Genomic DNA, 52,518 nt, shown 5'->3' with positions numbered 1-52,518 from the left:
AGCAGCCGAATTAGGATGAATCAGATGGGAGAGGGTTCTTGAGGCAGAGAGCATGATTAGAAGGCTGTTGATGGTGAGGGCCTGAATTAGGGTGGTGACTGTGGGAGACAAGAGAAAGAATCTAAAGTGAGAGATGTGAAGGTAGAAATGACAACACTGATGACCAGACATGTAGGATGAGGAAAACCAAGGAGTTGGAGAGTGCACTGAAGTTGTAAACCTCAGAGATTGTAGAGAACCTCTGCAGAAAGAGACAAAAAAAAAAAAAAGACTTTAAAGATTAATTTATTCAGATTAGCAATTTACATTAATTAAGTCAACTAGGCAATTATTGACTATACAATAAGCCATGCACTGACAAGGTGGGTTTAGGGAAACAGCAATGAGATTCTGATTTGAACCTATTGTTTTCAGCCCAGCTTCTTAAACTGTGGATGATGACCCTATATGGAATCTCCTAAGTGAATGTGGGAATAGTGAATTTTTGACTTATTATCAGTAAATGTTTGGTTTGTATACCTATTTTATATACCTATATACCCAGGGTCACAAATGGTTTCTTGGGTAAAAAGGGGTCATGAGAAGAAAAAATTTAAGAAGCCCTGGTCTATGGTACAAACAATTTAAAAAACTCAATAAGTAACTTTTGCTGCAGGATTAGAAAGAATACTTGATACTGAGTATATATGTAACAAGAAAAAACTTTCTCTTGGGCCTATAGGGACTGGAGAATACTTCCTATAGTGTAGGACTTTGACTGGAAACCCAAAATATTGAAATCTCTTGACCTCTTTCTCTATTATAAAGATCAAATGAGTTAATATAAGTAAAGCACTTTACAAACCTCAAACCAGCATTTACAACCCTTAAGCATTTATTTCTAGCTATTATTATTTTCCCTTAAGGACAAGTATTATTTGTTGTATGTTTGCCTATGCCATTCCTGCTCAAAAACTTTCAGTAGCTCCCTTTTGTCTCTAGGATCAAGGGCCAACCCCTTTAAGACTTTTTACAATCTAGCTTCTCTTTACCTTATATTTCCATTCTTATCTGACTCTATTCTTCTTTCTACTCACTATGCTAAAGAGAAATGAGATATTAGCTATTCCTTCAATTTAAGATAGGTGGAAAAGTAGATTGATTCCTGGGCCTGAAGTTAAGAAGAGGTAGGTTGGGGGCTCCTAGGTGGCGCAGTGGATAGAGCACCAGCCCTGAATTCAGGAGGACCTGAGTTCAAATCTAGTCTCAGACACTTAACACTTCCTAGCTGTGTGACCCTGCCCAAGTCACTTAACCCCAGCATGGGGGGGGGGGGGGGGAAGAGGTAAGTTGAAATCCAGTCTCAGACACTTAGTAGCTGTGTCACTCGGAGCAAGTCACTTGACTCTGTTTGCCTCCGTTTCCTCATCTGCAAAATGAAGGAAGTGACAAACCACTTTGCCAAGAAAAACACATGTGAGATCATGAAGAGTCAGATATAACTCAACAACAATAGACATTCTCCATAGCTATAAAGAATACTGCTTCTTCATTAAAATTTCATAATCCTCTTCCTTTTAAGCTTAGTTCATGGTACTACTTCCACAGTGACGTCTCCTCTGATATCTCCAAGTAAAAGAGGGGGAATAAGTATTTGTAAGTTGTTTATATACCTCCTACTATGTTCCAGGCATTGTGTTAAATGCTTTTTACAAATATAATTTCACTTGATTCTCACTACAACCGTCCCAGATCGGTCTCATTATGCCCATTTAAGGAACCTGTGGTAGAGGTCACAAAGTAAGTGGATCATTCCCTTCAACAATTCTTCTAGAACATTTGGCTTAGATTTCTCCTCTGTCTCTATCACACTGTATCTGACTTTATACTTAACTATGTTTATAAGGAATCCTCTCTATTAGAATATAAGCTCCTGAAGGGCAGAGATTCTGCCAGATATTGATAGAACTGTATCTCTAGGACCTATCATTATGCCCAATATATTATAGGTACTTATTACATGTGTGTTGAATTCAATATAATTATTATTTTGTTGTTGTCTAAAAGATGATCCACAATACTAAAATTCTATACAGAGCAGTCTATCTTTTTCAGCTGATTCATAATCTCATCAAAAATAGTTAACACCATCAGTTTCATTCCTCTTACTCTAAACCAGAATTGGCTGGTTATTAACCAAGCAATAAAAATATAATGACTTTTTGTATTGTTTGAGCATTCCTTAATGTCATTTTATACTTTGTAGTCTTCAAATAGTTCCACTATGACCACTCTTTTATGGTTTTAATTAGTTGAGCTTAAAATTTCTGGGCACTTCAACAGGAAAGTACCTTGGACCTGGTTATTATCTATGTGTTTTCCATTTGTGAAGAAGATATTTTATCTTTTCAGGCTTCATAAGGATTTTCTCTAAAAGGAATAGGGTCTGCCTACAATTTTCTATTAGCCATTCCTTGATAATGACAAATGTGATAGAATAAAACTTAAAAATCATTTAAAATTTTGGAGCCATAATTTCAAAAATTTCTAATTTTCTTACGAAAAAAAAATTGACCTGGTATCTTTATTCAGTGTGAGACAACAATCTCTATTAACTTCCTGAATTACATGATGTTGCTGTTTCTCTGTTCTCTAAGAGGACCAATAATATCAGGAAAATATCATGATTTGCAAATGATCTGGTTGTGAGGCAGAGTTGACGAGGGAAACTGAGGCTGGAGACCCTAAAGAATCACTTTCTCAGTTATCGTGACCTAGAAGTCAGCCCAACCCCACTTCTGTTAAGTACCACTAATTTACCTTTCTATAGAGTTTAGCTGATATTACCCAATTTCTATAGAGCTGAACTAAAGCTAAGTACCTCTACTTAACTTTCAATAGACTGAATTCACATTAAGTACCTCCACTTAAGCTCTATATAATTTGAACTATCACTAATCAAACTTTCTATAGCCTTACAGAAGCCTATTCAAACCCAAAAGCTCTGTATTGTCTCAAATCATATATAAGATGGTGGGAAGAATGGGCAGGTGGGCAGAACGGACAGAACTCTAATTCCATCCAAGAGTTCTGGTCCACTGAGATCTCTCCATGATTTATAATAAACTTTTACTTCTACTTTTACATAATTTAGTAAATTCTTTTACTTCAGCCGCGCCTTGTCTCATCAAAAGCCTGCACATCCCCAAAAGAGTCACCAAACTAATTTTCTTCTTCAGAGCCATCTGTGTCCAGTGGCAAGATCTAAATCAAGAAGACTGAAGATGGCCCTGGATAAAATGGGAAATCTTGGCCATTTTAAGCTAAATACTTTTTCAGGTCTCAGTTTCTCTGAAGCAATTACCATTCAGTGATTAAGGCTAGGTAAGAAGAAATGGGGCAAAAAATAACCTCTTTTACCTAGTCAGAAAAAAATCAATCTGAGAGAGTAATGAGTTTCTGATCAAAACAGAAAAAAATGTTATTTACATTTGCTCTGAGCCATCAGAACATAAAATAAATGTCCAAATGAGGTTTGGACTGGGACCTATTTTGGCCAATTGATGAGAGCTAGAATAATGTTGGTTTAAGGAATGGCCCTTAAAACAATTCTAGCCCATAAACTCCAAGATAGGTTTCAGTGATCAAAATTGTTGGGCAGAGCACTCACATGTAAGAGTATGCTTCCTATATAAACAAAGGGTTGAAAGGGAAAGGAGAAGGAAGGGAAGGAGGGAAAGAGGGAAGGAGAGAAAGAAGGAAGCTTTATATGTTATCGATAAACTTGGTAGTTTGTTATATAGAGTTTGCAATCAAGTTTCGGTTCCTTAAAATCTAGTACCGGGAGGTAAATGTCATCTAGCACATCAGATGGTAGAGAAAAGATTTTGAAGAAGTGATAGTTGTGAACTAAAGGGGAAATCTTGCAGATGACACAAGGTTCCAAATTACCTCCTAGAATATAAGAAAGCATCAGAATGTTTTCCTGGTGCTGGTAAACCAGTGAATTAATTGGAATACAACTTCAGGCTGTTTATTTGTTGAAAATATAGTATTAAGTATATAAAGAACATTGTTCAGACAGTCTTAGTGGTAGGAAAGTGGTAGGTAATTGCCTAAAAACTAAGGGAACACATCTCACTACGGATGGAGGGAGTGTGTGCAGGATTTGTGGGCTCAGAAACAGATTTCTGGGTAATTTCAGGTTGTATCTTTGGTATGACTCTCCAGAGATTTCGTGGTACACATTAATAAAAACTTCCACTTAGGGAATTGGGAACAACTGAGAATTAAAGCAATAGCAATTATGAATTCCACAAAGCCTGACTAGATTTTAAATGGAGCTAACAGTCGTTTTTATAAAGTCAATAGGTTCATATGTAAATATCTATGAAAAGCTCTTTAAAAAATAAACTATATTTAATTATTGCATTCTTTTTTTATTTTGCACATTTAGAAACATTATTTTTGAGAAAGGGTTCATAAACTTTACCAAACTACTAGGTTACAGGTTCCTTGTCACAAAAAAGGTTCAAAACCTTTAAACCACCTGAAAAAAAGAACAAAGAAAAAAGAAAAAAAAAAAAAAAACAAAAAAACAAAAAACAGCTTTCTTCTCCAGAAAACAATAATCTTTAGGAGAACTTCAAGAATGATGTATTTTGGAAAATATGTAACCTTTTCATAATTAAAAAAATAAGAAACATACAGAAAGAAGTGAGCACCCTAATATGTGTCCAGCTAGCAATATTGAGACACTTTAGGTCCCTGCTGATTTCACACACACACACACTATTTGGTGAAACTAGGATTTTTGAGTGCTAGAACATGTTGTGACATCTTTTTGGCATAGTTATGATCTTTCATTTGTTTCCCAATCTGCCTCTATATTGGAGAGGGCACAAAGATACTTGGAGCTTGCAAAGTAATGGAGGTCATCATGTATATTGAGCTGAGAGAATGTAAAAAAATTCCCTTCTGAATCAGGAAGGTGCAGGAACAATACTGAGTCTATTTGCCATTGATGATAATAGATCATTTTGAAATGCTTGTAAATCTGGTGCATTTGTTTTGTGGTTCCAGTTTTGTTTCTAAATATTCATGCTAAGCTTTTTTTGTTTTTTTGTAGTTTTTTGTGGTTGTTTGTTGTTGTTGTTGTTGTTGTTGTTGTTGAGGTAATTGGGGTTAAGTAACTTGCCCCGGGATCACATAGCTAGGAAGTGTTAAGTATTTAAGGTTAAATTTGAACTTAGGTCCTCCTGACTTCAGGGCTGGTGTTCTATCAACTGTGCCACCTAGCTGCCTCCTCATGCTTGGCTCTTTAAAGACTGATTTTCTCTTTCATTTTTTCCTACTTTGTGAGATGACACTTTGTTTTCTACAATTTTCCTTTCTAATGTCTTATTAATGAGTTTATGTTCTAATCCAGTGATGCATATCTTAGTGGTCATAACTCTCTATATTAGTAATACCAAATGCAAAAATAAACTATGGACACTAACCCATATAGAAGTGTTCAAGTAGATACAGAGTGATTTAGAAAACTATATATCAATGTTATCTATGTCTTAACGTATTTTTATTTATTTTGTTAGTGTTGCTGCTGCAATCTAAAGCACATCTCTCTTGGCTAAGGTGGTCTCTGGGATCTCTTGGCCTTCTTGTTGAGACATGAGCAATTTCTATCCTATCTTTTCAGGGAGTGAAGATAACTGACTTCCTGATGCATGAGCTCTTATTTGACAAATTTATTGATAATGCAGAGAGAATTCTATTTAATTAGATGAATAGCTCTCTGGCTGACTTCTCCCACCAGAATTGTGCCATTGTGATTCTCTGTGAGAATGCCAGAAATTTGCCAGTATCTCCAGAAATCCTAATGAAAAGCCTACAGCTCAGGGAGCTGGTCACCAGAACTACCAACCAGAGGTAGAGAATCAGAGCCTTTGGAGTGTGATTTAAGATTTTCTACTTATTATCTTCAAATGGAAAACACAACTATGGTACAGAAGAAATGCTCTTTTTCTCACTGCTCTCTGGCTCCTCAATTCCATCATGTCTCCCCTATGTAAAAGTGGAACTGCCTGCTTCATTACCTGCTGTGAAGATGGTGACACCATAAGATGATGATTATATTGACCTTTTCAAATTATGATAATATGCCTAGAATAGATGACTTTTCCTTCAGCATAAAGAGTTGATCTCTAATTTACATTTAGTAGATCATTCTCATTAGGGGTTTCCAGGAACATGACCTAGATTGGTTGAGAAAAACCCTGGTTGTTCTGTTCCAGTTTCTCCTTTGCTGTGAATGCTTATTCTGAGTCAGACCAGGCCAGAAACATTCTGGTTCAATTTTCACAGTCTATTTTCATGTAACAATGACAAAAAAATAATTAGTTCTTATAGCCTTAAGGTAGGCCCAGTTCTAAATTCTACATGATTTTCATTTGAGTAGTTTTATTACTTATTGGGAACCCAAATATACTATATTAAGGAAAATAGAATAACTGGTCAACTAGTATAACAAAGAGAAGGTAAACAGGTATTGTTATACCTGACATAAAATTATATAATAATAGCATATGTGGGTATGTTATTAAATTGGATTCTAGAGGCTTTAAATTAAGAATTTTAAATTAGGCTGATTATCTTTCCTATAGACATCATTATGTACTAGAGTACATATAGGGAGCCTTAGATAGTATCTCTATGTGGAGGAAATTAGGAAGATGTCATCTCCCCATTTGGAGGATGCTGTTTCCTACCTATCAGTGAGCCTTCATTATTAACCAAGATTTAAAAAGAAAAGGTAAATAGTTCAACAGAATTATTTGTCACTTTGACCCTGTTTGATAGTACATTTTCCCATCTTTGCAAGGAAAGAAAGGAGGTTCTTTGCTTAAATCTTGACAAACATCATCAAAATAGGTATGTCCCAAGAACAGGTTGCTCTTGAGAACAAACAAGGAGGCTTCAATAGTGTGTGAAGCATCAATTAGTTCTTGACCAGGGGTTTTCTAAGAGAAGAGAGGAGTCTCAGATCTAAAGGCTTTATGATCAAAGTAAAAGACAAAGATTTTGAAGAAAAGTAAATTCAAAGTAGGATGAGAAAAGTGAGGTGTTGAGATGTAGGCAGAGGAGAGGGGCAAAAGCTGAAGACAGGAGATGGGACAGTTATAGTCCTTGAGAGAAGACTTTGAGTCCCCTAACATAATTTGTTGTTTGCATCCCGAACTAGACTCCCTGTATGTCTTTGAGAGACAAGAAGGGTGCCAGCTAGTCTGTACCAGGCTGGGAAACTGCTTGTACAGCTGAAGTCCTTGGTAGATAATATACCCTTCTTATTCATAGTCTAGGGTTCTCAAGGGAAGAGAATTTAGCTTTTGCCATTGATTTGTTCCTCCTTTTTTTTTTTTTTTTTTCCAGAGGATTACTGAATACTTTTATTCTGCACAGAGAAGCCACTAAGGATCTGCCTGTGGGCTAGTTGGGGCTGCATCACAAACATATGGCTCCACATACCAACATGGGGAGGGGTGAGAACAGGTCACTTTAGCCCAGTCACAAGACAATAAGGACTTCTGACAGAGCATCAGGTGCAGATGATCGGGGCAGTCTCTGATAAGACAGTTCTAAGGAAGTGGTGAGAACATCACAGAGAGGTGGAAAGGAGAGGGAAGTTACACAGCAGAGGCCCCTGCCCCTAGAACAAAACTGGTCTAGTACTTGGCGCTGCCCACGCACAGGACAGGAGCAGACTTCTACAAAGGTGATTGGAGCCTGCTAGCTTTTAGCTTGGAGGCTTCCCTGCCAAGCAGTTTAGTTGGCCTGAGGATTTCTGAAGTTCCTTCCAGCAAATCTAGCCTTGCTGCCCAGCTCTTCCTCGATTCCAAGAATCTGGTTATACTTGGCTAGACGCTCAGATCGGCAAGGGGCACCAGTCTTGATCTGTCCAGTGCAGAGACCCACCACCAGGTCTGCAATGAAGGTGTCTTTAGTTTCTCCAGAACGATGGGAAACCATTACTCCCCACCCATTAGACTGAGCCAGCTTGCACGCCTGGAGAGACTCAGTCACAGAGCCAATCTGGTTGACTTTGAGGAGGAGGCAGTTGCAAGCTTTCTCATTCACAGCCTTTTCAATGCGCTTGGGATTGGTCACTGTGAGATCATCCCCTACCACCTGGATGCCTGCAGTGGCAGTGAAATCCTTCCAAGCTTCCCAATCATCCTGGTCAAAGGGATCTTCAATGGACACCACTGGATAGTCCTTGATGAAGGTCTTGTAGAGGTCCCCAAGCTCAGAAGGAGAGATGTATCGGTTGGGATCATCAGGAGACTTGAAGTCCAAGTCATATTTCCCAGAGCGGAAGAATTTGGAGGCAGCCACATCCATGCCAATCACAACCTTATCAGTATAACCGGCTTTACCAATGGCTTCTTTCAACAGCTCCAGAGCTTCTTTATTCTCTAGGATGTTAGGAGCAAAGCCACCCTCATCCCCTACGTTAGTGGCATCCTGTCCATATTTCTGCTTAATCACGTTCTTCAGGTTATGGTAGACCTCAGCCCCAATGCGCATGGCCTCCTTGAAGGTTGTTGCTCCAACAGGGAGGATCATGAACTCCTGCATGGCCAGCCATGTTACCAGCATGGGAGCCACCATTGATCACATTGAAAGCTGGAACTGGAAGGATGACTTCACTATTGCCTGCAAGGTCAGCAATATGGCGGTACAGGGAGACACCTTTTTCAGCGGCTCCAGCCTTATAAACAGCCAGAGACACTCCCAATATGGCATTTGCACCAAACTTAGATTTATTCTCGGTGCCGATCATCTCTATCATCAACTTATCAATTTTCTCCTGTTCCACAACATTCAGTTTCTTGCTAACCAGGCTCGGGGCAATAGTTTTATTGATGTGCTCAACCGCTTTTGAGACACCTTTCCCCATGTAGCGGGTCTTATCATTGTCCTGGAGCTCCAGGGCTTCATGGACACCGGTAGAAGCACCACTGGGCACAGCAGCTCAGAAGAGACCTTTTCCAGTGAAGAGATCAACTTCAACAGTGGGGTTTCCACGAGAGCCGAAGATCTCTCTGGCACAGATCTTGAGGATAGACATGTTGAATTTCTGGACAGGGTTTCCTCCGGCGGGTTCAGAGAACAGAGACCGAGGGACCGTTCCTCCCCTTTTTTGAGAGATTTTGTCCTCCCCCCCCCCCAATCTTTACTGTACTTCTTCCTTTCATGCCAAGCCTTTTCCTGTTTTATCCTTCTTCTTTTGTAATACTGTCACAAATATGCAAACTTCTGTAAGAACTATGAACTGTTTGGGTCCCATATGCATGTTCATTTCTTTTGTTAAGAAATCTAATTTTTACATAAGTCTCATAATGTTGTGATTATCTATTAACAAGAGCCACATTTTTAATGCCATTCTATTTTACTGACATTTTCTCCAATAGTTGTCTATGCAGCAAACAAAAACAATCAAACAAGCCCTGATTTGTATCTCTGCTAATATCTGAATTACAAATGCTCCCTGAAAATCTAATAATTGACTCTCCAGAACATGGTTAAGGTAGCTTGTGTCCCATACCTTTGAATAGATCATCTTCTCATGCCTGAAATGCTTTTCTTCCTCACATCTACTTCATGGAATCCCTTTCTTTCAAGGTTCTTTCAAGATTCAATACTGGTTGCCATCTCCTACAGTAAGCCTATCCTAATTCCTTCTGAAATTATTTTGTGTTTAAATTGTTTGTATAAATAAAATGTAAGTTCCTTGAAAACAGGAGTTGTTTTGTACAGTACCTTCTACATGCTGTTGTGCTGTGATTCTGTGGATTATACATGCCAGATCTTTCTATCCATCTCTATCCATCTATCCATCTCTTGAATCTGTCCAAGATCTGGCACATAGTTGGAATTTAATAAATGCTGTTGAATGAATGAGAGAAAATTCATTTAGAAAATGATGTCATTGACTTCTAAGATTTCTTTTAGCTCTTGAGATCTATGGTTAATAAATATTTACTAAATGTTTTAAGGAACTGACAATTTATTTGGGGAAATAGAGACTGACAAAGATGAGAAGTTAAGTAAATCAATCAAATGCTATGTCTAGGTGTCTTAACCGGGAGGAATAACATTTCAACTCAATGAAAGCAATCAAATTATTGCTTTCAATCAAAAAATAAGCATTTATTGAATACCTAATATGTGTCAGATACAATGTTACCTGGCACAAAGTCTATGTAGAGGATACAAAAACAATATTGATGAGTAGTAAATGATGAGTAGTAAATTGTGGTCTAAACAAAGATGGATCAGTTCCTTTTCTCTCTCTCCTTCCTTCCCCAAAGTAACCAATGGCGGGTTCGGCAGCAAAGGAATTCGCTACTTAATGCTGTATGGAAACATAGTCTTTATTGATTAGAATGGAAACACAGGAGAGCCGGTGGGCAAAATGGCTGCATGGTACAAGGCCATTTGCAAAGAGAAGATTCCCGTTCTCTCTTTTATGCAGTGATGTAAGGAGGTTCCTGAGAGTGATGTAATAAGATAAGGATTCTCTTGTAATCTTCTGAGTAGAGACAGAAGTCTCTTCCCAAAAAGGAATTTCCTGATGCCATTTGGTCTATCTGAGCAGATTAGAATGGGAGCTGTAAAACCCTGGCCACCTCAGATAGCCCAAACTAGTTTGACCACATCAAAGTCCAAGTCCCAAAAGAAGTTGGAGATCAAACAAGGAATACCAAGGGGCTACCGCCCTCAACAATATCACTTTAGTTAATAGCCCCTTTAATCTGTGTGACTAAATGATATTCATTGACAATCATGGAGGAAAGCACTAATGAGAGCTCATGAGATATAGAATTAGAAAAGACAACCCCCTGCTAGAATCAGGAGAGACCCCAAGTTTTGAGGAATTCCAGAGCCATTCCTAGAGAGTCAAATATTAAATTTTTAACGTTTACATTTACACCTTAGAAATCCAAATGCCATAAATGCTCCATTGTTTTGTTGATTATCTAGACTTGAGAAAGTAGTAAAGTAATAATGATGCATATTAAAGTTAAAAGTCTGTTCAAATCTTTTCTCTGACATTCTATTATTAAACAGTTTACCTTTGCATAGAAGCAATGCCCTGAGCACATAACTGTGTCAGTCTTATTCACCTCAGTGCAAATGCTACACTAAGGCTCTTAGTGTCCATAGAGAACAATTAGTGCTAAACCTAAAGTAAGATGGAAACAATAAGAGGTGGAGCAGTATTAGAAGGTTTCCTTGTCTCTACCTAGCACAGGGTTGAGCTCTGTCAGACAGAAAAGAAAACATAATTTTCTCTGATTTAATCCTCAAAGAATTTATAATCTAATTAGTGAAACCAGATGAATAGGAAACAAAATTTAGGGTATAACAATAACTGAAGACTTTAGTTAGTCTAACCTCTCTTTTTTTAAGAAGAGGATATTAAGTTCAGAAGAAATAAAGTGACTTCATAAGATTTGCTTAGCTAATTAATAACAAAGCTAGAACTACCCTTCAGTTCTCCTGATATTCAGTGCCAAGGTACTTTCATAACACTGAAAATAATAACAAAACAAACAATTAGAGAATGATGGTAGCTAGTATAAAATCAAACACTACACTGTAAATTTTGGAATAATTTAGAAAAAAAAAGAAGATTCGATCTTTGAGATTAAGAAAGATTTTATAAAGTGGAATTAAGAGATGAACTTCAAAGAGGTAGGATTTAGAATGTGGAGAGAACATTTCAGAAGAGAAGAGAAAGAGCAAAAGTAAGATTCAACATGGCATAGATAGGAGACAATAAACAAATCAACTTGCCTAAAGTAGAGTTTATTTTGGGAAGCAGTTCTTAATGTGAGACTTGTTGATAGATGACTTAGAATGACAAGGAAGTAATTTGGGCTTTTTCTACAGTAGACTTAGAAATTGTTAGAAAAGTATTTGTAATTTCATTTATTTACTTATCTATTTACTTATGTATTAATTAGATAAACCTGGGTAGCATTATCCCTGTCTTCATTGAGTTTAAAATCAATGTCATGAAGGTGGGGATAGGTAAGGAAGATGGTTAAGATGTAAAATCCACATGTAATTAGTACAAAATAATTACCAAAGATATAAGAAAGCTGAGTAGCTCAATTGGTCTACAATGACTAGGATTCTTACAAAATTTTGGAAATTTTTTGTTTTATTTTTAATTTTTCAGTCAAAAACAACATTATTATATGTTATAAAGACAAAAGAAAGTAATTGGTTTACTCCAAATTTTAAAATTGCTTTACTATATACTTATAATTTGTGTTTTCCTTCCATTTAAAAGAAAAAAGTTGCCCAAGAGGACCCAGTTGTGTAATTCATTAGAAATTTCTGAATGCTATTTACTAGTTGCTTTAACCTCATAGCAACAGACTTTCACATGGTTGAAAAATCAGTAAATACTTGAAATAAAATTTGAACTCAAGTCTTTTGGCTCCAAGCCCAGGCATACACAAGGGGCATAGTCAATATGGCAGAGAGTAGACAGGACATTGCCTTCCAGAATCAACACTAGATCAAGCCTCTGAATGGATTTTGCAGTAATATTATTCACAAACATTCAGAGTGTAATAACTTTTTCAGCTTAAGATATCTAGGAAGGACTTTGGAAAGATCTGTTTCCTTGGGCAAGGGAGATTATGGCCCAGGGCAGGAACAGTAACCTAGCTCAAGGCAGCACAGTGCAGAGAGACCAGATGCTGAAAATTTAGGAGGCGGCTCTTAGCCAAAACAGAGCAGCATTGGTTCCTCTGTCTTGATGTAGAAGGTCAATAGATCAGCAGACCAGCTGGGAGACTTCCAACACAACTACAAAAAGTAAATTATGAGCCTTCAAACCCTAGCAAACAGGTGGGACTTGGCCAGACCCACCCAGAGCAGTGGGAAATCCTATAGCACTACCAGCCTGAGTTCAGCCCCAACTGGGGGCATTGAGAGGCCCCCATCCTCCTGAAAAAAGCTTAGGGCAATTTCCCCTGTGTCCTAGGAGCAGAGCTCAACTTTTAAAAATGAGCAAAAAAGCAAAAGGACCCTGACCATAGAAAGCTACTATGAGACTGGGAAGACCAGAAGACAAACCCAGAAGAGGACACCATAGATACAATGGCTTTAGATGAAATTTCAGAGGATATGATCTGGTCTCCAGGTCAAAAGGCTCTTTTGGAAGAGTTAAAAACGGACCTTTAAAAAGAGATAGAAGAAAACTGGGAAAAAGAAATGAGTGCTGTACAGAGGTATGAAAGGTTGGGGAAAAGAGGCAACAGTTTAGAAAAGGAAACACAAAAAATTGTAATGTCTGGGCTAGCTCTCTGGAGGGCCTCAGGATCAGCCAGAGTCCTTGGTCTTTTAAGTGGAGAAGTGAAGGAGAGCCGCCACTTGGCTGGTCCAAGATGGAATCTGGAGTCTGATGTCTTCTCTGTGGCTTAGAGCTGCTGCTGAGAGAGTGTGGCCGAGTACCTGTCTGTGACTTCCTTCAATATTCCAACATGATTACATCACTACCTCACACAGAGCATGCCCCACCACAGGAGCATGTGCCAACTTGTCAGGAGAGCGATGTGGCAAAATGGAAAAAAAATATACTGAAGAAAATAATTTCTTAAAGAATAAATTTGGCAAAAGGGAAAAAAGGAAACAATTCCTTGAAAAAAATAGAATTGACAAAATGGAAAAAAATAGAATTGATGAAAGGGGAAAAAATATCCACTGAATAAAACAATTCCTTTAAAAGTATATTTGGGCAAGATGGCAGAGAGGACACATGCATCTTTCTGAGCTCTTCTTTACCCTCAAACTATTTTTATGAAACTCAGCCTTGGAATTAGTGCTTAACTGTCAAAACCACCAATATTGGGAGTACAATACATTACCAACAGAAGATTCGCCAGAAAAGGTCTGGCATACAGGGTTGGAACAGGGCTAGGCCAGGCATAGACTCAGGCAGATAGGCAGTAAGAACATGGAAAACAGCTCACACTAAGCAGACCAGAGGTGGGTAGGGTATGGTCTTCGCCATCGGAAAATCTGTGGAAAGAACTCCACCACAGTATCAGCTACTCTGCCCTGGCAGAAAGCCAGTAGATCAGAAGAGAAGCGATAAACACAGAGGGTAAAGACTATAACTGAAAGATTAGGGCCTCTCAGGACCTGGCCACACCCATCCAGCACCAGAAAGATGATCATGCAACTGCTAATCCCAGTCCAGCCACTGCTGTCCCACTCCTTTGTCTCATTAAATTTGGCTCAAAGAAGGAATAACATATATACTTAGCTTGGTATAGGAATTTGTCTCACTCTATAGAAAAGTAAAAAGGGAAAGAGGAGACGAACAGACGAGGCTGATAAAAGGGAGGGCAGAAGTAGAAGTTGAAAGAAATATAATAAAGGAGGAGGAACTGAAAAAAAGAAAGGGCAAATTGAGGGAAATGGTGGTCAGAAGCAAAACACTGGTGAGGAGGGAAAAAGTAAAAGGAGAGAGAAAAGTATAACTTGGGAAAAACCAGATGGCAAAAAATACAGTTAGTAATTTAAACTGTGAATGTGAATGGAATGACTCTTCCCATAAAACTGAAGTGGATAGCAGAATGGATTAAAAACCAGAATCCTAAAAATGTTGTTTACAAGAAACACATTTGAAACAGACAGATACATACAGAGTAAAAGTAAAAAAGCTGGAGCAGAATCTATTATGCTTCAGTTGAAATAAAAAAAAACAAAAAACAGTGTTAGCAATCTTGATCTCAGATCAAGCAAAAGCAAAAAATAGATTAATTTTAAAAGATAGAGAAGGAAACTACCTCTTTCTAGATAATGAAATAATATCGATACTAAATACATATAGGCACTAAGTGTTATAGTGCTATATATCCTATATGATCATAATAAAACATAATGATCATAATGTACTATTCAAATGCTCAGAGGAGAAAATAGGTAAGTTGCGAGAAGAAATAGCAAAATTATACTAGTGGGAAATCTCAACCTTTCTCTAGCAGAACTAGATGAATCTAACCAACCAAAAATAAACAAGAAAGAAGTTAAGAAAGTAAATAGAATTTTAGAAAAAACTAGGTATGATAGCCTTTTGGAAAAAACTGAATGGAGAGAGAAAGTAATATATCTTTTTCTCAGTGGTATATGGCATCTACGCAAAAACTGACCATGTATTAGAGTGTAAAAACATCACAATCAAATGTGGAAACACAGAAACAGTAAATGCATCCTTTTTAGATTATAATGCAATACAAATTACATTCAATAAAGAACCAGAGAAAGATAGACTAAAAAACAAATTGGAAATTAAATAATCTAATCCTAAAGAATGAATGGGTGAAACAATAAATCATAGAAACAACAGATAACTTCATTCAAGACAATGATAATAATGAGACAACATATCAAAACTTATGGGATGCAGCCAAAGCAGTTCTTAAGGGAAATTTTATATCTCTGATATTCACACCAATAAAATAGAGAAAGAGAAGATCTATGAATTGGGACTGCAACTAAAAAAAGCTAGAAAAAAGAACAAATTGAAAACCCCCAATTAAATACCAAATTAGAAATTCTAGAACTCAAAGGAGATTAATAAAATTGAAAGTAAGAAAATTATTGAATTAATAAACAACTCAAATTTAATTTTATTAAAAAATATCCAACAAAATAGATAAACTTTTGATAATTTGATTAGAAAAAGGAAATAAAAAAAACAAAATATCAATATCAAAAATGAAAAGTCAACTTACAGTTAGAGAAGAAGAAATCAAAGCAATAATTAGGAGTTATTTTGTCCAATTGTATGCCAATAAATCTGATAATTTAAGAGAAATGGATAAGTAGTTGCAAAACTATAGATTGGCAAGATTAGCAGATGAGGAAATAAATTATTTAAATAGACCTATTTTAGACAAAGAAATAGAAGAAGCCATCAATGTACTCCCTAAGAAAAAATTTGCAGGGCCAGATGTATTTACAAGTGAATTCTACCAAATATTTAAAGAACAACTAATTTCAATGCTACAATGACTATTGTCTAGTCTAGTGTTTGATAAACCCAAAGACTCCAGCTTCTGGAATAAGAACTCATATTTGGCAAAAATTTCTGGAAAAAACTGGAAAATAGTGTGACAGAAACTAGGCATTGACCAACACCTAACACCCTATAATAAAATAATATCAAAATGGGTTATGATTTAATCATAATGGGTGATACGATAAGCAAATTAGGAGAACAAGAGATAGTCTATCTCTCAGATCTATGGAGCAGAGAGGAATTTATAGCCAAAGAACAACTAGAAAACATGAAATTCAAAATGGATAATTTTTTTAATGTTAAATTTAAAAGTTTTTATACAAACAAAAACAATGTAGCCAAGATGAAAAGGGAAGTAAAAAGCCAGGAAAAATTTCTACATCTGGTGTTTCTGATAAAGTTTCATTTCTAAAATACGTAGAGAATTGATTCAAATTTAAAAGAATAAAAGCCATTACTCAACTGATAAATGATCAATGGATATGAAAACATATGCATCCAGAGGAAGAACTGTGGAAACTGAATGTGGATTACAGCATTGTAGCTTCACCTTTTTTGCTTTTTTCCTTTTTGATCTGATTTTTCTTGTGCAACATGACAAATGTGGAAATATTTTTAGAAGAATTACACATGTTTAACCTTTGGTGGATTGCTTGCTATCTAGAGGAGGGGTATAGAGGAAGAGAGAAAAATGTGGAACGCAAAGTTTTGCAAAGATAAATGCTGAAAACTATCTTTGCATGTATTTGGAAAAATAAAAAACTTATAAAAAATAAAAAGTAGATGTAGCTGGGAACTAAAAGAAAAACAAAAGCATGCACATACAAATGCAAGGTAACTTGAGGAAGAAGAAAATACTTTCCTGGGTAGATGGGGGAAAGGTGAACCATGACCCTCGATTTTGATCTTCCTCCCTCCCTCCCTTATTGTACAGATAATATGTACACTGTCAGTGGGAGGTAATTTTAGAGACAAAGTGATGAGGAGGGGTATTGCTTGAGTGTTGTTAGTCACCTGACCATCAGCTTACATTCCTCTTTGGAAAATTAGGGGGTTGGCCTCCCACTCACAATCTAGACCTTAGGTTTTGTCAGTCTCTATCCGTATTTTCCGTTTCAGGTGCAGGGCACTTAAACATCTGGAAGGCTCCCCGTTCTTTTTTCGATCCTTCCCCCATCGTGTAGTGACCCTGGGAGAAGGGATCCAGGTAACTAAACTGGGCCAACAGCGCCACCTGCCGTTCGTTCGGAGAATGGCAGTCACACACGGGAACTCAGCTGTGGGGCAGTCCGGACAAAAGCTGCTCGCTCCTGGGGATGCTTTGGTCGCCCGGTTTCAGAAAGGCGGTGTAATGCTTTCTAGTAAAGGGCGCTGTCTGCCGGGAAGCAGAAGTTGTTTCCGAGGAGGGTAGAGACGGAAACTTCCGAGAACAGGGTCACCGCAGCAGTCCTCCTGGGGGCGGAGCTGCACGGAGCGGAAGCGCCCTAGGGGCGGGGCGTCCCCTTTTCCGGAAGGCGGTGCCTCGCGGGTGCGTTCGTCCGGGAGTCCGCGAGCGCCGCATACGTCAGCCCGACTGGCGGAGCAGCACGTGGACTGCTGCGTTCCTCCGCCTGGGTCCCCCGACTTGCAGGCAGGTAAGTAAAAGGCTGATGGCGCCGGCGGGGGGCGGGGGCGAGCGCGAGCGTGGGCGGCTGTGTGAAATTGTGTCCCGGGAGTCCCTCTTCGCCGCCGCCCCACGCGACAGGCCACGCTCACGCCGCTGCTGGGGTCTTAGGGTTCGGAACTTGCCCTGCCCCTACAGGTACATTTTACCCAAGAAGAAACGGAGACTCTTTTCCAGCTTTCCTGCCCTAGAAAGAAACCCGGCCAGGCCAGCTTATTTACCAAATTATTGCAGCTACCGTTTCTTTGGTAAGAAATTTTTACCCCCAGCTGATGACACCAGGCTAGATTTACGCCATATTTTAAGTGGGGCGACCTTTAACACTTCGTGATGTCATCAGCATTAGAGTTGTCTAGACAACTTTTCCTAATAAGCTGCAGGTTTTCCTGCCTATCCCGTGGTCATAGTGAGTCTGGGAGCCTTGCTTTGTTGATGTTTATTCACCTTGTTAATATTCCACCGAGTTCAAAATAAGGATGCTGTTGCTTCGAGCCTTGTTTCAAGGAAGCAGTTCTTAGTATAAATTGGAAGGATGTAGGATAAACGTGGGTTCTCGGACTTCATAAAACTCCAGTGGTTGGCAAGGGACCTTCCTAATCCCAGTAGGCCAGTCCCGCTCCAACAGATGAGGAGCTGCCGAAGTTGCCATTTATCCCACTAGAACAGGACACAATTCTCAGGCTTTTAAATTTTTTTCTAATTAAATTTTCTTTCCAGTATACCACCCCAGACGTTTTAGTTCCTGTCAGTTCCCTTCCCGGTATTCTAATCTACACAAAAGTATATACTTGAAGTTTCTGCAGCATGATGGTTTAGGTAAGTTTCTCTATAACTTTGGATGAACGTAAATTAGTTCTTTTTGTTTGGATGTTTGCAAAAACATAAGTCCATATAGGCAAGGAAGGAAATGAAGTTTGTCAAATTTAAATACTAACGAAATGCCTTTATTTTTTCAGGAATTGCCACTTTGTTGAACTAATTGAGATAACCACTGGGGTACATAAAAAGTGGAGCAGTAAGATTATCTTGTTTTTGGATCATCAGAAAACAAGCTCCAGGTAACTTGTTTTTTCCTGGGATAAAACATGTCACATACATTAGTTTCTCATAAAAACTAACAAAACATTTTATTAAGGGCTTACTTCCACTGCCAAGCACTGTGCTAAGTGCTGAGGATACAAAAAAGGCAAGAAGTTCCTGTCCTTGGAAGTGCTCACATTCTGAAGGAGAAAAACATAGAAATATACATATAAGATATAGATTTGTATGTGTGTTTTTATATATATAAAATGCAAAATTGGAGGTTTTGTCAGAGAAAATGGAGTCAGTGAGAGTCTCAATAAAACAAAGAGGGAAGATGAGACTAACAAATTCTATTAACATTTCTAAAAATACTCAACAACCCTTTCCAAAAATTCAGTCCCCCTCCTTTCAAACAAAACAATTATGAAATAACCAGGTTCGATACAAAATTCTGTCTTAGTATGGCCCCCAAGCTCTTTAACTGAGGAGTTGGGACATATTTGGGGGAAAGGTGGACTGGTCCAATGTCAGCTAAAGCAGACAAGAAAAGAATCCAAACATTTCCTTCTAAGTCTTAGATTGTAATGATCTCATATATAATTTCTACAAATTTGGACTTGGCATTCCAAACACATAAGAGCTATTGAATTGCTTTTCAGTTTTAAACTTGGACAGCTTAGATTTCTCTTTTGGGCTTTTTTAGACAATGGGGAAGAACAAAGGGAAAGGGCAGAAGATCAAGGATGTATTTCATATTGCTAAGAAGAATTTGAAGGCTAAAAATAAAGCAAAACCAGTTACCACAAATCTTAAGAAGGTGAGTGTTAAAAAAGTAAATATAATTTTCTTTACAATCCTCTTTTCATTAACACACTAAGCACCGATATGTTTTTAAAAATCAAACCATGCGTGTTTCGCTAGGAATTTGTCTTAAGTACCAAAAAAACCCTAACTAAATAAAAACACATTGTATCTTAAGAACATATGTAATACTATATTCATTCTCTTATCACTCCAGTGAAAGGAAGAAAATCTCTTCTAAGGGCCAAGACTGGTCCTTATAATTTACAAGATAGTTTTGTCTTGTTATTTTAATCACTGTTCTTAACTTTTCCTCATTGTTTTCTTTACTCATCTTTTTTTAATTTTAATTTTTAAATTTTCATTAATACCACATCCCAATAGATGGAAATTTACTTTTCCATTTATTTGCTAAAATACTGACATTATGTACTACCTTGAATATTTACTGATGTGAGAACTTTTCTTTGATCTTTATGTATGTGCAGTCCTTTAAAGATAGGACAAAGAGGATAATACCCTATAAAATGTAATTGTTATGTTAAGCAAATTCTTTTAATATAAATATAGGCAGTTTTAGTTTCTAATGTGATTTTTGTGGATAACACCTGTCTGCCTCTTTTTCAAACTAAAATCTTAATTACTATTTACTCTTGAATAGTCAACTTTTCTCTCCTCAAAAGAACTTGGCATTATTCAGAAGGCAATTAGTCAGTGATATTTATTAAGTACCTGCTCTATGCCAGATGTACTGTGCTTAAGCGTAGCTGGATTTACATAAAAGTTTTAAAAGTCACTGCTCTAGTATTCACTATCTTTTCCTAGCAGCCACATAAAGTTAACTAATATCAGGAAAGTTTTGAATCTAGCTATATATTTGAGAATTGTGTGAAACTCATTATCTTATACTTCAAAAGAACTTTACTTTATGAAGCTTTTTCTTTGAAAAAAGTTTTATTGATGATTTAAAAGATGTTCTGTCACCTTTTAGTAATTGCTAACACTAAAAAGACCAGAATTCAAAGAGTCCTTCCAAGGGCCAAGGTACATTACCTGATTTAGTAAAAATTATTATGAAAGTTTTACATCAGTGATTGCTTGGTTTTTTTTTTTAATGTCAAGTTAATCAAACCAACACATTGACCATTTCCCCCTTATAATATCCTTTAATTCTAGAAATATGCCAAAATATTTAGGGAAGGTAGAAATGGTGTTTTTTAAAGAGGAAAAGTTCCTATACTTGGAAACCAAAGGGCAGAATTGAATGACTAATTAATTTAACTTAGGCAAATTGCTTTTGTTTAAAATATACAGACAATAAGTCATAGTACTTTTGGCATGAGTTATTTGTTTTTACTACCTTTTTTAATGTAAACTTCTATATTACATTTTAGGTAAAGTGATTTGGGTTTTAGGATTAAATCTTATTTTCTCTTATTTAAAAGATAAACATTGTGAATGAAGAAAAAGTTAGAACTGTAAATAAAGGATTCATAGATATCCAAAAAGAGCTTGCACACTTCTCAAAAAGGCTGTCACTTGAACCACTACCTGATCACCTGGTAAGTTTGATGATAACATTAATTAAACTTAACAGTTTATTATGTTTTAAACATATAATGATTGATCAAAGGATATTTAGTTTTAGACATTTATACTTTTAAAAGTGTTGAAATAAAACTAAACTAGGTAAGTAAATTAGAAAGATATACAAAAGTTAATAATTTGTCTAACATGTAACTTTCTCTCTTGGTATTCTCAGTGCTCTTCAGGTGAAACAATTACAGTGGATGATGCTACAAGATTAATGGCTCAGTTGTAATATATATTGGAAGTATCTGGATTCTAAGAAATGGACCAACAAAACTGGTGCTTGTATAGTTTTATTTTTTAAAAAATGTTAATGTACAGGCATTGGCACATTTTAATGCAAACTACAGAGGCTTTCCTAAAATCTAGGAAAGTGGAATGTCAAGAAGTCAACACAAAACATGAAAAACTTAAAGTGCTAAAACAGAAAGGCACTTCACAAAATTTGTTCACCTAAACAATTCATGTGTCATTTTATATCCTTCACTTTGCAAATGGCAGTGAAAACTCATTGGACTAGAAGGACATAAATAAAAATATGGACAGCTGGTGGCAGTAATGTTATAAAATGATATTTAAGTGGTGAGACCTAGGTCTTTTATTTTCTAATGCCTAAAAAGGCTGCTTACTATTAACTTGTCTCATACAAGGGAAAATTAAGGTCCTGGGATCAGAATTATTGTAACTTTTTTTTTTTTTTTTTTTTTTTTTTTTACTGTAAATTTGTTCTCAAGAAAAAAAAAAAATACAACAACCAAACCAAAAACTTGCAAAATCACTTTTTGCCCTGAAGAGATCAAAGCCCTTTTGTTCTTTTGGGTACAGTTTTGTGAAGTAAATAATTAACAAAAGGAAAAGTACTCCCAGAGTCAGTGAACTACAAAGTTGTTACATTCATTATTTTAAATACTTAGGTTATGAAGAAGTCTAGGATGTTATATAGTTAGAGGTAGATAGCAGGCCAAACAGTTCTCATGGAATCTAATAATTTAGTATCTGTACATCAAAGAGATCACACACTCCTTCATTCTCATCCAAGTTAAAGTTGTAGTCATCCGCAGGAGTAGGAGAGAGCCGTAATAATGGAAACACTGTAAGACAACACATTAAGATTTTAAGGGAACAAGAATTTCAAGATAAATGAGTGCAAAATATGAATATGTCACACCACAGATGAAGTATCTTTGGCACAAAGCCTAATTTATGCTTATATATTTCCCCCTCATATTCTATTATGGCATGTCATATGTACTTTTTTTTTTTTTTTAATGAAAGGAAAGAATGACAAAATTTGTTAGTAAGTTCTGTTTATTCTTTCTATTGAGAAGGATGCCTTGTTTAAGGTATCAACAAGTGAAAGTGGTGGGAAACTCAAGTCCTAGTTATAAAATGGGAGATTTGCATTTCAAATATTTATTTCATCTGCTTTCCACAACCTTTCCCCAGTTAATACTTATTTATGTGGACTTGTACTTGTGAATTGTTCTTTATGATTTTAACATGATTGTACTAACCTTACACTTAAGTGACCCACAAGTTCATATTGGCATCAGTAGTATTTTCACCACTCTTTTCTAAGTAGATATTAAATAGGAGCTCAAGTGTATAAGTAGCAGTGAAACTATCTGAAAAGGATAGTTGTTTAATTACTGATCAGTATCCCAAAGACTATGATTTTACTATTCTCTGGATGGCTAATAGAGGGGTATTAGTGTGAAATGCATACATACATCCATAGAGAAGCAACATAGTACCATGGAAAGTGTTGAGCATGTACTCTAGAGTACCCTTAGTCAAATTCCATCTCTACCACCTGTGTGTGATCTTGGGTAAATCCATCTTTGGGTCTCAGTTTCTTCATTTATAACCTGAATTATACTAATGGGCCTGCCTTCTCTAACTCTATAATCCTATGAAGTCTCACCTAAGACTAAAGTCTAAGTACTAAAAGAATTAAAATAAACAGAAATATCTGTAAATATAACTAAATTTACACAGAATACAATACAAAAATTACCTTTAACTTTTGCCCCAGGCTTTTATAATTATCTAATCCTGGGATTTAAAATAAAGGAAAAATGTTTTACTGAATAATTGGAAATACTAATACTAATACTATCAATAGGCAATGCACTTCACTTTGTTAAAAAAAAAAAGGGGGGGGGGAAGAAGTAAAATGATATAATAGTACTTGGCATTTATAGAGGCAATGTGACACCTAGTGAATAGAGAATGAGTGACTGTTGGAAAAAGAAAAAGCAGGTTGACCCTTGCTTCTTAAGTGTGCTATGTGATTTCGGAAAAATAATGTAAAAAACCTCCAGGCTTTGAACAATTAATAACTTGTTGCAGAAATGGTAATCTGCATTGACAAAAGGTGTTTTTTGTTTTTTTTTTTTTTTAAATCTAGAAATTATAATCACAGGTTCAGTCATTATGTTACATTTGCATAGTGTTTTATGATTAATGATATTATTCTATGACCAAGGGCAGCTGAATGTTAGAATTTTAACTTGGAAAAATATTTGGATGTCATTCCCCCCCCCCCCCAAACTTCTAATGGAACATTTTATTGCTCAACAGGGAAATGAAAGTAGAAAAACTAAAATCTGGCAATATGCCTTTAATGCAAGCATTGAAAGGAATTATTGACCTATATGTTTCGGATTACCGTGATTTCACTGATTAATGCTACTGCTATTCTCCATACCTGCTGCTCTTCAATATTGTAAATGGGGTAACCACACATGGCCAACAAATTAGAATTTGATCAGCAAATGGTTTATAATTACCAGAATTTTTGGAAAAAGTTCACTTCTATGTATCTATTTGAGACAGATAAAATAATGAGTTTAGGCTACTTACCATCTGAAGACATTAATTCATCAATGATATCACCACTAATAGAGCCTGTCAAACAAAAGCATATGATGATGATAAGGGGGGGGTGTTTAACATTTCAATTAGTTATTATTTTATTTAGTATTCAACAATAGTGAAAGATTATTTGAAAATTACATAACAGGTAACCAAAACAGCAACTGTGGGCTAGGCACACCAATCTTTTATCATGATACTAAAGATCAAGTAGATAAACCAGACCAGATTGGAAACAGAAATAGTAGGTCAAAGCTTGTAAGCTCCCAAGTAGTGACTGACTTCTAGGTTGGGTGAGAGACACAGGCTCAAAAGAAAAATAAATTAAGGAAAACTTGTGAATAACCAAAGAATATTTTACTAGTGTTAAATTGTGAATATTCCCATTCCCAAGATTCACTTGAATATTGGTTTCCTAGTTTTAGAGTACACATTTCAAAGGAAAACCTATGGCACATTATATTTATACCTAATTAACTCCTTGCTGGTAAGTCAGCAAATAAATGGGAGAAATCTATTCTAGAAAACCAACAGTTTGAAGATGATAAAAGATTAGGGTTCTAGATGAAATGGAACTAAGGTATTCATATTCTTTACTACTAGCTGACATTCTAATAGATAAATTGAACTAAGTTGGTACCTTGAGTTCTTACTATTTATTCTACTTCCACTTACATCCAAATGAATCACATAAGTAACACTAACCAAAGCAATATAAAAGGCACTAAAGTTTTACTTTTAATAAGTTATAAAAATCAAGTTTTCTCTCTTTATACATTTTAATAGTTTACTATGAGGTATGTTTCAGTGATGGAAAATCCATTTCCCACTGACATCCTGGAGAGAAAATTCAGAAAACTAAACTAAACATGAAGTAAATGATTATAAAGTACTGATTTGTTCCACTTTGGAGATACACAGACAACCTAATTTAATTTAAAACCTAGCTTATTGTACTTACTGACTTGTTAAGATTTCTCTCAGTAAAGGCATTCTTCCCCTCCCCCCCCAATGTTTCTAAAACAATTAGAGAATTTCTTAAGCATGGCCAAATGGGATATAAACAACATCTACTAAAGTTAATCTACAATATCTTACTAAAGCAAATAATGTAGCCAGTCTGAACATTGGCTGAGTGACAAGTTTACCAAGAATGAGTCATATTTTTATTGAAGTAAAGATACTAGAAGAAAAATCAAAATGGAATACTTATTTCTCATAAGCATCCAAATTTAGAATTAAAAGAATTTTTTGGATTAGATTAAGTGGCTTGTCTGTGATTTAAAATTATCAAAAGTTTGGAGCCCTTATCCTTTACCTCTCAAACCTAGTATTATTCCCATTATATCACTCTGCTCATATCAATTAAACAGCAAAATAGTATTTTAATTAGAGGGATGGACATCTCTGTAGATTTTTTCTTCTGAATTAAAAAAGATGGCTGTGGGAAATATTACCCAGTAGTGTTCTAAATTTGAACACTTGAAATTCATTTTTTAAAAAAAATTTCCTTACAATAACTAGAATAATGATAGTAAATGGAAAATTAATGGTCTGGAATTTGTTTTCTGTTCTATCACTCTATCTCTTTGGAGCAAAGCAAAGCTTCTTTAATGACAAGTTTCTATACTTCTGTAGGTAAAATGTGGTTAGCAATGCAAACTGCATAAAGACCTAGGGAATAAAGAGGTGTTCTGAAAACTGCAAATTGCAAGGCTATGATTCTCTTTCTAAAAGTACCAAATTCTCAGTGAAGAGGTGACCCTGAAACTCTAAAAATCCTTAAAGGAGAAAATCTTCAACTCTGCCCCAGGGACAAACAGTTTCATCCTTGCTATCTGGGTGGGGTCAGCTTAGTCCTGTGAAACTCATTGAATTCAACTCAAATTCCAGCTCAAGCTGAAACCCAGCAAAGAGCCAAATTGGGACTCCACCAAGGAGCCCCCTTTAGCTTGTAGCCAAAGCTCCCATTATAAAAGAACCAAATTGAATCCCTCTTTTTGCAGAGGTTCCAAACATGCCATTCTTGGGATACCAAGGGCTTCTGTCCACTGGAATACTCTTTCCAGTGCCACCCTTTCTTTATCCTCACTTATTTCCTAGCCAGACTTTATGCCTCTCTGTCAGGATTTCTAACCTTACTTCCAATCCTCATAATGTTTTTTTTTTTTTTTTAAATCAATCTAGGTTTTCAGGTATTCAAATTCTATTACAGAGAACCTACACATCTCCAGAAGGGAGTCCCCAAAACTCCCTATCCTTGTATTGAATCCCAAGGGATTGCAAGGGAGCCAAACTTCTCCATTTGATTCCCTGAACCCTGCACCTGCCACTAGACCTTATCATTTAACTCCTTGACCACCAGAGAAACCTAAATTCACTTTGGTTCCCTAAATCTTATCATTAGCCATAGACCTTAAGGAATTCAATATTTTTTTGGTATTCAGGCATAGTGTTCAAAAAGTGATATTTTTTATTCCAAAATAATAGTGATGATTCAGTTAATTAGTTCTTGTTTATAGATTTCTTGTTATAGATTTCCATCTTTTTTCCTATCTACCAATAATGGTAGTAGTAGTAGTAGTTCTTATACAACAGTATCCCTTAATTACTCCTAACCACTTCACTAGAGGGTAGCCTAGGAAGTAAGAAGAGTTTGAATTCAAATAGCAACAAGCAGTAATACTTAGTTCAGGCAAAAAGTTTGTTTAATGGGGATAGAAGTTAATACATTAAAATGACTTACATATTTCAATCATGGATCCCTTTTGCCAAATTGTAAAATTAAAGAATTGGCTGTACCTTTCTCCAGTTTAAATGTAAGGTTAATGGGGAAAAAAATATAACAGGATGAATTCTTATACCTCCAGGGTCATCTACCTTTGCCAAATCAAATGAGCTTGACTTAAAAATATAATTAACATCCAAGGAAAGCAGGGAGGGATATACATTTGAGTTAGTGGATATTTGTATTACATCTATAGCAAGATTGGTATACAGCGCTGAGTCTGGAAGGCTGGAATAGGGATGGTGATGGAGCTGTGCTGATCTGCTATGATGGATAGATTAGAGTAGGGTTAACAATTACTGTTCATCACAAATCTGGTCAAAGTTTATTACCATTAACTAAATCATAAAGCACTAGACATCTATTACAAACCTGTCTCTAAATTTAAATCTACTAAAAAGTTCCTTAAGTTGTTTTGCAATTACAAAGATTGTTCCTTTTAAAGAGGTGATATTATATAGAAAGTTCTCATAGAATTTATCAGTAAACCCTTAATCTTCCTGAATGAAAATGGAAGGGTAGTTCACCCGTGGCTGCTTAGCTTTTAAAAACCAGGGTTGTCGGCTAGTTTTTTATATAATCTCCACTTTGTTTTCAAGGAAGGTGAAAACACCTTCCTTAATTAAAAAAAAAAAAAGAAAAAAAATCACCTTTCTTTAAAATGCTGATGAACCCTTCTCCTTCCCCCCACAAAATAGATAAATAATCAAAAAAGGACTAAGAGATCTTTTGTTAAGTGTGTGCCACTTTAACCCTAGGGATGGGTCACCCTACCTGAAAATGAATTCTTAACCTCTCTTGTCAGCTTCTGACAGTAGTTTTTAGTCCCTTTTAGTTCCTTCCTCAAAAAAGTACTCCTAATTCAAATTCATAACTTCACCTATAAGTTATGATTTGAGAAAGCACTAAATCTATTTCTGATGATAACTTTTCTCATTCACATGATCTCTATCTCCAATTATGTTTCAGTTGGATGCCTCAACATTACCTCAAATTTAAATAATCTAAAACTGAGGAAATTACCTTTTCCTAGAAAAACTGCCTTCATTTCCTATATTCCCTTTTCCCCAATTATTATCCCAAAGTACTCTTGAAACTTTGTAATCACTTTTGATTTACCTTTCACCAATCTCACCCAAATATTTCCTTTTCTCTCTCTAGTCCCATTTCTATTGAATAAAGGTAAAGAACCCCAATAGTCAAAACTTATCTCAGGCTTTTATCAACTCAAAACTTGACTTCAAAAATCCATCTGATGAAGTCCTAGGTAACTAGGTGAAGTTGGCAGAAAAGGACTGAAGTATTGATGGAATTGCTCCCTGATGCAAGCAGCAAAAGATACTGATGGGGATCAGTTTAGCCTCACAGCCCCACATTCTGTGGAGGTCATGGATAGTCCTACCTTGCTATGTCCAGTCATAAACTTGAGGTTAAATTTCTCCTATAATTCTGTGCATGGCTTACGCCATCTTTGCTGAACCTCTTTGGTTTACACCAAATAATCCAAGAAAATTGTCCTGGCATGACAGAACATAAGAGGAAAATAGAAGTAATCCTCTGATCATCACCTCATAGAGGTCCTTGGTGGAAAACAGAGGAAAATTACTGCCAAAGTTTGAAACCCCCTAGATCAAAGAGAAAATTCTCCAAAAAAACAAAAACCAATTAAAATATTCTGAAGCTACAATTAGAATTGTACAGGACTTATCAGCAGCCATAATAAAAGACCTGTTTCATATATACTGGCATCAAAAGAATTAGACCTGTGGTCAAATATATCATATCCAAAGTTATCCACATATAGATAGAATGAATAAAATGGACATCCAATATACTTGAAGATTTTAAGGATTTTCAATCAAACCCAAACTTAATAGAAAATTTAATACATAAGAGCCAATATCAAAGATCAACTTCAAGAAACTTAACATGGATATATGGAAATGTATACCATATGTTTAAGACTGACATCAACAATTGGGCAGCTCAAAAGAAAGATTGGGGCAGAGTTGAGTAGACTTCCTAAAAGCAAAACAGTCTAGAAAAAAGTAAAAATAGTAATTATGTTATACAAATGAGGTACACAAGAAGAATAGATACAGGCATTAGAAGGGGAAGACTTGTAATTTTGAAAATCTACTCACATTTGGAATGGGTTAAATAGTCAATATTACATATGTACTATCAAGGATATATATATCACCTTCCAAAATTTATAAAAAATAAAGGAAAGGGATGGATAGAGAGAGGAGGCAAAGGATAGGTGAAAAAAATAAAGGAGGGATGGGGAAGGGAGGTTAAGTAATAGCAAGGCAAGTTAAGGAGCAGATTAATAGCAGAAGAGTTAACAGAGATAGGAAAGAAGAGATGTCAACCTTAAAAATTCAATTAAGAGAATTCTATATATATGTCAGCCATATTGTTTTAGATGCGTGGTGGCATTTGGGTGGAAGACTGTGTGTGTGTGTTTGTGTGTATATATGTGTGTATGTGTTGTATGTAGAGGTATATGCATGTGCTATGTATTTGTGTATATAGATGTGTATATGTGTGAATGGGTCTGTGGGTAGATATGAATATGTGTGTATAGATGCAGATGTGGATGTGTATGGGGGTGTATGGTGATGTGGGCGTACGTATATACATATTTAGATAGATGTATATAATATACATATGTGCTTAACTATAGCCTGCTTAGGGGAAGTGGAGGAGAGGAAAGATGAGAAGATAAAAAAAGAATAGATTTTATAAAAGTATTCTGCAGAGAACAAAAGAATAACTTAAAAGGAAGTAAAGAAAAGATGGACACTCATGAATATAATTTCTTCTATTATTATATATCCTTTCTTGAACTGGCAATTTACTATTATATATTCTGAATCCTCCCTGATTCTTTTTGACAATGTTCTGTTTTGTTTTTTTCTATTTTTTTTTAAATAAAAATTTTAAAAAATTATATATGGTTTCCCCCCCCTTACTAGCTTCTCTCTACTGGTTTCACTAGTCTGTAAACTCTGAGGGAAGAAACCACATCTCCTACTTTTTCCGCTCCCCCCTAAGAATCTGAATGTAATAGGAATTTAAAAAAACACATGTTCAATGAATGAAATAATGAAGCAAGCAGAGGCAGAAGAAAGCAATTAGCTCCAAGGTCCTGAACTCTTTATAGTTTGACTCCCTAAGGGCTATGAAGTCATGGCTTCCTTATTTGAACTTTTGGTTTTTAATTTTCAAAATTTATACAGTTTTTAGTGTTTCTAAAGCTTTCATGCAATTGAGGGGGAAAAAAAAATCTGCCTTTCTATTTCACCAAAAGTGTAAACTAAGGAAAGGAAAAATTACTTGGGCAACATTCACCTTTTTTTTTTTTTTTACTCTGAATTTCTATAATAACTATGTAAAAGTGTGAGCTGTAAATATAATTGATGAATATATATATATATATAAACTTAATTTGTTCTCTACTTGGATAAGATGTATTTCCTCCCCCAAAAAACTGTAAACTCCTTGAAATAAAGTCTGTTTCTACAGCTTCTTTTGTATTTTCATAATGCTTAATGTAATAATGAGCACAAGAAGGTATTTAAATATTTGGTATCATGCTTCACACAGCTTAAATAATGAAGCAATTTTATTATAACTGATAATTACACCATGTTTTTTGAGGCCTCTCTTCCTCTTGCTTTACCTTAAAAACCCTACAATAAACCTCAAAGGCTTCAAACTTACCTGAGGGTGTGTCTGAAACTGGTGTCTGCTGAAGATGTTGACTTCTGGTAAGGGTGTGTTGTTCAGGCAGATTCTGGGTCTCTGTATTAGGTTTCTGTGGAGTCACTGGAGTAGAGACTTGAGGAGATTGTGTGAGGTCATCAGGTGGAGGAACAGGAAAAACCACAGGCTTAGAGGAACTGGATTCTTTATTAATAAGCAGCACGTGGATAGGTCCTGAGTGACTCTTTAAATTGATCTGATATTTCTTTTGTCCATTCTGGCCCTTCGAAGTTGAAATGATTTTGTTTGAAAACAAAATTTTAAAAATTTAACATTATTATTTTGGAACTGAAGCATATCAGCAATTGATGGGAGATTGATATTACTTATACTGTTTTCAGAAAGAAATGAAGAGGAATTAGGTGAAACATTTAATAACACGGCAACTTTCTCAAAAGGGATAAATATCATTTTTACAATACCCTAACATACAAAATAATACAACAAAGCTAGAAGGAATTATAATCAAGTTCAGACAAAAGAACAAATCCCTCTCCCTCTTTCTGTCTCTCTACCTTCTTCCCACCCTTTCTTTTTCTTTCCCTTTCCCTCCCTTTATATGCAAAGCAGGCCCTCAGACTGGTCCTTTGGCTTCTCAAGCTCACTGCCCAGGGGTTATTGCTGCCTGGAATGAATCAGGAATGGGTTCAGATGAGAAAACTCCAACCCTTCCCACAACAGTTGTTGTGCAAGGGGCAGAATATCTCTGGAGAGCCTTGGACCATAAATAGCAGGACTCTCAACTATACTTCTTGGTGCATTGTGGGTTAAGGTGCTAACTTTATTGCCTTCCACCAAGTCACTGTGGCTTGGGCCTGAGTCCACTGAGCCCACTTTGAGGTCTCAGTTTTCTACATAGCAACTAGTCATGCAAGTCTGCAGCCTTTCACAGGAACAGATGACTTAGCTCCTCTAGAAAGCATATGAGCAGATCAAGGAGCACATATAGCAGATTTTCCAGGTGAAACCTCAAGTCCCTTGACATTTCCAGATTCACTTGACAGATATAGAGATAAATCATAGATGAACAGAAAAATGATAAACATGTATAAGCTGTGTGGGCAAGTCACTTAACTAATCTCTGTCTGATTCAGATTTCCTCATTTGGAAAATGGGAATGATATCACTTACTTCCCAAGATTGTTGAGAGGATCAAATAACACATATAAAGACTTAGCAGAGGACACCACAGCACATAGTAGAAGCTATATAAATATTAGGAATCATCATCATTATTGTTATATTATTACTATTATTTAGGGTAATATGTTACTATACATATTTTTTTTCTCCCCCCTTGTCCAGGATTTGAATATCTTTCATTATTAGATCACCTTAATTTCTCATATCATTACTGATTTTCTGATAATCACTTTTGGAAGAAATCATATTGATAAGTATCTTTTCAGGCAAATGTTAAGTGACTTATTCATTTCCCCCCAAAATCTGGTCTTTAACATAGTAATTATGGAAACAATGCAGACAATGCAGATTTATGGTGTTAATTCAAAAATGGACTTTATAAATACTAAGTTGATGTTCTATTTTAAAAAACCTTTGTCCCTTCAAAAATATTATATTGTATTCATACATACCATTTCAGGAATAGGTACCTCTAGCTGTGTACCAGAAGGTGCTTGAATTGCAAGAAGTGTATCTCCTATGTATAAATATAAATATATTTTAAAAAATTATTTTAGGTCAGGTTCATCTATATACTTATTTCATTACAAATAGTTGCACATGCATTGAGGATCAATATATAATAGACTTTGCTAGCTTTGTAGCAAAGATGAAAAGGCTTGCTTTCCAGGAAAGAGTCAATAATAGATGTCTGTGGTCCAATTACCCCCTAGCTAAATGGGGAGACTCACCCACAGCCAATCTCTAGGGTAATAAAATATTTTGACTTTGAAGAACATCTAAGTCAAATGAGGTTGCAATCTATTTCACTTATCCACACCCATGAAATCACAGATCCCAGAATTATTTAAACATTATATAGTTATTGACTTAAATAGAATACAACAAAAAATACTTTTACAGAAATGAAAACATAATAATTAGAGAGATATTAGTCACTCATGGTTTCAGGTGAGTTGTTTTTCTGTTCTGTTTGACTCTTTGTAACCCCTTTTGAGGTTTTCTTGGGAAAGATACTAGAGTAGTTTGCAATTTCCTTCCCCAGCTCATTTTATAGATGAGGAACTGAAGCAAACACAATTAAATGACTAAACCAGTCACACAGTAAGTATCTGAGGCCAGATTTGAACTCAAAAAAAAGATGAGTCTTCCTGACTCTAGTCCTGTCATTCTATCCATTCACTGCACCATCTAGCTGCCCTCACTCAGGATTGAACTATACTAATAGATTATACTTAATTTACACATTTAGTACCAAATCAAATTCCCAAGGGGCAACTTTATAGAACTAGCCAGAATAACCAGAAAATTCATTTGGGGAAACAAAATATCAAGAATCTCAAGGGAAATAAAAAATAAAAAGTAAAAATGAAGTAGATCTACTAGTAGCCTGCAAAACTAATTGAGAATTGATCAGTGGAATAGATTCAACAATCAAGATCTAGAATAAACAAATTAGCATCATAGTATTCAGTAAATCCACAGACACCAACTATTTGAGTAAGGACCATCTATCTCACAAAACTTGCTAGGAAAATTGGTAAAGAGTTTGGCAGAAATTTGGTTATGAAGCTCCAAAGGGACATAAAGGGTCACAATGGAAATAAATCATAAAGAGGAAATAACTTTGATAACTATGGCTAGGGAAACAGTTCTTAACTGAGCAATTAAAGAAGTGATTATAAATATAAAAGGAACAATTCCTATTAGCATGAGAGACAACATGACATTGAATAGGATGTGGAGTTTTTAAGAGCTGGGTTCAAATCTCTCCTCTTATATTTACTAGCTATAGGATCTTGGAAAAGTTACATAGCTAATGAGTCTGAGTTTCCTTATCTATAAAATGAGGGAGGTTAAACTTGGGGCCCATTGAGAGCCCTTCCACCTCTAAATCTATGAATATGAAATGGAAAGGCCTTCATACAAGCAAACTAAATGTAGCTGGCATTTGGACTTTGAAAGACTTCAGAAGAACTTTGATCAATGTAATGATCTACCAGAAAATTGAAGAAGCATGCTTCTTACTTTTTATTAATAGACAGATGATTGATATTAGAAGTGCAGAATGAAACAGATTTTCAAACATGGCCAACATGTTTTCTTTTACTTAATTTATACATGATACAATTGATTTAGGGGACACTTTGCACTAGAAATATAGTAATGAAGATTCATAAAAAAGAAAAAGGCATCTGTAAATCACTAAAAATACACAGAAGACAGCATCTCTGAAAGTAACAGATAAGCAATGTAGCTTATGGTCCTCTTAGATGACGCACTTGTGTTTGTGAAATTTATAATAAAAGAAATTTTCAATTAAAAACAGATGTAACTGGGACTGCTAAAGTCTGTGTCTGATATTTCTGGATAACAGGAAATCTTGAGCTTAAGTGTAAATTCTTGATTGAGTTATTTTGGAATTTTATATTAAGTTGCATTATATCTTTAAATAGTCTTTGAGCTACTGATGAACAAGATTTTCTGTGATGTTGCTGTCACTTTCCCTAAAAAACTCTTAAGTTATGATGATGGGTAAAGAACCATAAGCTAAACATTTTTTTATATAACTTTAGGGAATAAGTTGAATTTCATTTGCTAAAAGAATGTTTAGTGAAATGCAACATGCTAAAAACTTTATATGTAAAAACAATGTTATTGTCACCAAAGAACATCTATTTGAATCCATTTCAACTAGTGATGATGACAATACAATACACACATCCATACTCTTTCTTGGTCCTTCCCATATGACCAATGGCAAATACTTGCTGAATAAAAGGATGGACACTAGAGTTAGAAACGGATTAATCAAAGCAAAGCTAAATGGTTCAAATAAAAAATGAGCCCTTGATCTTGACCTCACTATATCCCAGAAAGTTTTAAGATAGCATATAAAAATGGCTACATACTATCTTAACATCATTGAAGTTAAAGAGGAACAGATTATTATTATTATTATTGGAAATTTTATTAATATTAAAAATAATCAAGTTAGTTGAATTTGGGTTTTTTTGGATATTGGAAGCAGAAGGGATGGCATGGAGAACTTTAAATAATCCAACTCGGTTTGTTGAGAAGTGAATAAGATGTTTCAAACTCAGCAATAGGTTTCAAATATTTTATATAGGTTTCAGCAATAAGGTTTCAAAAGTTTAATTTTTATAATTTCTTGACCAAAGAGATATCTTCATCTACATTACGCTCAGTCCTGGGGATACACAGAAAAAAAGGTAAACGAATTTACTAGCAATACTTACCATTAAAACAATTACAGATATCTTCATGAGTTATATAAGAAAATGTACTGTCATTATAGGTCAAGGGAAACAGCATGGTTTTCTTGATGTAACTTTAAATTTGTAACAAGATGCAAGCCCCCACAAAGAACAACTTTTAAAAGCAATTTTCTTCTCCCTACAAATTCAGAAATGCAGTTTTGCATAGCATGTTAGTTCCTACTTCATCATCCAACCTGTGTAGAAGTATATTTAAATTTTTTTTCCTATGATACAAAATGAAAATTTAAAATTTTCTAATGAAAGATGTTTCATTTTTGACTTTGTAAGGGTTTTTTAGACTTGCCAGATACTAGGAAAGAGATGGAGAATGTTGTGTACAAGTGTCAAGTGCACAAGCAGGTCAGCTAAAGTTTTGAGGTAAAAACAGGGTTGGAAAGTACCAGCAGAAGCAACTTTGCTAGTTGTACCATGGTCCTGGCCAGATACTTGTAGAGAAGACATTGAACACTGATGATCAAATTGGTCAAATCAATGGATATTCAAATTGTTGAATATTCAAAATAAAAATAGGGTGTTAATGGGTTTATTAATAAAACCCAGATTATCAGAACTAAATGGTATTTGTTGATCAAAAATGGTAATTTCAGAACATATTAAAAACCAACTGAAAATATAATACTCAATAAAATTTCAGAAAAGTCCTAGGATCTGCAGCTAAGAACTTTCAAGTCATGGAAGACAACTATGTTTTCCATAAAATTTACCTTCTGGCTTGGGGAACATGTCAAGCACAGGTTGAATCAAAGCTACTTGGGTCATGAAATTATGACTTTTTATTTTAAACTGTTAATTATATTGTAATAATTTACTTTAATTATACTGTGTTCAAGAACTTCAGATAGGTGCTGAATTTTGCCTATTGTTTATTTCCAATTTTTCCTATATGTAGCTTGTTTGTACCTAGTTGTTGGCACATTTTTTTCCAGTTTAGATTGCAAGGTCCTTAAGAGCAGATTGTCTTTTGCTTTTCTTTGCAGCACCAGCACTTGGTATAGTGCTTGCACACATAATAGTTGTCTGACAAATGACTAATTTTAGGACACTGACCATAATTATTTAACAACACCATTTGTATTGTAATAGCTAAGCCTATTGTCCCTCCTCAGCACAAATTTAGGTTATATCCTAAGAGGCAACTTTACTGTAGTAGAAAAAAAAATTGACATTGGGTTTAGAAGCTTAAATTTCAGTCTTGGCCCTGGCAATTATTAGCCTTGTGACTGTGAGTAAGACTGTGAGTCTTGATTTCATCTTCTATAAAGAACACTTGCCCTACTTCATAAGGTTGTTGTCCATAAAACATTTTGTAAACTCAAAATTACTAAAAAAAATGTGAAGCAAAAGAACAGTATGTATAACTTCTAAAAACTGATGATCCATTCTGGTTAGATGATGGAAATAAGGGAAGATGGGAAATAGAAAAGACGGGCAAGGAAAAATACAATTAAAAAATTATTTTTTTGAAGAAATGGGTCTTTCCCTTGCCTCTTGTTTCCAATATTGAATAAAAGAATTTAATTTGCCAACTTAAGAGATAATGCCATTCATAAACTAATTAATTTAGCCAGACATCATTTTTGCAAGTTTACAAGTCAAAACTTAAATTTTAAAATAGATATTTTAATAAATTACTAAAAGAATATTGTAAATCTTAGCTTTCACTTAAAAGACCTACATTCTGAAAATACCCTACACTTGAGTGCACCTTTCCTAAATAAAAATATACACAAAGCTATAGTTTGGTTATAAAGTTATTTAAATAAAAGGATATCTGTTGTTAATGGAGTCATCCATAACATTTTTGATGCTTTGCTGTAGCCATAATTTCTGTTGATCAAGTTCTCTCTCTTTTAGCTCCAGATCCTCAATTTCTGCTTTGAGATATCTTAGTCTATCAATAACTTCCTTTGTATTACATCCAGCACCTACACCTCTTGAGAAATACAGAATATCCATCAAGTTAATTTCAATTAATTCCATTAATAAAATGATTAACTGGGTCACAGCCAATGATAATAATTTACACCATAGTATGATTAAAATAAAAAAAAAAAGTCAAATTCCCCAAAGCATTAGAATATAAAGCAGAAAACTCTGGATCTGAATATATTGATTTAGAAAATCCCTCAGGGAAGAACTGATATGCTGTAAGCTCTCAATTTGCTTAGCTATGACAGGTTAGACTTGGCTCCCATTCTAAAGGGATTAGTTAATGAAGTACCAAAAGAATCTCATAATAAAGTCCTGCACAGAATAGGCACAAAATAAATATTTGCTGTAAACATACTCTGAAAGCATGAATCTTATAGACACATTTGAAAAAAAGCTCCAGTATACTGGAACGTATCCATACTTGTCTTTTATTGGACTTCTGTCTTAAAAGCTAAGGAGGCCAAAAGGATAATTCTGATTTTTTTCAATGTACAATATTCAAACTCATCATTGTATTTTCATGAAATTCAATATACATCCATCAACAGAATTTATTGGCCAATATCCATGATAAAAAATTTCCATATTTCTCAATAATTCTTAGCAATATTACAGTTTCTGAAATCATTTTACTTTGATAGTTAATTCTCATTTGAGATGCTAGAACTCTTCCTAAGAATACTAATTATAGTATCAATCAATTAGGTAGAGGGGAAAGGCTTATCTTTTGGAAATGGACAATGATCAGAAATTCATTATATATTAAATATTTCAACTTCAATATCTGGATCTCTGATTTCATTGCTGAGGGAGAGCTCTTTTCTCCAAAGTGGATCAAAACCCCTTTCTGCCTAAATGGTATGCTTTCAAATTGTAGCCAACTTGGTAATAAATCAATCCTGCATTGAGTAAGACTGGTAGTCAACGAGTTATAAAATCCATCTCCAAGCCCACTCTTAAACTCTTCTGGGCACAGCATTCCACTGGCATTACTCTGAAAGCCCAGGGCCTTCTACAAGCTATAATAAGGCAATGAAGGAGAATTTTGGCCCTTTCTGCGGGGTCACACAGCTAGCACATATAGATGTAGGACTTTAATCCAAGTGTTTCCAATTCCAAGGTTGGCCCTTTATCCATTCTGCCATATTTACAAGTTAAATGAACTAAATTAATGAGTCTGTTAAATAATAGGATCTATCAAATATTTATTTATTAGTACTTATTACATTTAAGATGGCTAACAAAGTCCCTTCCAACGAATTTATAAAATTTCAATTGGGTAGAGAAATCATATACACCTAAAATAAATAATAGAATCAAGGCATACTTTTATAACATTGTATATAATTTATAATCTTAAGTGCTTTGTCCCAAGTCATAAAGGTAAATGTATCAGAGGCAGTGTCTGTACCCAGTTCACCTTCATTCTAAGATTAGATCTCTGTGCACCACACCATTCTGCTTTTCAATATGGGCATATGCATCTAAATGTCAAATGAGTGTGACCAAAAAAAAAAAAAAAAAAAAAAAAAAAGCTCCAGAAAAAAGTTCAGAAAAAGAAAGATCACCATCAGGAATGTCAGGAAACTCTTGAGTTTGGTCTTGAAAGACAATGAGAACATAAGAGCCAGAGAGGGGGGAAAAAGCATTCTAAGTAGGGCAAATGGTCCCAGGACAGAGGCAAGATTATGAAATGTATGTTTGAAAGTTAGAGGGTAGATTGATCTGATCAGAGTGGAAGTTCATACTGAAGAGTAGTACACAACAGAGTGGTACACAGTAAGGTCAGTAATGTACACAGAGGCCAGATTTTGGAGATATGCAGGAAGAATCAAAATTTCAGACTATAACAGTCTATAACTTACTTCCACTGGATACTATTTTTGGACTTTTTTTCAATTAAATCAATTCCTTCCAAAACATTGGTAATATCATAAATTCTTCTTTTTTGCCTTACAGCCAAAGTATCTGCAGCCTGTTTTTTAAAATGGGGAAAAAAAAAAAGGTAAAGAATTTGTATTTTAAGGTAAAAGGAATTGTTTATTAAAATCACAGTATGAATTAGAATCCCAAATGTAATCCAATGGCTCAATATGCTCAAGTCATCTTCTATTCACAACTCCCCCCCCCAAAACAAAACAAAACAAAACAAAAAAACCCATTCATTTCTTGGCCAACAGCTGTTGAAGAAAAACACACACACACAATCAGGTGTCATCATGCAAAGTACATAAAGACAACATAAAAAAATTCAGAAAATATTTGCCTGATGAACAGAATTCCTATATATTTTGCTTCTCCAATTGATATAACAAAATCTAATTTCAGAACAGTCAATTGTAGTTACTGAAGGCAATTCAAATAAAAGATGGCAAAATTTGAACTTTCCATATAAGTGATTTTTTTAGATTAAAAACACTATGGGAAAAATCCTGGATACCAGACATTATTTGTATTGTCTTGATATATGTCATTTTTACTACTTTAATGTTTTAAAACAAAGCATTTAAATTGAGCCTGACATTTACTAGCTTTCTGACCCTGAGCACATTACCCCTATCTGCTTTTAAAATGGGAATAATAACAGTACCTACTTTTCAAGGTTGTAAAGATAAAATGTGATAATATTTACAAAGTTCTCTGCAAACTTTAAGTGCTATCAAATGCTAGTTATTAAGCACAGAGTTATTGTACTTATATGCAAGTTCAGTGATTTCAAAATTTTTGTTGTTCAGGCATTTCATTTATGTCCAAACTCTCTGTGTCACCTTTTGGGGTTTCCTTTACAAAGTTACTGGCGGGGTTTGCTATTTATTTATTCCAGCTCATTTTACAGAGAAGGATGCTAAGGTAAACAGGGTTAAAGCCACTTGACCAGGGACACACAATTAGTGTAAGGCCAGAAAAGAAAGTATTACAAAATAATAAAATTATAAATTTTCTTAGAGTCCCAGTGAAACAAAAATCAGAAATTTTCAAAATATTTATTATTTTTTCCCCAAATTACACATAAATCAATTTTTAACATTGAAAAAAAACTTTCGAGTTCCAAATTCTCTCTTTCCCTCCCCCTTACTGAGAATGCAAACAATTTGATATAGGTTATACATATCCAGTCATGCAAAATATTTCCAGGTTAGTCATGTAGTAAAAGAAAACATTATGCCCTTTAGGCATAATTTCAAATTGCTCTACAGAATGGTTGGATCAGTTCACAACTCCCACCAATTATGTATCTCCCACATCCCCTTCAACATCTGTCATTTTTCTTTTCTGTAGCATTAGCTAATCTGATAGGTATGAGATAGTATCTCAGAATTGCTTTAATTTGCATTTTTCTAATCAACAGTATTTAGAATATGGCTTTAGATAGATTTGATTATTTTCAAAATTGTCTTTGATCATTTATTAAATGGGAAATGGCTCTTCCCCATAGTTATTAGCTATTTCCCTCCAACCTATACTGTTTATTTTTCCAATTATGCCTTCCCCAATCTACCCTCCCTTCCATAAGCCCCCTTCCCCTCCTATATATCTGAAAGGAATTTCTATACCCAACTAAACATGCATGTTATATCTTTTTTGAACAAATTCTGATGAGGATAAGACTCAAGAGTTCCCCACCACATCCCACATCTTTCCCTGCAGTGTAAAAGCTTTCCTGCCTCTTTTGAATGAGATAGGGTAGAATGGGATAAATTACCACCTTTCAGGGCACTCTCTTTTTCACCCATTACTTTTTTTTTTGGTAGGATATCATCCTATCATATCCAATTCACATCCATGCCCTTAGTCTATGTATACTCCTAACTGCCATAATGACAAGAAAGTTCTTATAAGTTACAAGTATCACCTTCCCATATAGGAATGTAAACAGCTTAAATCTTACTCTCTTGCTTTCTCCTTCCTTTTTAGCTTTTTTGTTTCTTTAGAGTCTTATATTAAATTTTCTATTCAGCTCTGTTATTTTACCAGAATCTTTCAAAGTCCTTCATTTTATTAAATATTCATTTCCTCCTCTGAAGGTTATACTTATTTTTGCTGGGTAGGTAATTCTTGGTTACTATCCTAGCTCCTTTACTCTCTGTAATATATTCCAAACCCTCCAAAAATTTAATATAGGAACTAATAAAATTTTGTGTTATCCTGAATATGGCTCCATAATATTTTAATTTTTTCTTTCTGGCTACTTACAATAGTTTCTCATCACTACATATTATTTTGCTTCTGTATTATTTATATCTGTTCAAAAGGTTTTATCTCCCAGTAGAACTAAAGCTCCTGAAGACTAGATCTGTCCCATTTTCATCTTTGTATCACTGGCAAAGTGACTGGAACACAAGACACTTAAATGTTTTTTGACAGATTGATTAACAACAGCTTAAGATCCCGGGGCAGAGGGGAAAAAACAGACAAAAAAGATTTTCCAGTTTCTGTACAATATTCAGAAACTGCAGCTTTTAACATAATGGGGGAAAACAGGCCATAATTGATTTTCGGAGGGCCAATGGTTAATTTTCATGATGCTTGTCTGAAACTCAGGTATTTTTAGTGAGCAATTTTGGCTAAATAGCTCATTTTTCTACTTTGTTTCATACAATAATCAAAGGGCAAGACTGGTCTTCTACTACTACTACTACTACTACTACTACTACTACTACTACTACTACTACTACTACTACTACTACTAATCTGTATATGCATAAAAATTTCCTCTTCTGGTTATTTTCAGGAGTTCTTTAAAAGGTTTCATGCTCTCCAAGCAGTTCTCATATACACAATACAAAAATACCGTAGCAACACTTTGCTAGTTTGGATATTATAACATGCATTTTAATGAATCGACTGCAAATTCTATTTATCCTTAACTTGCTCAGCAAAGGATTATTATTATTTTTTTAGTTTTCATGTTAAAAAGTCAGAAGAGCTATTCAATTTTACATTTCTGACTGAGTAGTAATATCAATTTTTGAAAATTTCAGTGCTACAACTCAGCATTATCTCTCCAATACTATTCATACCTTACAGTCTCAAAGTCCTATTTGATCACAGGTTTTCACAATTAAGCTTCTCAACAGTACAGTAACATCTAAATAACCACTAGACCAAATCCATTTAGACTTAGAATCTGAGGGGTTGTCCAATTGCTTTTGTTGAGCTCACTAGCATGTCTTCATATAGAAGCACAGTGTTTAGAGTATTGGGCCAAGCTTGGGTTAGGTTTCAAAGAATTCTAAATGCTAAATAAGAATCCATATTTGATCTATGAGGTCATAGAGAACCACTGATCAAAACCTAATTATGACTTATCAGGTCAGTCCTAGAAAATTATTTGAATGGAATTATACAGCTTTACTGATTAACAATCACAACCTCTTTCATTAATATTGCATATAATACTTCCTCTTTCATTACTATTGCAATATAATACTTGGAGAAATATCTTTTAATAATTTTTCTATTGTCAACATATAAGTATATAATTTGTAACTAGAATTACTGTAGGGACTTGGAGGTTGATAAAAGTTACAAAGTCTTTTCCCTAGGTCTAGGAGAACATATTCTATTCTAGAGAGAATTTTAGAGAAAAAAATAGCATCACAATAAAAACAAACACTAAAGACAACTGTACAGAGATAAACACAAAAATACATATAAATTACAGCATGAAAGTAACTGGGTGATGAGTGAGATATGATCGGTTTGTGTTACTAAAAAGACATTCAAGAACAAAAACATTCAATATGTTGGGATAAGATTAGCAATCAGGAAAAAAACAGGGTAGTAATACAAAGATTTGACAAGCAACATAGAAATGATTAAGTATATAAGCCTAGAGCTCTCTGAAGGAAAAAGAAAGAACAGTAATCTGAATAAAGTGCTATATTACCAGGCCCTTATTACTTTTCACCTAAATAGTCTCTTCTTTGAGGCTACTGCGGGGGCATAGTAGATTGAATGCTGGACCTGGAGTCAGGAAAACTCATCTTCCTGAGCTCAAATCTGGCTACAGATTCTTACTATCTGTGTGACTCTGAGAAAGTCACTTAACCCTATTTGCCTTAGCTTCTTCATCTATAAAATGAGTTGGAAAAGGAAATGGCAAAACCACTCCAGTGTCTTTATAGAGTCAGACACAACTAAATCAACTAAATAACAAGAACATAGTCTCTTCATGGATCTCCCAAACTAGCACTGATTTAGCCTGACCTGGCAAAAATAACAGAACCAGTGTTCAATTCTCAATTAGCAGCCTCTTCTATTCATCTTATAACTACTGCTAACTTGTTATTTTTTTTTTTTTCTCTCATACTTCTTGGATGAGCCTTTTACATCACTGCTCAAAAACTTTCTGTGGTTCTGCAGACTTTCATACTTTGGTTCTGATTTCACACTTAGGCCTTATCTCATATTATACCTCACTAGAGATTTACACTAATGTAAAACTAGATGCTCTTTCTCTCAAGTGTTTCACATTTCACATTTTTACTGTTACTCAATATCTAAAGTACTTTCTCCTCCCCAACATATTTGTTCCCTTAGTTCCCTCCCTAAACTACAAGTTCCTTATCTCACCTTCTATTGAACTCCTATTTAGGGAAGGGAGTGGTCAGTAACAAAACTCTTTTGAGGTGGTATAGGGTGAAGGAAAAGAAAATAAATGGGGTAGTGGGGAGGAAATACAGTTAGCAATAGTAATTTTAAAAAGAATTTTGAAGCCACTTTCTCTGATAAGGTCTAGTTTCTCAAGCATATAGGGAACTGAGTCAAATTTATAAAAAATAAGAGCTGTGCCCCACTTGATAAATGATCAAAAAATATGATCTGTGCCCACAGGGCTATAAATTCACTATTTGACAAAAAACTACTGGGAAAAATGGAAGGCAGTCTCGCAGGAAGTAAGCATAGATCAATAATTCACATTGTATAGCAAGATAAGCTCAAAATGGGTACATCATTTGAATATTAAGGGTGATATGATAAGCAAATCAGGGAAGTATGAGGAATAAAATTACCTATCTGGATAAGGAAAATAAAGTTTATGACTGAAACAAGAGATAAGAGAGAATATTGGGAAGTAAAATGGATAGTTTTGATTACACTGAAGAGCTTTTGCACAAACAACCAATGCAATCAAAATACATGGAAAGCAAGGAATTGGGGGAGGGGGGGAAATTTACAATTTTCTTTGATAAAAGCCTCATTTTTCAAATACATAAGGAACGGAGCTGAATTTCCAAAAATAAGAATTATGCACTGGTCCAATCACTGTTTACAGGATATGCCTCTTATCTTTTTTTTTTTTAAATAAATTTGACTCAGTTCCCTCAATACTTGAGAAATTAAGCCGTATCAGAGAAACTTGCTTCAATTTTTTTTTTACAATTACTATTGCTAACTGTACTTCCCCCAACTAATTTTCTCTCTCCCTTCACCCAGTCTCTCTTCAAAAGTGTTTTGCTACCTATCCCTCCCTCCCTCCAATATGCCCTTTCTTTTATCATCTTCCCTTCCACATCCCATTCTCCTATTTTTCTGTAGGGTAAGAGAGAGTATGTTATCTCCACTTTGAGCCAATTCTACGGAGAATAAGGTTCACACATTTACTTTCTCCTCCCCCTCTCTTCCTTTCTCCTGTTAAGTTTTTCTTGCTTTTTTTTTTTTTTTTAATGGCAGATAATACCATTCACTTCTCTGTTTCTCCCAGTACATTCTTCTCTCACCCCTTAATTTTATTATTTTAAAAAGACATCATCTCTTCATATTCCACGCAAACCTGTGCCCTTTGTCTATATAAACTCTGCCACACAGCTCTTTTTGTTGTAGCTAGAAACTGGAAGTTGAATGGTCCATCAATTGGAGAATGGTTGGGTAAATTGTGGTATATGAAGGTTATGGAATATTATTGCTATGTAAGAAATGACCAGCAGGAGGAATACAGAGAGGCTTGGAGAGACTTAAATCAACTGTTGCTGAGTGAAATGAGCAGAACCAGAAGATCACTGTACACTTCAACAACAATACTGTATGAGGATGTATTCTGATGGAAGTGGAAATCTTCAACATAAAGAAGATCCAACTCACTTTCAGTTGATCAATGATGGACAGAAATAACTACACCCAGAGAAGGAACACTGGGAGATGAATGTAAATTGTTAGCACTACTGTCTATCTACCCAGGTTACTTATACCTTTGGAAGCTAATAATTAATGTGCAACAAGAAAATGGTATTTACACACATATATTGTATCTAGGTTATATTGTAACACATGTAAAATGTATGGGATTACCTGTCATGGGGGGGAGGGAGTGGAGGGAGGGAGGGGATAATTTGGAAAAATGAATAAAAAAAATAAAAAAAACTCTGCCACAATAATGAGAAAGTCCTAATGAGTTACAAATATCCTCCTATGTAGGAATATAAACAGATAAATCTTAGTGCCTTATATCACTTTCTGATTACCTCCTCCTGCTTTTCTTGAGTTCTGTCTTTGAAAATTAAATTTTCCATTTAACTCTGGTCTTTTCGTCACAAATGCTTGAAAATCCTGTTTTCATTGAATGACCACCTTTTCCTCTGAAGAATTACACTCAGTTTTGCTGGTTATAATCCTAGCTCCACTGATTTCCAGAATATCACATTCTAAGTCCTCTGGTCCTTTAAATGTAGAAGCTGCTAAATCTTCTGTTATCCTTAAATTGATTCTTTTTGGAGGCTTGCAATATTTTCTCCTTGACCTGGAATTTGGTTATAATATTCTTGGGAGTTTTCATTCTGGGATCTCTTTAAGGAGATGATCAGTACCCTCTGGTACTAGAATATAGGACAGGTTTTTCTTGATAATTTCTGGAAGAATGGTGTTCAGGCTGTTTTTTTTTTTTTTTTTTTTTTTTAATTATGATTTTCAGGAAGACCAATAATTTTAAAATTATCTCTCCTGGATCTATTTTCTAGATTAGTTGTTTTTCCAATGAGATATCACATTTTTTCCCCTATTTTTTCATTTTTTTTTGGGGGGGTGTTTGCTTAATTATCTCTTGATTTCTCATAAAGTCATTAGCTTCCATTTGCTCAATTCTAATTTTTAAGGAATTATTTTCCTCAATGACTTTTTGTACCTCCTTTCTCATTTGGCCAATCTTACTTTTAAGGCATTCTTCTCATTAGCTTTTTGTATTTCTTTTTGCACCACTTTAAATTCTTTTTAAAATTTTTCCTCTATTTCTTACTTGATTTTCAAAATCTCCTTTGAGCTCTTCCATAGCTTGAGACCAATTCTTATTTTTCTTGGAAGCTTTTGATGAAGGAGCTTTGACTTTGTTATTTTCTTCTGAACATATTTTGATATTCCTTGTCACAATAGTAATTTTCTATAGTCATAAGTTTTTTTGTTGTCTGCTCATTTTCCTAGCCTATTACTCATCTTTTAGCTCTTTTAAAAGTAGGGTTCCATTTCCAGGGTGGAGAGTACGCAGTCCCAAGCTGTTTTTCAGAGATCCTTCTGGGAACCTGAATACAAGTCCTCTTTTCTGCCCTGGAACTGTTAGCAGTGTCCCTACACCACTGTAGATGTAAGAACTGGTATGCTAAAGTAAGAGTTCTGCTTAGCTGGTGCTGCAGCTAGGCTGGGACTATGCAAGGGATTGTGCACTGGATTCCCACACTGTTGTCACAGACTGCCTCTGTCATTAAAAATGAACATTTCTATTTGGGAAGAGTGGTGGGTTTGGAAAATTTTTCTTAAAAAGTAAACAAAAAACCAAACAAAAGCAACGTGGTGCAAGTATCAACTTTAAAAGGTTAAGTGACTTGCTTAAGATATCAAGAAGATCAAGAAGTGGAATTACAACTCAGGTTTCCTGAGTTCATGTTATTCCAAGCTATCTCTCTCTACAATCAAAACTGCAGATAACTGAAAGAGCAGCTGGGTAAAGGTAGGTTGCAACATATTAATAACCTCTTACCAAAAAAAGTAGCCTAAAAGACACCATCCAAAGTATTTACGAACAGAAAGAGATCAGGTCAGCCATGTAGACTGCAGTGCTACACAGTAACCTCCAATGCTTTGGGCAGATTTCCTAATAAACAAAAATCAACAGGATGAAAAAAAAAATGAAATATATGAAAAATATGGATGTATTGTGATCTGCACCAGGAGGAAAGATTCAAAAGACATAAGAGTGGACTAAAAAGGATATTCAGAATAATTTTTTTAGTCAAAAGTAGTATAAGAGTAACTTTTCTGCAACCATTGGCAATCCCAAACTTGAAATTTTGAACTATGTTAAAAAACAACTTTGTTTGGTTAAACAATGCTCTAACTTGTATTATTTAATTTTAGTAAAGAAATTAGACAATATTAAATCGATTTTTTTGGAGGAGGATGAGGGAGTCAGGGTTAAAGTGACTTGCCTAGGATCACACAGCTAGTATTAAGTCTCAGAAGCAAGGTTTGAACTTGAGTCCTCATGATTCCAAAACTGGTGGTCTCTCTGGCGGCACCCCCCCCCCAGACTTTATTCTTTTACAGTGTGTTATAAGGACTATAAATATAAAATCTGCATGCTACATCTTACATCATCACAATTTTCTGTTAAGATTAGAGTTGGAATTTAACAAAATGATCAATCTTTATAACTCAGTACTGCCTTTTTGATACTTATTTGGCAAGTATTTTAATGAACAGTAAGTTGCTACTTTGTTTCTGTAACTTGAGGATACTGAAATTCTTGGAGATTAATAGTTGCTGTTTTTCATACTACTTAAATGAATGGGCCACAAGGGATGATCCGCAAGGTAAAAATCATAATTTCATTATATGTATTTTTAAAAAATGACAGGTGGTGTATGACAGAATGGACCTTATTTACACCAGGGTCTCAACATCTTTCAGTCTGAAATGACATGGATGAAGAATGAGAGAAATATCTATAAACATAATTACATATAGAAGGGAAAAAAAAATAAACCCAACTTCATTCACAAAATGACTAATAAAAATATCTAACAAATTGGATTTTAAGTTAGAATTCTAACTTAGTTGATTCAGGTATTTCTTGACAGAACATAAGCCAAGAGCCCTGTGCTTTCAGGGGAATTCCCATTACTAATGAAACTATATTAGACAACTTTTTGTAACTTTTTGTATTAGTATCTAAAAGGCTTCTTTTTGAATCGATGGGGCTTATCATAGTCCCAAGGCAAATAGTAGAAGATTAATAGATGTTTATTGATTGATTGAAATAGTAAGCTAAAATTACAAAATCAAATAGCAAGAAAGCCAAACTCCAATTGTCTCCATAATCACAAAACAATGCGGCTCTTCAGACCAACCGTTTTACGTCCATCCCGTTAGCGCTTTCCAGGGTAACATTTTCAAGTCTGATAAAAGTTAGTCTGCAGGTCCGCAGGTGTAACAAGTGTAATCTAAAAAGCCAGCAACTGGGCGTCTCGCCTCTTTCAGTTATCGTTATGTTAGGTGAACTGGAAAATTGGAGTGCCAAGCACCTGGAATCAGCCATAAGGAACAATCCCCTTAGCCACCCCCTACTTGGTCTTATTCTTAGGGCTCTGACTGGCTGAATTTCAATTCAAGCAAATAAACTGGCCGTCCCGAACTTCCAACGGGCAGTGGCAGGTTTCCAAATCATGCCCGGAGGATTTCGGTCGTTGGGATTTTGTTTTGACTGCAAAGAGGAGGGAACGGCCAGAGAACCCTTTTACATTGCTTATTTATGTGCGGACTGCTTTCATTTCCTCGGATAAAAGTTTCCAACTGAAAGGCTGGATGCTAAATTTCAGGATTTCAGTTTCCTCCTACGGACCAAGCAAGACCTCGTCCTCAAAGCGATTTCTCTACGCTAACTTCCTCGGGGAGGGGGGGCCCACAAAGCTAGGGAAGGCTTCGTTGCCGGGTTTCTGAAGTCGGGGGATCAAAGTCGAGAAAAGCCCCATTCTCCCTCTCATTCAGGAGAAAACCCGGACTCACTGCAACACAGCAGGAACAAGTGCCCGAAGAGATGGCTAGGGGACCAGCAGCTACGTAATAACGATTCATTTCTAAATCCCAGCGGGAGCCCAGGACGTTACCCTCCGCCCTCTTCCCCTAGCTGTGCGCCACGGCAGGAGGGAGGGCAGCGGCGGCGGCGGGTTCGAGCCCAGGCGGCGTCTCCAGGGCCAGAGTTAGAAAGGGCCGGGGCAGGGAGTCGGCCATCCTAAGGATGCACGGTTGGGGGCGGGGGGGGGGGAGGTAGAGCTCTCAAAAACAGCGAGCTCGCGGCAGTAGCAGGAAGCGCCACCTCCCGGGCCACAGGGTCCTCCCTCCCCTGCGGGACAGGACCTCCGAGGTCCGGACGGCGAGGCCTAAGTCGCACGCGTTCTCGGCCTGTCTCCCGTCCGGAGGGCGCCGGGGCTCCCGACCCCTGTACAGCTCTTACCGCCTTGAGATCCAGGACTCCGTCCTTGGCCTCTTGCAGCAACGATACGAACTTTGTAGTGAGCAGCCCCAGGCTCTTCTCGTGGCGGCTACTGCCGCCGCTCCCCGCCGCCCCCGCTTCCGCCGCCTGGGGGCGCTGCCGGCGGCTGCTGCGGCTGGGGGGGCTGCCCCTGACCCGGCGGCTGCTGCTGGCCGGAGCTCACGGGCTCCGCCGCCGCCGCCATGCCGCCCGCCGCCGCCTCGGGGCTCAGACCCCAAGCCCTCAGCCCCGCGGCCGACCCCGTGCGCCCGCAGAGCGCAGGTGCCCCGAGCAGCGCCCCTCCCCCGACCCCGCGCGATGGCTCTGGCCCCCACCCAGCCGCCCTCCCGCGAACTAAAACGCTTTAGCTCTGGGGCTGGGGGCGAGCGAGGGAAGAAGAGGGGAAACGCAGGGTGGAGAAAGGAGTTTAAATGGCCGGAAGTGACGCCAAAGCCCGCCGTTGCCCGGAGACGCTTTTTTTTTCTCTTCGGGATTGGGTGAGTGGGAGATGGAGAGGAGATGCTGGAGGTAATGGTGTAAGTGTCTTCCCAGAAGAGCGTGATTAATTATTTCACATCCGTGCCTTATTTCTGTTGCCCCTGGCTCCGAGAAAGAAGCTGATCTTGTCACCTCCTTTGAAAATGACACCAAAGGGAATAAAAAGAAATCAGGGGGACAGGGGGAGGCGGGGAAAAGTAAAGTTTGCGTCCAGCTCTGCTCCCTTAATTTAGGAAAAATCCTCGAACACCTGTCTTACCTGGACTGATTTCTGTGGTTCTTACCCAGAATTTTGTTCAGCTTTAAGAAGCCTGTGTACAGGAATTAGGACAAAGTGTTATAAAAAATTGGAATATACTCGAGTAAAATCAAATAATTTTAGTGCTGGAAGGAATCTTAGGAGCGATTTCGTCCAATTCCCCTATGGATTAAGCAACCAAAATTATTTATTAAATTTCTACGATGTATAGGCACTGTTCTAGAGACACTGGGGAGATAAATACAAAGAGTATTTCAAGAGTATAATCCCTACTTTCCACTCCATTCCCACCCCAGGTGTCCTGATAGGCGAGGTTCCTAATAGGATCCTGGAAACAATTTGCATTTTGATACTTAGAAACTTAGTAGATTTAATGACTGTCGCTGGAAATCCTTCTCCACCTTATTAGTGGTTACAGAAATTTGTCTTCTACTTAAAAAAAAAAAAAAAGCTTTGCTTTTTTCCTCCCATCAAATCCAGCTATCTCCTGCCTCTACCCCTTTGCTGAAACTGAAAAAAAAAAAGACTGTCTTGTTTTCACATCAAAATGATTTTCAAATGTATCCTTTTCTTCTCATCACAGTGAAACTTCTTTTATAACAATAAATAAACTGCAAAGAGAAATCAAACAACATAAGGGAAAGACAGATTCTGTAATTCATTTTTTCAACAAAAGAGGGGATATTTTTTCTTTATTTATTTTCTGGGTCTAAACCTCATCATTCTGTTTTGTTTTTTTATGCACATTGCTGTTGTAGCTAAGTATATTGTTTTCCTGAATCTGCTTCTTTTCACTTGCATCAATTTATGCACATTTCAAGGTTCTCTGAAATTTACATATTTATTGTTTCTTATGGCACAATAATGTTACATATCTTTCAAGTCCTACAATTTTAAACAAATTCCCCAATTGATGTGCAGCCCACTCACTGTCTTGAAGTTTGAAAAGTCATTACTAAGTTGACTTACTTCCAAGTTTTCATTCCTTCTCCCTAATCTTTGCAGTCTAGCTTCTGCATGTAACCAATCACACAAGGTTGTTTTTAGTTTTTGTATTGTTTTGAGTTTTCATCCTTTCTCTGCTTTTTTTGTAGCTGACCACCTTCTAGCCCTCTCCTACTGGATGTTTTCTTCCTTTGGTATCATCACTTTTTCCTGGTTTTCTTACATAGTTACTTCTTCCTTCTCAAATCTTCTCCATGCCTTTAATTAGTTATTCCCTAAGGTTCTATAATTCCTCTTTTCCCCGCTTTATTTTTCTTCTTCTCCTTGTCTCCATATGTATTTATATATGTATGCATATAAGTATGCACATGCTTTCTCCTTTAGCAATATTCTTCATACCTTTGTCCCTTTTCCAGATAATTCTCAAATATTGTCTCTATTCTCCAGGGCTCCAAATCCACATTCTAACTATAGTGAAAACCTATTATCTCAATTCCTAAAATTGCTTTTCATTCTAATTTCACTGTTTCTGTTGCCAACACCTCATACATTCCTCCATGTTTAACATTATAAGTTCTACTTCATCTCTCATAATTGATCATTTACCAAGTGCCTTTGGGGCAATATAGATTAGGAGAAAAGCTCAAGGGTCAGAATACTTGTATTTTAATTACACCTCTGAAGTTTAATACCTGTGTGATCCTTGGTTCAAACATTTAATCTTGGCTTCAGTTTCTTAATATATAAAATTAGAGGCTTAGACCAGATGTCTTCAGAAATCCCTTCCAGTGCTAGAGCTATGATTCCATAATAGATGGATATTAGAGGAAAAGTTACTTGTTCTTGGAGTCAGCAGATTTGATTTCTGGGCCTACCACTAACCACGTGACTGGGCAAATCTCAGCTTTTCTAAGGATGTTTTGTCTGTAAGATGGTGGACATAATATTTTTGGAAGCAAATATATTGTTTAAACTTTAATGTGCTATATGAACTATCTTATTACAGGATCTCCTATCCATCCCCTCTTATCTATTTCCATTCTCCTAAAAGAATTTCGGTCCCTTCTGGATTATTGTTATATCTTCCTAATAAGTCTTTCTTCTTATTATTAGCTCTTGTTCCTCGAATCCATACTCTATGATTCAGCTAGAATAATTTTCCTGGGCCATAAACATTGTCATGACATTTAATTCTTCAAAATCTTCAGGGACTCCTTTTTGTGTCCAGAGTAAATAAACATTCAAGGGTCTCCACAATCTGGTAACACACTATCTTTACAGCTTTATTGTATTTTGGTGCCTAGCTCAGTAACTGACATATAGTAGACATTTAATAAATACTCCATAGATAATTCTCCTCCATGCACTCTCTCCATTCTGTT

At 35.9% G+C, this 52,518-nt stretch overlaps 2 protein-coding genes and 1 pseudogene across 3 annotated transcripts; 1 reads left to right on the top strand and 2 right to left on the bottom strand.

Annotated features, from left to right (window-relative positions):
• Positions 1-7,749: 7,749 nt before the first annotated feature.
• Positions 7,750-9,158, bottom strand: LOC141549435 (alpha-enolase pseudogene; annotated as a pseudogene).
• Positions 9,159-17,602: 8,444 nt separating this feature from the next.
• On the top strand, positions 17,603-21,750 carry RBIS (ribosomal biogenesis factor). 2 transcript variants are annotated; one of them, XM_074278978.1, is made up of 7 exons: positions 17,603-17,721; positions 17,889-17,998; positions 18,468-18,566; positions 18,707-18,808; positions 19,477-19,590; positions 21,020-21,136; positions 21,337-21,750. In XM_074278978.1, exons 5-7 carry the CDS (start codon positions 19,480-19,482, stop codon positions 21,394-21,396), a joined length of 288 nt encoding a protein of 95 aa, XP_074135079.1. In that variant the 5' UTR covers positions 17,603-17,721; positions 17,889-17,998; positions 18,468-18,566; positions 18,707-18,808; positions 19,477-19,479; the 3' UTR covers positions 21,397-21,750. The 2 variants fall into 2 exon arrangements, with proteins under 2 accessions (XP_074135079.1, XP_074135080.1); XM_074278979.1 differs by lacking the exon at positions 17,889-17,998 and having other exon boundaries at positions 17,605-17,721.
• On the bottom strand, positions 21,442-49,792 carry E2F5 (E2F transcription factor 5). The gene is given in 9 exon segments (XM_074278977.1): positions 21,442-22,255; positions 24,030-24,074; positions 30,559-30,823; positions 32,196-32,260; positions 35,004-35,047; positions 36,817-36,978; positions 38,843-38,952; positions 49,417-49,518; positions 49,520-49,792. Coding segments are annotated over 9 exon segments (1,023 nt in total). The 5' UTR covers positions 49,640-49,792; the 3' UTR covers positions 21,442-22,145.
• Between the last annotated feature and the right edge of the window lie 2,726 nt (positions 49,793-52,518).

Source organism: Sminthopsis crassicaudata, chromosome 1, assembly GCF_048593235.1.
Source record: "Sminthopsis crassicaudata isolate SCR6 chromosome 1, ASM4859323v1, whole genome shotgun sequence".
Taxonomy (NCBI): Eukaryota; Metazoa; Chordata; class Mammalia; order Dasyuromorphia; family Dasyuridae; genus Sminthopsis; species Sminthopsis crassicaudata.
The sequence above is the reverse complement of the archived record's forward strand: the minus strand, read 5'-3'. Positions and strand labels throughout refer to the sequence as shown.

Bases quoted from the DNA above. Each gene is read 5' to 3' on its own strand.
- RBIS (XM_074278978.1), top strand. From the start codon at position 19,480: ATGGGGAAGAACAAAGGGAAAGGGCAGAAGATCAAGGATGTATTTCAT. The intron at 19,591-21,019 runs GTGAGTGTTAAA...CTTATTTAAAAG, and splicing joins TTACCACAAATCTTAAGAAG to ATAAACATTGTGAATGAAGA. The intron at 21,137-21,336 runs GTAAGTTTGATG...TGGTATTCTCAG, and splicing joins AACCACTACCTGATCACCTG to TGCTCTTCAGGTGAAACAAT.